The 72,089-nt window shown below is 43.8% G+C and overlaps 1 protein-coding gene across 1 annotated transcript; it reads left to right on the top strand.

Annotated features, from left to right (window-relative positions):
- Window positions 1–13,801: 13,801 nt before the first annotated feature.
- Window positions 13,802–49,847, top strand: LOC311149098 (CUGBP Elav-like family member 5; the record flags this gene model as incomplete). Its single annotated transcript, XM_084186208.1, has 2 exons — window positions 13,802–14,159; window positions 49,723–49,847. The coding sequence occupies 2 exons, from the start codon at window positions 13,802–13,804 to the stop codon at window positions 49,845–49,847; spliced, it is 483 nt and encodes a 160-aa protein (XP_084042334.1).
- Window positions 49,848–72,089: the final 22,242 nt, after the last annotated feature.

Here is a 72,089-nt window from a genome sequence, read left to right as displayed (position 1 = left end):
TGAAAATTGAATTATTCAACTGCATATAATGATATTATTTTAAATACTGCAATGAATGGATAGTGCCAGTCAACATCCCGGCCTACATTTGGTTTGCTAATGATGCACAGCCCTCATTCCATTTCCCAAAGAAAGGGATTGAGAGGCAGTTGTATGCACTTTTGCATACAACTTCATTACAAGTTTGATGGCCTACATCTACTTTGCTGATCCAGATAAGATGGCTGATTTAGTTTACTCCTGACTGTTCATCTTAAACGTATGCAAATTGATTAATTTTAAGTTAGATTTTTAACAGAAACTCATAATTCCCAAGTCCCAGGAGTCAGGTAGCAGCAGTGACAAGGAGGAGGACAAAAAGGTATGCCATCTCATCTCTATTCCCTGTATCTCTGAATGCTAAATAATGACACCACATATACAGTGGGGAAAAAAGTATTTAGTCAGCCACCAATTGTGCAAGTTCTCCCACTTAAAAAGATGAGAGAGGCCTGTAATTTTCATCATAGGTACACGTCAACTATGACAGACAAAGTGAGGAAAAAAAATCCAGAAAATTACATTGTAGGATTTTTTATGAATTTATTTGCAAATTATGGTGGAAAATAAGTATTTGGTCAATAACAAACGTTTCTGAATACTTTGTTATATACCCTTTGTTGGCAATGACACAGGTCAAACGTGTTCCGTAAGTCTTCACAAGGTTTTCACACACTGCTGCTGGTATTTTGGCCCATTCCTCCATGCAGATCTCCTCTAGAGCAGTGATGTTTTGGGGCTGTCGCTGGGCAACACAGACTTTCAACTCCCTCCAAAGATTTTCTATGGGGTTGAGATCTGGAGACTCCATGACCTTGAAATGCTTCTTACGAAGCCACTCCTTCGTTGCCCGGGCGGTGTGCTTGGGATCATTGTCATGCTGAAAGACCCAGCCACGTTTCATCTTCAATGCCCTTGCTGATGGAAGGAGGTTTTCACTCAAAATCTCACGATACATGGCCCCATTCATTCTTTCCTTTACACGGATCAGTCGTCCTGGTCCCTTTGCAGAAAAACAGCCCCAAAGTATGATGTTTTCACTCCCATGCTTCACAGTAGGTATGGTGTTCTTTGGATGCAACTCAGCATTCTTTGTCCTCCAAACACGACGAGTTGAGTTTTTACCAAAAAGTTCTATTTTGGTTTCATCTGACCATATGACATTCTCCCAATCCTCTTCTGGATGCACTCTAGCAAACTTCAGACGGGCCTGGACATGTACTGGCTTAAGCAGGGGGACACGTCTAGCACTGCAGGATTTGAGTCCCTGACGGCGTAGTGTGTTACTGATGTTAGGCTTTGTTACTTTGGTCCCAGCTCTCTGCAGGTCATTCACTAGGTCCCCCCGTGTGGTTCTGGGATTTTTGCTCACCGTTCTTGTGATCATTTTGACCCCACGGGGTGAGATCTTGCGTGGAGCCCCAGATCGAGGGAGATTATCAGTGGTCTTGAATGTCTTCCATTTCCTAATAATTGCTCCCACAGTTGATTTCTTCAAACCAAGCTGCTTACCTATTGCAGAGTCAGTCTTCCCAGCCTGGTGCAGGTCTACAATTTTGTTTCTGGTGTCCTTTGACAGCTCTTTGGTCTTGGCCATAGTGGAGTTTGGAGTGTGACTGTTTGAGGTTGTGGACAGGTGTCTTTTATACTGATAACAAGTTCAAACAGGTGCCATTAATACAGGTAACGAGTGGAGGACAGAGGAGCCTCTTAAAGAAGAAGTTACAGGTCTGTGAGAGCCAGAAATCTTGCTTGTTTGTAGGTGACCAAATACTTATTTTCCACCATAATTTGCAAATAAATTCATTAAAAATCCTACAATGTGATTTTCTGGATTTTCTTTTCTCAATTTGTCTGTCATAGTTGACGTGTACCTATGATGAAAATTACAGGCCTCTCTCATCTTTTTAAGTGGGAGAACTTGCACAATTGGTGGCTGACTAAATACTTTTTTGCCCCTCTGTATTTGCCATGTAAAGTGTCTCATTAAATTCCACTTACACAAACCATTCATTTAAGATGATTTGGACTTAGAATACATGAACTGTGCATTAACACTGATCATGATATTTCACTATTTTTAGCATCCTCTTTAAAGGGGCAATCTGCAGTTGCTTCATCCATTTTTAGACTTCTGAATTAATGAAATGTACCCATTGATTCTTGAAGAATATAACTTATAAATGCCTCATGGACATAGTTGTTTGTAAACAAAGTAAATGTAAACAAACACTATATAGCCTAAAAACATGGGCGGCGCGCACAATTGGCCCAGCGTCGTCCAGGGTAGGGGAGGGAATGGCCGGCAGGGGATGTAGCTCAGTTGGTAGAGCATGGCGTTTGCAACGCCAGGGTTGTGGGTTCGATAAAAAAATAATGTATGCACTAACTGTAAGTCGCTCTGGATAAGAGCGTCTGCTAAATGACTAAAATGTAAATGTAATGGTTAAAACTATAATTTTGATATCCTGGAAGGTCAGTTCTTGCACCAGTAACTCTATGAATTTGAGAGTGGTTACATTTCTCCAGCCCTATCCCTCAGCTTTTTACAGAAACAGGTGGGGAGAATGCTTTGTTACTTCATCAGCCATTATGTAATGTGAATTACAATAAAGATGCTCTTGAAAATAAATGTCTCTCCTGTAAGCCTGTCCCCGAGGTAAAGAGTAAGAGGCTCCCAGCGTCAGATGGCCCAGCCCAGAAGAAGCACAAGACAGGGGAGAACAGCTCCAACCTCTTAAATGTAACTATACTGAACAAAAATATAAACACAACATGTAAAGTGTTGGGTTCATGAGCTGAAATAAAAGATCCCAGAAATGTTCCATATGCACAAAAAGCTTATTTCTCTCAAATGTTGTGCACACATTTGTTTACATCCCTGTTAGTGAGCATTTCTCCTTTGCCAAGATAATGCATCCCCCTGACAGGTGTGGCATATCAAGAAGCTGATTAAACAGCATGATCATTACACAGGTGCACCTTGTGCTGGGGACAATAAAAGGCCATTCTAAAATGTGCAGTTTTGTCACACAACACAAAGCCACAGTGCGTAATTGGCAAACACCAACCACTGTGAAGGAGGTGCAGCAGTTTTTGGGGTTTGCAAATTACTACAGGAGGTTTATCCGGGGTTTTGGACAGGTGGCAGCTCCCATCACGTCTCTGTTGAAGGGGGGTCCGGTGCGTCTGCAGTGGTCGGCCGAGGAGGACAGGGCGTTTAGGAGGCTAAAGGACCTGTTTACCTCAGCCCCGGTGCTGGCGCATCCGGATCCCTCTTTGCCGTTCCAAGTAAAGGTGGACGCGTCGGAGGCCGGTTTAGGAGCCGTGCTTTCACAACGGTCTGGCGCGCCACCTAAACTCCGCCCCTGTGCTTTTTATTCTAAGAAGCTCAGTCCGGCGGAGCGGAACTATGACGTAGGGGACAGGGAGCTGTTAGCCGTGGTACAGGCTCTAAAGGTGTGGAGGCACTGGCTTGAGGGGGCTCAACACCCTTTCCTCATTTTGACGGACCACCGTAACCTGGAGTACATCCGGGCGGCGAGGAGGCTGAACCCTCGCCAGGCAAGATGGAGTATGTTCTTGACCAGGTTTACTTTTAAGATCACGTACATCCCTGGGTCACAGAATGGCAAGGCAGATGCGCTGTCTCGGCGGTATGACGCGGAGGAGAGGTCCGTGGAGCCCACTCCCATACTGCCTGAGTCGTGTCTGGTGGCACCGGTAGTGTGGGAGGTCGATGCTGAACTCGAGCGGGCGTTACGCACCGACCCTAGTCCACCACAGTGCCCGGAGGGTCGGAAGTACGTTCCGCTCGAGGTTCGGGATCGATTGATCAATTGGGCTCACACGTCACCCTCCTCTGGACATCCGGGTATCGGCCGGACAGTGCACTGTCTTAGTGCCAAGTACTGGTGGCCCACGTTGGCAAGGGATGTGAGGGTTTATGTTTCCTCCTGCTCGGTGTGCGCCCAGTGTAAGGCGCCTAGACATCTACCTAGGGGTAAGTTGCTACCCCTGCCCGTTCCACAACGGCCATGGTCCCACCTCTCAGTGGACTTTATAACAGACCTTCCCCTCTCCCAAGGGAATACTACCATCCTGGTCGTTGTGGACCGGTTCTCTAAGGCCTGTCGTTTGCTCCCCATGCCGGGTCTTCCTACGGCCCTGCAAACTGCCGAGGCACTGTTTACCCATGTGTTCCGGCACTACGGGGTACCCGAGGACATTGTGGCTGATCGGGGTCCCCAATTCACCTCCAGAGTCTGGAGAGCGTTTATGGAGCGGTTGGGGGTCTCGGTGAGCCTCACCTCGGGTTACCACCCGGAGAGCAATGGGCAGGTGGAACGCGTAAACCAGGATGTGGGTAGGTTTCTCAGAACATACTGCCAGGACCGGCCGGAGGAGTGGTCAAGGTACGTTCCCTGGGCCGAGATGGCCCAGAATTCCCTACGCCATTCCTCCACTAACCTAACTCCATTTCAATGTGTGTTAGGTTACCAGCCGGTTCTGGCACCCTGGCAGCAGAGCCAGATCGAGGCTCCTGCGGTGGATGAGTGGGCACGGCGCTCGGAGGAGACTTGGAACGCTGCACACGTCCACCTGCAGCGGGCCCTCCGACGTCAGAAGGCGAGCGCTGATCTCCACCGCAGTGAGGCACCGGTGTACGCACCTGGTGATCGAGTCTGGCTCTCTACCAGAAACCTGCCCCTCCGCCTGCTCTGTCGGAAACTGGGTCGGCGGTTTGTAGGGCCATTTAAAGTCCTGAGAAGGTTGAACGAGGTATGTTATAGATTACAGCTACCTGTGGAGTATAAGTGTATTAACCCCTCGTTCCATGTGTCCCTTCTCAGGCCGGTGGTAGCGGGCCCACTCCAAGAAGATGAGATCTTGGAGACTCCTCCGCCCCCGTTGGACATCGAGGGGGCACCGGCGTACTCCGTGAGATCCATCTTGGATTCGAGACGTCGGATGGGGGGTCTCCAGTATCTAGTGGAGTGGGAGGGGTACGGTCCGGAGGAGCGGTGCTGGGTGCCGAGGAGAGACGTGTTGGACCCGTCGCTCCTGACGGAGTTCCATCGGAGGCATCCGACGCGCCCTGCTCCGCGTCCTCCTGGTCGTCCCCGAGGCCGGAGTCGGCGCACGTCTGGAGTCGCGCGTCAAGGGGGGGGTACTGTCACGGTTTCGGCCGAGGCTGCCTCTCTCCCTTGTTCGGGCAGGCTTCGGCGTTCGTCGTCTCCGGAATTCTAGCTGCCACCGCTATATGTTTCATGTTCGTTTGCTTTTGTCTGTTTGTTTCCACACCTGTTCCTGTTTTGACGTAATTAGTGTCCTATAAGTTTCTCGTTGTGTTTGTCTAGTGTTGTGTGTGATTGTTTCCGTCAGTGTTGTGTTTTGCTCGGTTGAGCGTATTTCTCCACTGTGCTGGAGCTTATTTGCACCTGTGTGTGCACCGTTACATTTTGTCGCACCTGTTAGTGCGCATTTACCTTTCGCCTTCGTGCGTGTTTTTGCTGTCGGGCTTAGTTGTCCTGTTGCCTGTGTTGGGCCAGTAATACAGCCTTTGGAACATTCAGTCTGCGTCCTGCGTTTGATTCCTACACTACACCTACAACACGCCCTGACACACAGATGTCTCAAGTTTTAAGGGAGCATGCAAATGGCATGCTGACTGCAGGAATGTCCACCAGAGCTGTTGCCAGATAATTGAATATTCATTTCTCTACTATAAGCCGCCTCCAACGTCATTTTAGAGAATTTAGCAGTACGTCCAGCTGGACTAAAATGGCAGACCACATGTAACCATGCCAGCCCAGGACCTCCACATCTGGCTTCTTTACCTGCGGGATCGTCTGAGACCAGCTACCCGGAGAGCTGATGAAACTGAGGAGTATTTCTGTCTGTAATAGTGGGTGGGCATATGCTCTCCCAGGACCACCCATGGCTGTGCCCCTGCCCAGTCATGTGAAATCCATAGATTTAGGGCCTAATTTATTTATTTCAATTGACTGATTTCATTATACTGTATGAACTGTAATTCAGTAAAATCTTGAAATTGTTGCATGTTGCATTTATATTTTTGTTCAGTATAAATGTAATCTAAAATGTAATCTATGTAATCCCCAAAAGTAATTATTTATCATGAGAGAACCATAAACAATAACTAGTAATGCTGCATACTCCAATAAAGGTTCAAATGTAACCTTTCTGGTAAAAATGAGTTATTAATTGCTGAGGTGTAGCCACTTTTGAGGATACAAGTTCAAGTACACAGTACAAATATGATAAAAATATGAAATATTTTATGACGTATTTCATATTCACCAAAACTGTATGAATAAGGCTTGAAATGACTTATATGCTTTCTAAATATAGTATAATCAAATTATAAAACCACTAGCTATGAGTTCACCTTCCTTATAACTATAAAATACATTAACTATAAGATTTCACCTTCCTTATAACTGTAAAATACATATTTGTATGTTTAGTGTTAGAGAAAATGTGCATATTTCTGAAGGTCTCTTGATCAAAACATCTCCCCCCACCGCTGTCAACGTCACACATGCCTCTAGCTTGGCTTCCTGAACTCGTTAGGAACTCACCTTTTATCTCATATTAATCTTGTCCATTTGACAAACAAAGTGTTTTTTGTTTAAAATCGATTAATTATTTTAGATTAATGGCTATAAATTGATCTCTGAATGTGCTATAGTGATGAAACCACTATCTCCTGCTGCACTACAATGTAAGGATTGCAGGCGTGTGCTTTGTCAGTGGCTGTGATGTAGGGTTCAGCCAGGAGTTGATGGAAAGTCAGAAGAGCGAATGAAATGGTCCCAGCTTCAAGTGGTTTCAGATTTCACATTCTAAGTCACACAGGCGGTCAGAATGTACTAGCGTGTCCGTCGAACCAGGGCTATCGCTATCGCTCAATGCAAGCCATTTCGATCTATGGTTTCCACAGATTGATTTATAAGCTAAAATGACGGTCAGAACCAGTACCAGAACCACGCAGGTCCCCTAAACAGGGGACTTTACATCTAGGAGGTTTTAAGCTAGCGGTCCATAAAGGGCTTTGGTGTAATATGCCATCCCATCACACTCATTTTCTTGAACAAAACCTTCCAGTTGAGTGAGCGTGCTTTGCAATGCAGGACCAGAGTGCAGTGGTGAATTAGCCGCTGAGGGACATCTCAAACACTGTATGCTTATTAGTCAGCTGTACAGTTTGCCATGCCAGCCAGAGCATATAAGAATAATTCAGTGTGTGTGTGTGTGTGTGTGTGTGAGTGAATTAATGAATGAGTGGTGCAGAATGCTAAGTAGCTCCCTCAGATGACTGTCGTGGCTCCTCCTGGGCCTCAGTCACTACAGGCCAGGCTGTGGAGATCAAGCGTGGCTGCCTCCCTGTGTAGACTCAGTGGTTAACAAGAAGCTGCATTAATGCTACTGTGAATTGTATGTAACATTTTAGTTCACACTAATAGTACGGCCCCTATTGATTTGTTGTCTCAGGCCTCCAGCCTGGCGAAACACTAATTGCAATTGTCAATAAAAACGCATGAACTGGAAGTTCTCACTCTTGCCTCCCCTGCCTCAACGACCTCCACCCTCTCAAAATAGCCACTCAACATCCCTTAAGTTCAAGGCTAGTGCAGTAGCAGTGTGACAACATAGGCTTCTTATCCAAAAAGCTATCTACAGTATATGATGGTTGGCCCTTTTTGTTTCTCTGCTGCACATATAAGCAGGCCAAGGTACTGAGCTGTCTGCCAAAACTATTCTGCTTTGACTGTCCTGTCCTTGCTAACTCCCACTGAGGTGGCCGGATAGATGCCTTTGGAATTAAATAAATGTCCACTCATGGCATTGAATAAAACCAAAATAACAGTGTTGGGTACAAATACAGAAATCAATTAAAAACCTTCAATCTTGTTTCAGGGTGCTGTGTGGCATGTTATTCAAACATAGGTTTAAAATAAGAAAAGTCGATGTGCACCCCGACACCACGGCCGGCCCGCTCATTAGGCAGGATTAGGCGACCGCCTATGATGGCAGATTGATGAGGGCGGCATTTTCTTAGCTAAACTGACCAAGACTTACCTCCAACAAAAACACATAAAACCTCACATAATTCTGCCCCAAAACAATGACAATTTCTCTCAACCAGAGAGGGCCTTTTAGGTGAGCACTGATGCCGCCCTTTGATAAGCAGTGCCCACTTTGTCAAAGGCAGGGGCACAAAATATTTTGCTTGTCCAATCCCAGCCCACTTTTCCAGGGAGTGTCACGACTTCGGCCGAGGCTGCCTCCCCTCCTTGTTCGGGCAGGCTTCGGCGTTCGTCGTCACCGGCTTACTAACCACTGCCGCCCCAATCATTATCATAATTGTCTTGTCTTGTCAATCACACACACCTGGTTCCTATCCCCTAATTAGTCTGTGTATAAGTGATCCCTCTGCGCCCTTGTCCTTGTGGGTGATTGTTATTTGTGAGAGTAGTGTAGCTCGGTGGAGCTACTTGTAACATATTGTTGCCAGGGTAGATTTTCCCCTGTGCCTATGTATTATTGGATATCTGTTACAGTGTATTTGCCAGGGATGATAGTTTCCCCTGTGCCTGTTTCGTTGATCGCTATTTGAGCGTATTTGTGTGTCTACGAAGGAATAAACTCTGTATTCGGTGATTACCCTCCTGCGGCTGACTCCTTTCCATCACATTCATCACAGGGAGAGACGCATCTCTGCAGCACTCCACCAACGTTCCGTCAAAAAAATGATCTAACATGTAGCAGATATAGGATATGGTAGAATAAGTATGTGGCATTTTCTGTAGCCTAAAGGCTGGAGATAAAATGTATGACAATGTAATGAGACAGACACTTTTTACATCATGCAGGTTTCTCCGATCAAATAGTCTAACCTAAATGGCGAACCATTAAATAAAAAATGAGCTGTCATGTTAACAAACAACATATCCTAAAAACAGGACAGGTCAAAGTAAAATGGACAATATGGAATGGGCAATCACAACTGTTGTCCAGGAGTTTCACCCCATTGTCATGATCAGTGAATACTTATGCATTTCCCGCTGTGTAAACACATTGCAAATAGGCTCGCAATAACTCCTGATAAAGTTGGGTAGCTGATATTCAGAGCTTAAATAGCCAAATTGATTAGTCACAGGAATCAGGACTAATAAAGCCAATGCAATAGCCTGTTTTACAAACGGTAGGCCTACCACATAGATGGGCATTCATAAAATGCAATTTCAGGCAACACTGTAGGCTACATCTCAATAAGCATGGACCATTGTCTTTTTTTGGTGCATTTCTGGACCGGCCTTGATTTCCACATCCACGGACATTGGTTTTTGGTCCGATCCAGACCAAATCTGAACCAATCATAGAAGTCTATGTTTGGTTCAGATTTTTTCCGGTCTGGACCAGCCTTGATTTGGCCTAAACATAGAAGTCTATAAATTACTTATTTTCAACTTTCAGAACAAAAATGAGCCTGATTTCAACATCTGGAAAATGCATATTTTCAACGTCTGTAAAATACGTATTTTCAACATCAGGAAAATAAGTATTTTCAACTTTCCTTCAGAACAAAAAAATCACCTGATTTCAACGGAAAATACGTATTTTTCAAAGTCCGGAAAAGATGCCTTTTCAACGGCCTGGAAAACACCTTTTCACCTTTCATTCAGAACTGAAATTGAACCTAACTTCAAGGTCTGTAAAATACACATTTTAGACGTATTTTCAACGCCATTTTGCTTACTGGGACTATTCTAGTTTTGCGGGGGTGGCATTTTTTGGTCTCGCCTGTGGCGGCAGAACGGCAAGGACCGGCCCTATACACACCCCTTCGCTGGTCTGTGTCTCCCCCAGGTGTGGCGTTAAACCCGGAACAGTGGAACCAGCTGAAGGAGATCCTCCCAGACCTTGACACTATGATCCCGAAGATCTAGAACAACCACGGTGCCCAGCGAGCAGCCAAGACAGCCCAGATCAATTCCCCTCTACACCAACGAGCCCGTTGTCACTGACAGACAGTACATCACTTTATTTAATCCACTGTTAAACGGCTTTAACTAGTATCCATCCTGCAGATATGTTCAATTAAAGCTCTTTGTTTTACATACCTCACTTTACAAAATAGCTGTCTGTTCTGTGTTTTAATTCTGTAGTGTTTTATTTATTAATTGGCTTTATAAGCCATGGCTTTAGTTGCAGAGAACAGATGTATTTTCTGTGTACATTTTCTTGACAGCATTTGTAAATATAGAGTTAATGAAGCCTATATGAAGTTAGTCGGGGTCGTTTTTTGTTAAATTGTAATATGATAGCCTACACTATCCTTTCATCTTTGGAAATGCATATGTTTCTTGAAGTAATACACAGACTGAAAAACTTTTCTCCATTATTACTTTACTCATTTTATCCCATAATCTGTTGAGTAATCAGCTGCATGGATTATGATCTGATCATGGGTTTTAATGGGAAAGAGCTGCTTTGGTGGTTCAGAAATATATCCCACCAATTACCAGACTGTAGACAACAGTGGGAGCTGGTGGGAGGATCTATAGGAGGACGGGCTCATTGTAATGGCTGGAATGGAATTAATGGAACGGTATCAAACATATGAAAACGATGTTTGACTGTCTTCCATTTATTCCATTCCAGCCATTACAATGAGCCTGTCCTCCTATAGCTCCTTCCGCCAGCCTCCACTGGTAGACAGTGTAATGTTCATTGTTACATGCTGTTTGACACTGTAGTTAACTGATGCCTCCTCTTATATTCCAGAAGAGGGAGCAAGACGTCAATGGATTGATCACTGCAACTAACAATGCAAGACCATCAAGACAATTAGCAGGTAATGGGGCAAAATAAATTGTACAATACAGTGCTCCACTGGTGTCAGAGTGGGATGAAACTACAGAGAGGCCATCAAAGGCATGCCTGGCTGTGAGGGACTTGAGATAGAGAAGCGCAGTGGCCTGTTTTCTGGAAGAATGGGGTAGTTTAGCGAAAGAAGGAGGTAGATTCAAGTCCCTAAAGGACTATGGCCCAAATTCTCTACATTAAATAGGGAATATGGTGGGGCCTCCTGTATTGATGGCTGTATGATTCCCGTTTGTATTATTACTCGACATTCCACCATGACATTGATTTAAATGTACTGCCTCCCCCCCAAAAAATAGTTTTAAAAGTAGAATTTATCCGTGGCCGGTGGCCCGAAGCTTCTCCAAGTAGGTGTTGGGCAATGCAAAGAATTTGCACTCCGATGTTGCAGTATCATACCGACGTCTGTGGGTGTCGCTCAAGAGCGGTGAATATGTCTCAAGAGCGGTGAATATGGGTCTCGCTTTCGCTTAGTCGTTCTCCCACCTTCTCTCTTGTACTATGTGTGTGCGAATGTGTGTCGGATTACTGTTCTCCTGGCAGCAGGATATTATGCCGGCAGCTCGATCTTGGATATCTTTTTTCAAAATAAGAGTCGCCTTACAAAGACACGCTAATCTTTGCGAATATCGATTTTTTCTCATCAATCTGCACACAATACCCCACAATGACAAAGAAAAAATAATAATAATACGGAAGTATCACATTTACATAAGTATTCAGACCCTGTACTCAGTTCTTTGTTGAAGCACCTTTGGCAGCGATTACAGGCTTGAGTCTTCTTGTATATGACACTACAAGCCTGGCACACCTGTATTTGGGGAGTTTCTCCCATTCTTCTCTGCAGATCCTCTCAAGCTCTGTCAGGTTGGATGGGAAGTGTTGCTGCATAGCTATTTTCAGGTCTCTCCAGAGATGTTCGATCGGGTTCAAGTCCGGGCTCTGGCTGGGCCACTGAAGGACATTCAGAGACTCGTCCTGAAGCCACAAGCCACTCCTGCGTTGTCTTGGCTGTGTGCTTAGGGTCGTTGACCTGTTGGAAAGTCAACCTTCGCCCCAGTCTGAGGTCCTAAGCGCTCTGGGGCAGGTTTTCATCATGGATCTCTCTGTACTTTGCTCCGTTCATCTTTGCCTCCATCCTGACTAGTCTCCCAGTCCCTGCAGCTGAACAACATCCCCAAAGCATTATGCTGACACCACCATGCTACACCATAAGGGATGGTGCCAGGTTTCCTCCAGAAGTGACGCTTGGCATTCAGGCCAAAGTGTTCAATCTTGCTCATGGTCTGAGAGTCTTTAGGTGCCTTTTGGCAAACTCAAAGCGGGCTGTCATGTGCCTTTTACTGAGGAGTGGCTTCCATCTGGCCACTCTACCATAAAGGCCTGATTGGTGGAGCGCTACAGAGATGGTTGTCCTTCTGGAAGGTTCTCCCATCTCCACAGAGGAACTCTAGAGCTCTGTCAGGGTGACCATTGGGTTCTTGGTCACCTCCCTGACCAAGGCCCTTCTCCCCCGATTGCTCAGTTTGTCCGGGAGGCCAGCTGTAGGAAGAGTCTTGGTGGTTCCAAACTTCTTCCATTTAAGAATGATGGAGGCCACTGTGCAGAAATGTTTTGGTACCCTTCCCCAGATCTGTTCCTCTACAAAATCATGTCTCGGAGCTCTATGGACAATTCCTTCGACCTCATGGCTTGGTTTTTGCTCTGACATGCACTGTCAACTGTGGGACCTTATATAGACAGGTGTGTGCCTTTCCAAATCATGTCCAATCAATTGAATTGACCACAGGTGGACTCCAATCAAGTTGTAGAAACATCTCAAGGATGATCAATGGAAACAGGATGCACCTGAGCTCAATTTTGAGTCTCATAGCAAAGGGTCTGAATACTAATGTAAAAAAGGTATTTCTGTTTTTTTTATTTTTTTTAAATAAAATGTCTAAAAACCTGTTTTCACTTTGTCATTATGGGGTATTGTGTGTAGATTGCTAAGAATATATGTATATTTTTTTGAATAAGGCTGTAACACAACAAAATGTGGAAAACGTCAAGGGGTCTGAATACTTTCCGAAGGCAATGTATGTATATATATATATATATATATATATATATATATATATATATATATATATATATATATAACGACTATGTGCCAAAGTAAAAGTGGGGTTGGGAGTACTCAGTAGGGTCTGTAGAATCTATATATGGTATTTTTTCATGGGACACTGAATAATATGGGGTGTTGCTGGCCTTTTACTCTGCCCATTACATTGGCCACTTGCAAAAGACGCAGGGTGCATTAACACAATTTGTTGCTTCAGTTGTAACTTCAAAATTATAATGGAATGGTTGTAGTAAAAGGCCAGCAACACTCCGTATTATTCAGTGCCCCATGAAATTACACCATATATAGATTATTCAGACCCTACTGAGTACTCCCAACCCCACTTTTGCATCTGCACAAATAATATTTTTTTCACTATAAGCCCAATATTGTCAACATACCAGTCTGAACATTGTATTTTTCAATAGTGGTCTTAAAATAATGTTTTAAAAAACATATACAAAATGTTTCCCATAAATTCCTTCTTGCGTTTGGTTATAAGAACAATAAAAATTGACATTGATTAAAATGTTATATATTTTGAATGAGTTTTGCAATGTTTTGAAATGCGGGCGTTTATTTTGAAGGTTTCCTCATTATCATAGGAAAGTGATGTCATCGTTAGTGCTGCTATCTGAAGAGTATTGTGTGTCGGATAGAAAGTGAGCCTGTTTTCAGCTGAGTGCTTGCTCTCTCTCAGTGCGTGTGTGTTGACATTATTATCTAGTGTGCTCCCAGCTCAGAATGGCCAGATTCACTCAGACTGAAACAAGAAGGCAGCAGCAATCACAGCAGCCCCATCCCGCTCACACAAGCCTAGTTTTCACTGGACCTGGGGTACCACCGACCGAACAACAACTACTACTTATCCCTCACCAGCACCAGTACTCTCAGATCACATTTGCTAAACCCATGAACGGGTCAGAATCCATTTCCATTCATCCGGAGAGCGGCAATATGAAAGACCAAGATGCCATAAAGCTGTTTGTCGGGCAGATACCGCGGAACTTAGAGGAAAAGGACCTGAATCCTCTGTTTGAACAGTTCGGAAAAATCCACGAACTGACTGTTCTAAAGGACCGATACACCGGCATGCACAAAGGTAACGTGATAACCTAGGCTATTGTAATCATCGTTACGAATGCTCGTGGTCTCATGTTCCCACATTTTATAACGTGGCAATGGGCATGCACATAGGGGGATTTCATAGTTGTAGTGGTCATAGGGAGATTTCATAGTTGTAGGGAGATTTCATAGTTGTAGTGGTCTCGCGCTGATTTATAGCTTACATTATTGGTTTCACGCATACACATCCAAACGATTTGAGTGTTTACAAATTTCAAACGTGTTAATATTTAATAGAAAGTATCCAATGTAATTGTATTTTCATAACGCTCTCTCAGAACTGGGGCAGAGGCGCTTAAAAGGGATACATTCTTAAAGCGCCTCCCCTTGACTGTCCCATCTTTTAGGTAGGGGCAGCATCCTTTATTTATCCATATGCTTTCTGTAACATCACACCATGTGCTGCTCAAGTATCCAGAGGCGGATGAACTTGTGGATACCATTTTTATGTATTTGCATCCAGTATGAAGGAAGTTAGAGGTTGTTTTGCTAGGGTTAGCACAATGACTGTAAGTCTACAGGAACAGCTAGCATTCATTGCGCTAACGCAAGTTAGCAATTGCGCTAATGCTAGTTAGCAACTTCCTTCAAACTGCATTGCCAAAATCCCAAACTATCCCTTTAAAGATGCACTATGCAGAAACCTCTCCACCATTTCATGGTTGCAAAAATTCTAATTGTTTGCCCTATTTCAGTTTATGTGACAAAACAAGCAAGTATAGTGTAGACAATCATTGTACCATCTAAACCGCTGTGAAATGTATTTTCCATAACCAAAAATATTGTATTTTCAGCTGTTGAAGCTGGTGTATAAACCCGAAAGTAAAAGACACAAAAACAAAACTTTAAGAAGGGGAAGCATAGAAATAGTGCTTATAGAACAGATCTACCGCTTCTTAGACTTGCTTTCAATGACAGTGACAGATCTATAACACACATTTCTATGTGAATTTGGTCTTGTCGCCCCAAAAGTTACATATTGCAGCTTTAAGATTCGATGTTTGTTTTCTAATGCAGTCGGGGAAGTCATGGAAGCCATTTAACTTCAGATTGGAGATTATTTAACTTCAGCTTGGAGGTATATTAGGTTATGATATTGAACGACGTTGCCCTATTCATCATCGTCAGTGTAAGGGAATCGTCCATCATCATCATCTTCATCATCCTCATCATCATCTTCATGGAAACTGTAGCCACCAATAACTAAGGCTTCTTGATATTACTGTATTACAGAGGATCATTAAGCCTACATAGCCTACTTCCTTGTATTTAGTGTAAAACCAAAATGCACACTTCCCCAATGCCATCCAGACACCAAGATCTAAAAACACTCATTACAATGACACAATTGTGATTAATGATCAAATATAATAAGTTATAATTCCATCCAAGTAAATTCAAATATGCACCATGTTAGTTGAAAGATGATATTTCCATCAATGGGAATTGGGCCCCCGTCGCTGTCCATGGTCCTGACAGCCCAAATGCATTGAGCAGGAAAGGATATGGCAGAATCGGTTGACTTGTGACCAAATTAAAGGTCTGAGATAAAGGCTTTCCCTGTTTAGCAGGTGAATGTCTATGTGACGTTAAGAAATATACACATCACAGGTCATCTTTTAAATGGCACTTTTGACAGACGCTCTTATCCAAAGCAATTAGGGTTAAGTGCCTTGCTCAAGGGCACATTTTTTACCTAGTCAGCTCAGGGATTCAAACCAACAACCTTTAGGAGTATTTCTCAACCTCACACACTAGACAGTAGTTGTGTGTAAATAATAAAACGTTATTGCACTGCATTGTATAATGATTGCAGTACTTGGTTCTCAACAAACTTTTGTGTTATAATTGAAGTCAGGCCTTGAATGGTGGCATGTTTATGGAATATATGAGCAGAATTTCTTGAATTGTCTTGAATTGTACATTGACAAAACTCGTAACGACAACAGCTAGTCACAAGTCAACCGATTCTGCCATATCCTTTCCTGCTCAATGCATTTGGGCTGTCAGGACCATGGACAGCGACGGGGGCCCAATTCCCATTGATGGAAATATCATCTTTCAACTAACATGGTGCATATTTGAATTTACTTGGATGGAATTATAACTTATTATATTTTATAATTAATCACAATTGTGTCATTGTAATGAGTGTTTTTAGATCTTGGTGTCTGGATGGCATTGGGGAAGTGTGCATTTTGGGGCGGCAGGTAGCTTAGTGGTTAAGAGCGTTGTGCCAGTAACCGAAAGGTCTCTGGTTCTAATCCCCGAGCTGACTAGGTGAAAAATCTGTCGATGTGCCCTTGAGCAAGGCACTTAACCCTAATTGTTCCTGTAAGTCGCTCTGGATAAGAGCGTCTGCTAAATGACAAAAAATGTAAATGTAGTTTACAATGTACAGGTTCTAGCTCTTTAATTTGAATATGATTAGCTTAATCAATTTGTCACATTTTATCATAACATTTTACAAAGTTACTGTAAATTAAAACAAGTTCCTGAAAGTGTTCTATGTAAGAGCTTTCAATAACAAGTATTTTTTGCATTTATTCCTAGTACTGTGGGTTTTTGCCTTCGGGGCTGAAGTACATACCCCTGTTAACTTTATGCCTTTGTTATTTTATCGTAAGGAAGTCGCATAGGCATTTTGCCTCAAACTAATTAGTGAATGAATATTACTAAAGGTAAAACATTGCCATTTCTGTGGATTTTTTGGAAGTTAGATATGAAAATATTGTACAACCAAGGATTACTCTTGTTAGTCAACACTTACTTTTTCAAATATGACAAGCATCGTCTCTGCTATTATGTGATAATAAAATCTAATTTAATTACCTATCTCATCAACTAATTTAATAGATTAGGTGACTTGTTCTCCAAACATTAATACAAATGATTAGTACTCAGATTCAAGTAAATAATTTTAGAGGTCAGACCCAAAATATTAATGTCAGAGTCAATTTATATTCTTATTCATTAATGTCAAATAGCCAGGGTTTAGTTGAATGAGTTTATTTGGAATGTAATAAATCCTGGCCACACAATTTCCAGTAAGAAATCATCCTAGTACTAGTCCTCTGCACTTCACTGGTTATTCTATTGTCTAAGCTTTATAAACCAAAAAGGATTATGAATGTCATCTAATAGTATAATTATTCCTCAAAATTACACACGTGCACACACACACGTGCACACACACACACACACACACACACACACACACACACACACACACACACACACACACACACACACACACACACACACACACACACTTTCCAGAGAAGCAAAATTGTGTTCATTGAACCAAAAAAGGTCCTTACATATACTGAGTAGTTGTTGTGTGTCATATTGTGTCATTTTGATTTACATTATATTTGTAGTCTGTTGTTTTCCTCCCTCCCTTCCCTTCGACCGATTCTTTCTGGTAATCCATCAGGGAAAACAAGGAATTTGTTTGTGGAGCGTGATAATAATGCGTGGCTATAATAACTTGACTCGAGAGGATTAGCAAATGTGCATTGTCTGAAGCTTCAGCCTCTCGGGTGATCAACTGCTAGTCTCCCTAAACAGTGGCTGCCTTTGCCAATTAAACATGCAGTCTAGTCTCGCTCTTCAAATGATTTATTCTGCCTGCACTGTCGATGGCCTGCCATTTATTGTCGTCCAATTGGTATTAATAGGTAGACTATTTCCTGATGTTGGATTTATCACTCACAGTGAAAACTTCTCCCGTTGGTTTTAATTAGGCTCCACTCACACAACAGGCTTTCAGTTTAATATTAGTTTTTCTCTGTGTGTGTGAAGGCTACCTGGAGGTTGCAATTTTATTTTTCTTGATTTAGGTGTGCTGGCAGTTTAATGATTTGCGGACTCGCACAAGAAAAGCATCCAAAGCCTTTTTGAATGTATTTTTCTGTGTTTTTCTGTGGCTAGTTAGAAGGTTATTGTTGCATAGGGGTGTCAATCTTTGCAAATTTGATTTTGAATACAGATACAGGTTTAGCTGTGAGGACGGAAACACACACATTTGATGAGAGGAGGAGGATGGGTGGCAGGAGTGATTCAGCATACTGGACAGGCAATACAAACACGTCTGCTCCCATCTGCCTGCTGAGTATCAATATTAAGCTAGTGTCGGGAGGATCATTGTGTTAATGCATTTATAAATGGACCAAAGATATTGCCGTAGACTCTAGCTAGTCAGAAGCACATTAAATCATAGGAATAATCTAATAAAATATTTATTAAAGTTACATTCTTTCTTCCTCACTCTGATGGATGGGCTCCACAGTGGGGGTAGTAGCCCAGCAATAAAGGAGAGATGGAGGGAGGCAGATCCAAGCTACACAGTTCTGTAAGAGCATATAGGCCCACCCAAATCAAATGCAATTAAAAAGAGACAAGACCAGTATCCCCACAGAGATTATGTAACTGTACCAGAGTGTTGACAAAACTAATCTAGTAATCTTTCCAAACCTCGCTAATGTGATTTAAAGGGATGCCCCTCTCCTCCATATTGAAGATACTCATATGGAAAGAGCTAAGGATCACAGTGCTGCGCCAAGGTATGACAGGAACCCCTCTGGGAAAACAGATGGGAGCAAATTTACTTACAGGTAACTGCCAAAATGAAGGAAACACTTGAGTAAATGAGGAATACAAAGTAAATTGAAAGCAGGTGCTTCCACACCGGTGTAGTTCCTTAATTAAGCAATGAACATCCCATCATGCTTAGTGTCATGTATAAAAATGCTGGGCAGGCCCAGTTGCCCATTGTTTTTGGCTACCATGGCTATGCCACAGCACGGAAACTGCTTTATTGAAATTCAGTAAAGACCTTCTGTTGGCTGCCGGTGAATGCTCTATTCTAGTTCTTTGGGATCTCAGTGCCGGGTTTAATGCTATTGATCATAACATCCTTGCTGACCGTCTGGAGAAGTGGGTGGGAATCTCCGGCGTTTCCCTCGACTGGTTCAGGTCATATCTGTCACGCCCTGGCTCTGGGGACTCTTAAATGTTGAGCCAGGGTGTGGATTTTCTATGTTTAGTTTTCTATGTTTTTTGTTCTAGATCGTTTAGTTCTATGTTGGCCAGGGTGGTTCCCAATCAGAGGCAGCTGTAGCTCGTTGTCTCTGATTGGGGACCATACTTAGGCAGCCTGTTGGCACCAGTTAGTTGGTGGGATCTTGTTCCGTAAAGGTTTGTGTTGTTGTAACCTCAGGACTTCACGTATCGTTTGTTTATTGTTTTGTCGTTGTGTTTATTCTATATAAATAAACATGTACGCTTATCACGCTGCGCCTTGGTTCCACGAGTCATCAGTCAACGTTCGTGACAATATCTATGTGGCAGATGTTTCTCATTGAGCATGGGTGGTTCAGTATCGTCCCCAGCACCTATTCACTATGGTGTCCCTCAGGGACTGGGCCCCATCTTTTTCCCACCTGTACATGCTTCCCCTTGGTGACATCATCCACAATCATAACATTCAGTTTCACTGCTAGACGTATGACACACAGCTTTATTTACAAATCACACCCACTGACCAAGCTAGCGTAGCTACCCATCACATGTGTATTGCTGACATCAAATGTTGGATTTTCTCCTGATTAATGAACAGTAACATTAGAACATTCAAAAAAGTATACTTTAAAGAAAATGTTTTTATATATTTATTTATTTTTTATGTTTATCTCACATAACATAATTTAAAAGTATGCATTAAAAGGACATTTTGGGATTTTTGCAATGAGGCCCTTTATCTACTTCCCCAGAGTCAGATGAACTCGTGGATACCATTTTTATGTCTCTGCGTGCAGTTTTAAAAGAAGTTGCTATTTAGGACGCGTAATTGCTATCTAGCTGGCAGATACCCATAGACTTCCAGTCCTTACGCTAACGCAAGTTAGCATTGGCTCGCGAAACAACCTTTAACTTCCTTCATACTGGACACAGAGACATAAAAATAGTATCAACGAGTTAATCTGACTCTGGGGAAATAGATTAAGGGCCAAAATGCCGAATTATCCCTTTAAGATGTCTGTAATAGAATAAACGTGGCAAAAACAAATGTAGACATTAATAAATGCATTTTTATTAATGCATTTCTATAGCTTCCAAAATAATTTTAGCAACGATGGTGGAGTGCCAAGATGGAGGTGCGGTGGCTTCAAAACAGCGGCCCCTGTAATTCATCTAGTGTATATTTAAATAATTGGTTTAGCTCCATCCTATATCTATCTTTTATCTCCCTACGAGCCAGGACACAGCCTGAGATCCTCTGGCAGGGCACTGTTGACCATTCCAAAGTCTAGGTTGAAAACGAAAGGAGACCAGGCATTTGCCATTAGGGCCCCTAGACTTTGGAAAGGTCTGCCAGAGGAGATCAGGTTTGCAGATTCAGTGCCTCTTTTTAAATCCCTGCTGAAGACACACTTTTATAAAGATGCTTTTAATGTATGATTTCAATGTATGATTCTCCTTCCTCCTGTCTTTGTTTCTTTGTTAGTGCTTTTATTAAATGTTGTAATATTTTAGGATCTGAATCCCTTTGTAACAAAAATCAAATCAAATTTTATTTGTCACATGCACTGAATACAACACCTTACGGTGAAATGCTTACTTACAAGCCCTTAACCAACAATGCAGTTTTAAGAAAAATAAGTGTTAAGTAAAAAATAGATAACTAATAAATAAAAATAAAATACAAATAATTACATTTTAGTCATTTAGCAGACACTCTTATCCAGAGCGACTTACAGTTAGTGAATACATTTTTTTTTTATACTGGCCCCCCGTGGGAATCGAACCCACAACCCTGGCGTTGCAAACGCCATGCTCTATCAACTGAGCTACATCCCTGCCGGCCATTCCCTCCCCTACCCTGGGCCAATTGTGCGCCGCCCATGAGTCTCCCGGTCGCAGCCGGCTGCGACAGAGCCTGGATACGAACCAGGATCTCTAGTGGCACAGTTAGCACTGCGATGCAGTGCCTTAGACCACTGCGCCACTCAGGAGTCATCAGAGCAGCAGTAAAATAACAGTAGCGAGGCTATATACAGGGGGTACCGGTACAGAGTCAATGTGCGGGGGCACAGGTTAGTCGAGGTAATTGAGGTAATATGTACATGTAGGTAGAGTTAAAGTGACTATGCATAGATAAGAAACAGAGAGTAGCAGCAGCGTAAAAGAGACAATGTAAATAGTCTGGGTAGCCATTTGATTAGCTGTTCAGGAGTCTTATGGCTTGGGGGTAGAAGCTGTTAAGAAGCCTTTTGGACCTAGACTTGGCGCTCCGGTACTGCTTGCCGTGCAGTAGCAGAGACAACAGTCTATGACTAGGATGGCTGGAGTCTTTGACAACTTATAGGGCCTTCCTCTGACACCGCCTGGTAAAGAGGTCCTGGATGGCAGGAAGCTTGGCCCCAGTGATGTACTGGGCCGTACGCACTACACTCTGTAGTGCCTTGCGGTCGGAGGCCGAGCAGTTGCCATACCAGGCAGTAATGCAACTAGTCAGGATGCTCTCAATGGTGCAGCTGTAGAACTTTTTGAGGATCTGAGGACCCATGCCAAATCTTTTCAGTCTCCCGAGGGGGAATAGGCTTTGTCATGCCCTCTTCACAACTGTCTGGGTGTGTTGAAAAGCGCTATACAAATAGTTATTATTATTATTATTATTATTATTATTATTATTATTATTATTATTAAAAAGCCCCATAGGATGACAATTCCCCCATCCACAGGGAACGAGTTGTCACTGAATGGTTTGATGAGCCTGAAAACAATGTAAACCATATGCCATGGTCATCTGTCACCAGATCTCAACCGAATTGAAAACTTATGGGAGATTCTGGAGCGGCGTCTGAGACACTGTTTTCCACCATCATCAACAAAACACCAAATGATGGAATTTCTCGTGGAAGAATGGTGTCACATCCCTCCAATAGAGTTCCAGATACTTGTAGAATCTATACCAAGGCGCATTGAAGCTGTTCTGGCGGCTCGTGGTGGCCCGGTGCCCTATAAAGACACTTTATGTTGGTGTTTCCTTTATTTTGGCAGTTACCTGTACATACCATAAACAGAGCCATGGCTTGCAAAAGTATTCACCCCCCTTGGCATTTTTCCTATTTTGTTGCCTTACAACCTGGAATTAAAATGGATTTTGTGGGGGTTTGTATCATTTGATTTACACAACATGCCTACCACTTTGAAGATGCAAAAACATTTTCTTGGTGAAACAAACAACAAATATGACAAAAAAACGGAAAACTTGAGCGTACATATCTATTCACCACCCCCAAAGTCAATAATTTGTAGAGCCATCATTTGCAGCAATTACAGCTGAAAGTCTCTTGGGGTATGTCTCTATAAACCTGGCACATCTAGCCACTGGGATTTTTGCCCATTCTTCAAGGCAAAACTGCTCCAGCTCCTTCAAGTTGGATGGGTTCCGCTGGTGCAATCTTTAATTCATACCACAGATTCTCATTTGGATTGAGGTCTTGGCTTTGATTAGGCCATTCCAAGACATTTAAATGTTTCCCCTTAAACCACTCAAGTATTGCTTTAGCAGTATGCTTAGGGTCATTGTCCTGCTGGAAGGTGAACCTCCGTCCCAGTCTCAAATCTCTGGAAGACTGAAACAGGTTTCCCTGTATTTAGCGCCATCCATAATTCCTTCAAGTCAGACCAGTTTCCCAGTCCCTGCCGATGAAAAACATGGTGGATTGTGTTCTAGGGGTGATGAGAGGCGTTTTCCTTGATTTAATTGACTCAAAACGCTCCTGGACTGCAAACTCACAACAGATATACAAAAAGGGACAACAATGACTGTATTTCATAAGGAGATTAAATAAATATCAGGTCAATTTAAGAATAACCATATTCTACACATCCTTTGTTCAGAGTGTTCTCACTTTCTGTTTCTAAGCCTGGTACAATCAGATATCCATCACAAATAAAAGCCAACTACACAAAATATTAAAGCTGTCAATCACAATCAATGGAGTTAATCTCAAGGACATGTAAGCCCTGTTCTTGGAGAGAGTGGTGAAGGCAGGAGCGAGAATTGCCACCGACCTGACACACCCACTCAACCAGGAGTACCAACTCCTACCATCAGGCCGCTGATACAGAGTCCATCTTTCTCTTTACAAAACAACCAGAGCCCAGAAATCATTCATTCCCACCAGTATAAGTCAATTGAATAAATAACTGCTCAACCCGTCCCCCCCTCCCAGAAATGTGTTGTCTGCTGTAGTTATTGCTTGTGATTTATGTATGTACAGTATTTATGTACCTATTGGTGATGCTGTGCTTTTGTTTGTTGAGATGCAAGACAAATTTCCCGACAGGGACACACAATATTAATTATTATTAATGAATTATTAAATCATGGTTAGAGTGGGCTTTAAGCCAAATTAAGAAAAAAAGAGAAACCCCAAAAACCTGTTTAGGTTTGATCTCACTTTTCACCTACATTTGGATTAAAGCCCAATTAGAATTTTCGATACCTCCCAATGTTTACATGAGTCTGGGCACTGATTGAAGGCCCCTAGACCAGACTAATATAATGAACGAGCTCCGTTCTCAACCTTCCGATGTCTGTAAATATTGTAATAAGCAACAGGGTTTCCTCATAAAAGATGCAGCAGTTCAACCAAAGACAGTATAGTATGAAGACTGAAACTGCTTCTCCAATAGAAATCCCAGATGACACTTGTAGGAGATGTCATGGCGACGTTGGCTAGCGAAGCGCATGCGTAGAAACACATCATAGGGTCTAACGGTCGTCGCGAGCCGAACTGCGCATGTGCAGGCCGTCAAATCAAAGGTACTCCTTCGATATAAAGTTGTTTTTTACGAAAATGTGTCAGTTTGTCACTTTCACGAGGTTGGAGTAATAACGTGTTCAACTACTGAAGACATCAGCTCGAATCTAGGTTTTGCCTTTAGATTTAGAGAAAATGAACAACTAAAGAATAATTGTTCACTTCTCATTGACTTCTCAAACCCCAAACCCTGGCCTGGTCTGCTTGGTCTGTTTCACAAGTGTTCCTGGAAGTCTCACGATGTTGCACCGCTGGGTTTAGAAACTCTATGGTTCAACTGGCTCAGACAGGGCAAGAGCGGTGGGCCTTGACTTCAGGATGAGCTGTAGTCCTGTATGCCTTTGGCTCTGCTGTAGTAGACCAGTGTCCGTTGGCAACACACTTACCTGGCTCTCACTCCACTTCTCCTCATCCACTGAGAGGGCCTTTTCAATTGATTGATTTCCTGCACCTAGCAACATTCATTACCATGTTGCACTGTGGAACGTTCCGGGCATCTTTGAAGGCTGTTATTCAGTGACCTTTTAGCAACATGCTTGCACTGGGTGAAAAGGGTCAATAACAGGGGATATCTTTATCTATATATTTCAGGATATCTGACATTTTATTAGATATAAGGAGTAGACATGCTCCAGATGCGCATTTCCTTAATTTCATATATGGAGCTAGGATCTTCTCCGTAATGGGACCGTTTCTACATGCATCCAATCCGGACCTCAGAAATCTCTATTTTTTAGGAGGTGTATCAGCTTTAATATTGCAGATAGATTGTAACTTCCATCAATGTAATTGTCTGCATCACTTCCAATCACCCATATGTTTTTTTTTCTTTTTTCCCCCCGCATATATATATATACAGTGGGGAGAACAAGTATTTGATACACTGCCAATTTTGCAGGTTTTCCTACTTACAAAGCATGTAGAGGTCTGTAATTTTTATCATAGGTACACTTCAACTGCGAGAGACGCAATCTAAAACAAAAATCCAGAAAATCACATTGTATGATTTTTAAGTAATTAATTTCAATTTTATTGCATGACATAAGTATTTGATCACCTACCAACCAGTAAGAATTCCGGCTCTCACAGACCTGTTAGTTTTTCTTTAAGAAGCCCTCCTGTTCTCCACTCATTACCTGTATTAACTGCACCTGTTTGAACTCGTTACCTGTATAAAAGACACCTGTCCACACACTCAATCAAACAGACTCTAACCTCTCCACAATGGCCAAGACCAGAGAGCTGTGTAACGACATCAGGGATAAAATTGTAGACCTGCACAAGGCTGGGATGGGCTACAGGACAATAGGCAAGCAGCTTGGTGAGAAGGCAACAACTGTTGGCCCAAATATTAGAAAATGAAAGAAGTTCAAGATGACGGTCAATCACCCTTGGTCTGGGGCTCCATGCAAGATCTCACCTCGTGGGGCATCAATGATCATGAGGAAGGTGAGGGATCAGCCCAGAACTACACGGCAGGACCTGGTCAATGACCTGAAGAGAGCTGGGACCACAGTCTCAAAGAAAACCATTAGTAACACACTACGCCGTCATGGATTAAAATCCCCTGCTCAAGCCAGCGCATGTCCAGGCCCGTCTGAAGTTTGCCAATGACCATCTGGATGATCCAGAGGAGGAATGGGAGAAGGTCATGTGGTCTGATGAGACAAAAATAGAGCTTTTTGGTCTAAACTCCACTCGCCGTGTTTGGAGGAAGAAGAAGGATGAGTACAACCCCAAGAACACCATCCCAACCATGAAGCATGGAGGTGGAAACATCATTCTTTGGGGATGCTTTTCTGCAAAGGGGACAGGATGACTGCACTGTATTGAGGGGAGGATGGATGGGGCCATGTATCGCGAGATCTTGGCCAACAACCTTCTTCCCTCAGTAAGAGCATTGAAGATGGGTCGTGGCTGGGTCTTCCAGCATGACAACGACCGAAACACACAGCCAGGGCAACTAAGGAGTGGCTCCGTAAGAAGCATCTCAAGGTCCTGGAGTGGCCTAGCCAGTCTCCAGACCTGAACCCAATAGAACATCTTTGAAGGGAGCTGAAAGTCTGTATTGCCCAGCGACAGCCCCGAAACCTGAAGGATCTGGAGAAGGTCTGTATGGAGGAGTGGGCCAAAATCCCTGCTGCAGTGTGTGCAAACCTGGTCAAGACCTACAGGAAACGTATGATCTCTGTAATTGCAAACAAAGGTTTCTGTACCAAATATTAAGTTCTGCTTTTCTGATGTATCAAATACTTATGTCATGCAATAAAATGCAAATGAATTACTTAAAAATCATACAATGTGATTTTCTGGATTTTCATAGGTACACTTCTGTCTCTCACAGTTGAAGTGTACCTATGATAACAATTACAGACCTCTACATGCTTTGTAAGTAGGAAAACCTGCAAAATCGGCAGTGTATCAAATACTTGTTCTCCCCACTGTATATATATATATATATATATATATATATATATATATATATATATATATATATACACATACATACATATATACATACATACATATCCTTTAAAAATATATATATTTCCCTTTAATAATTTCCAACCCCACCATCCCCTCCCTAATTGGAGTAAACAAGTGAACAACAATGCTTAGGCCTCTACTTCATGCTTATACAGTGAGGGAAAAAAGTATTTGATCCCCTGCTGATTTTGTACGTTTGCACACTGACAAAGAAATGATCAGTCTATAATTTTAATGGTAGGTTTATTTGAACAGTGAGACAGAATAACAACAGAAAAATCCAGAAAAACGCATGTCAACAATGTTATAAATTGATTTGCATTTTAATGAGGGAAATAAGTATTTGACCCCCTCTCAATCAGAGGCAACAAAGGAGTGGCTCAAGAAGAAGCACATTAAGGTCCTGGAGTGGCCTAGCCAGTCTCCAGACCTTAATCCCATAGAAAATCTGTGGAGGGAGCTGAAGGTTTGAGTTGCCAAACGTCAGCCTCGAAACCTTAATGACTTGGAGAAGATCTGCAAAGAGGAGTGGGACAAAATCCCTCCTGAGATGTGTGCAAACCTGGTGGCCAACTACAAGAAACGTGTGACCTATGTGATTGCCAACAAGGGTTTTGCCACCAAGTACTAAGTCATGTTTTGCAGAGGGATCAAATACTTATTTCCCTCATTAAAATGCAAATCAATTTATAACATTTTTGACATGCGTTTTTCTGGATTTTGTTGTTGTTATTCTGTCTCTCACTGTTCAAATAAACCTACCCTTAAAATTATAGACTGATCATGTTTTTGTCAGTGGGCAAACATACAAAATCAGCAGGGGATCAAATACTTTTTTCCCTCACTTAAACCCCAGTCGTACTTTATCAAATGCCTTTTCGAAGTCTGCTATGAATAGTAGGCCTGGCTTCCCAGATTTTTCACAGTGTACTAATGTTTCCAGTACTTGCCTTATATTATATCCAATGTATCGCCCATGTAAAAAACCTGTCTGATTAGAATGAATAATGTCCGACAATACCTTTTTAATTCTATGCGCTATACATTTTGCTAGAATCTTTGCATCACAACACTGAAGTGTAAGGGGCGCCAATTCTTTTAATGGACTGGATCTTTATATTTTCCACTTGTATCCTGTTTCAGTAATAATGAAATCTGGCCTTCTTCTTGAGTGTCTGATAATCTATTATTTACATAGTAGTGGTTAAAACATGCTAATAACAGTCCTCTGAGTATATCAAAAAAGGTTTGGTATACCTCGACTGGTATGCCGTCCAACCCTGGAGTTTTCCCGGACTTAAAGTCTTTAATTGCATCCAGAAGTTCCTCCTCTGTAATTTCACCCTCATCTTTCTGTATGGCTGTTAATTTTACATTATTAATAGAAAAGAAATCTCTACAACTTGCTTCAGTTAGAGGAGATGGAGGCGACTGAAACGAAAACATATGCTTAAAGTACTTTGTTTCCTCCTTCAAAATATAATTTGGTGAATCATGGGTGACTCCGTCATTTTAACCAGTTTCAATAAATTATTTTTGGTAGCATTCCTATGTTGAAGATTAAAAATGAAGTTGGTGCATTTTCCCCCATATTCCATCCAGTTTGCTTTATTTTTATAATATATTACACTTGATCTTTCTTGAATACGTTTCTCCATTTATTTTTGTTTTTCCTCTAATTTATTCTGAGCCTCTATGTTACAGTTTTTTATTGCTATCTATCTGTTCTGTTAGACCTTCTATTTCCTTTGTTAGTGTGGACTATTTTGACCTAAATTGCTTATATTTTTGAGATGAGTACTGAATTGCATGGCCTCTAAAGGCACACTTAAAGGTGTCCCATACAATAAGGGGATTTGCTGTACCTATGTTATGTCGGAAAAAATCAGTTATAAATTCCTCTGTCCTAGTTAAAAACAAGTTATCATCCAATAGGCTTTGATAAAATGTCCAATATCCCGCCCACGTGGAAATTCAGTAAGAGTAATGTATATGCCAATTATATGATGGTCCGACCGCATTCTGTCCCCTATCAACACTTTTTAAACTTTTGGTGCCAACGAGAATGACATAAGAAAGTAGTCAAGACGACTAGCTTGATTGAGTCTCCACCATGTACATCTCACTAGATCAGGATATTTAAGCCTCCATATATCTACTAGTTCTAATGTATCCATGACATTCACAATTTCCTTAAGAGCATGAGGGTGATTGTTTGTAGTGTGATTTCCTTTACGGTCCATTGAGCTATTTAAAACGGTATTATAATCTCCCACCATAATAATAGAGTCTTGAATTGCTTGCAAGGTCGATAATTTATTATATATATTTTCAAAGAAGTGTGGATCATCATTATTTGGTCCGTAAAGGTTAATGAGCCATATTTGTTTATGGTCCAATAACATATTTAAAATAATCCATCTACAGTGGGGAAAAGTATTTAGTCAGCCACCAATTGTGCAAGTTCTCCCACTTAAAAAGATGAGAGAGGCCTGTAATTTTCATCATAGGTACACGTCAACTATGAAAGACAAAATGAGGAAAAAAAATCCAGAAAATCACATTGTAGGATTTTTAATGAATTTATTTGCAAATGATGGTGGAAAATAAGTATTTGGTCAATAACAAAAGTTTCTCAATACTTTGTTATATACCCTTTGTTGGCAATGACACAGGTCAAATGTTTTCTGTAAGTCTTCACAAGGTTTTCACACACTGTTGCTGGTATTTTGGCCCATTCCTCCATGCAGATCTCCTCTAGAGCAGTGATGTTTTGGGTCTGTCGCTGGGCAACACAGACTTTCAACTCCCTCCAAAGATTTTCTATGGGGTTGAGATCTGGAGACTGGCTAGGCCACTCCAGGACCTTGAAATGCTTCTTACGAAGCCACTCCTTCGATACCCGGGCGGTGTAGACCCAGCCACGTTTCATCTTCAATGCCCTTGCTAATGGGAGGAGGTTTTCACTCAAAATCTCACGATACATTGCCCCATTCATTCTTTCCTTTACACGGATCAGTCGTCCTGGTCCCTTTGCAGAAAAACAGCCCCAAAGCATGTTGTTTCCAACCCCCATGCTTCACAGTAGGTATGGTGTTCTTTGGATGCAACTCAGCATTCTTTGTCCTCCAAACACGACGAGTTGAGTTTTTACCAAAAAGTTCTATTTTGGTTTCATCTGACCATATGACATTCTCCCAATCCTCTTCTGGATCATCCAAATGCACTCTAGCAAACTTCAGACGGGCCTGGACATGTACTGGCTTAAGCAGGGGGACACGTCTCGCACTGCAGGATTTGAGTCCCTGGCGGCGTAGTGTGTTACTGATGGTAGGCTTTGTTACTTTGGTCCCAGCTCTCTGCAGGTCATTCACTAGGTCCCCCCGTGTGGTTCTGGGATTTTTGCTCACCGTTCTTGTGATCATTTTGACCCCACGGGGTGAAATCTTGCGTGGAGCCCCAGATCGAGGGAGATTATCAGTGGTCTTGTATGTCTTCCATTTCCTAATAATTGCTCCCACAGTTGATTTCTTCAAACCAAGCTGCTTACCTATTGCAGATTCAGTCTTCCCAGCCTGGTGCAGGTCTACAATTTTGTTTCTGGTGTCCTTTGACAGCTCTTTGGTCTTGGCCATAGTGGAGTTTGGAGTGTGACTGTTTGAGGTTGTGGACAGGTGTCTTTTATACTGATAACAAGTTCAAACAAGTGCCATTAATACAGGTAACGAGTGGAGGACAGAGGAGCCTCTTAAAGAAGAAGTTACAGGTCTGTGAGAGCCAGAAATCTTGCTTGTTTGTAGGTGACCAAATACTTATTTTCCACCATAATTTGCAAATAAATTCATTAAAAATCCTACAATGTGATTTTCTGGATTTCTTTTCTCAATTTGTCTGTCATAGTTGACGTGTACCTATGATGAAAATTACAGGCCTCTCTCATCTTTTTAAGTGGGTGAACTTGCACAATTGGTGGCTGACTAAATACTTTTTTTCCCCACTGTACCTTGCGTATCTGTTTGGACAACTTGCACATTCGGATTTAAATTACTGTTAATTAATATCATCAATCACCCCTTTTGAGTTTCTTAGCCCATGGGAGAAGTATATTTGGCCCCCCCCCCCCCCCATTCCTTTTTCCACGCAACTTCATCTAGAATTGTTGAATGGGTTTCCTGTAAACAATAGATATTATATTCCTTCTCTTTGAGCCATGTAAATATTGTTCTTCTGTTGTTATTATCTGCTAAGCCATTACAATTATAACTGGCTATACTTATTTCACCACATACCATAATGAGATACAAATTTCAAATCTCTTTGTCATTATATATGTTTGTAAATGTACCAATAGAAAATACCATAGTGATTGAGTGTCCATATAGCTATACAATGATATTTGCAATGTTACTAAATAACCCTCCAATTGTTCTCCACTAATTCCCCCGCTAAAACCCCTCCCCATCCCAAGTTGGGCCGTCATCCCAGTGATCAACATACCACCCCTGTCCCCCCGGATCCCTATGCCCCCGAGGGGCCAGGACCCATCCATCGAAAACATCACATAGTGCCATCCACAAAACAGAAGCAGGTCAACCGCCAAAAGCATTTCCAATGCTCTCACCTCAATATATTTATATAGCTATTTAAAAATATCTATTCAAATATCTTGAATATCTTATTTTCCATCATTTTCAATTAATGTGTGTAATAATGTCGGCATTCATGCGTAGGATTTTAACCTATAACCCGAATTGCCATTGTATTACATTACATTTTTAACAAGCAACTACCACTTCAGCAAACAACCACTGCGATCCAACCCCCCGAAGCAGCTGCTGGGACACAAACTCAAACCCCCCCCCCTACAACCAGCCACAAGTTCAGATGCTCAATGGTTGATACATCCCAGAGCCCAACTCAAGAAAGGACCTGATTTATGAATGCATATACAGTTACAGCCGTTTGAGAAAGCATGCAAGATTGAGCAAAAGTGAACAACAATGTGAGATTTGATTAATCTATTTAATCTATGTTAAGTCCTAGGTGATGGAGATCAGATCCACCCTCTGCACCTGAGACACATCACTCTGGTCCCCTGTTGTAACCATTTTTCCAAGCATCTCCGTGCAGTCATACCTTTGATTATTTTGTGCCACTTGGGCCACAATAGTAAGCCCCCTCTCTGATTGTCAGAGTGTGACCCCCTCCCCATGGGTTACTGCAGCCAGTGTTGCCAGCACTGCCACTACCTGGGTGGGGGTACCCCACCGGAATCCCCACCGGCTAGGTACAAGGTCATCAAGGTTCTCATTAGCAGCTTTGAGAATTTCCTTGTATATTATGCTCCCCCATCGGGGGCTCTGGGTTTGTAGGACCAACCCTGCCAGGCAGGCTCAGAATCTTGAAGGGGCGGTGCTGCTCAAGTAGGTCTCTGACCGCATTTATTTCTCTGTTTAGGTTGCAATTCACAGCAGGTCCATAAAACAGATGGGAACTTCTCTTTGGTGTATGGGTCGCTCAGGTGGGTGTCCAGGATATAGGGTTGGGGATCGTTCCATCATGATAGGACAATAAAAAATAGATTAGATGTATACTATATTTAAAAATGTATATCCCTCATCTACACAAAATTGAAAGCTCCCTCTCACAACCCCTGCTCATAGACACCCTTCGGCTCTGGGATATGCAACCATTTCCCCTCTCACTCACTTAACGCCAAACACAAAAACGCACTCCACATGGCTGATTGCGGAGGATAGGGGCCGAGCGCGCGCCTGCATCCCACACCTGCCGCAAGGGGGAAAGGACGCCAGGGAGAACACAGGACCAACCACAACAACCGTCCGCCAAAACAACAATTGCCTGCCAAAAATGCAATGTTCTAATTAGTTGTATTTGAAGATGTATTATTCTGCTTGTTATCTTTTCTTGTTATATCGTCTTATCCTTTTATAAAATACTATACATGTTCTTTAATATTACAATCCCTATCATGGCTAGTATTGGGTGTTCCATTATTCGACTCCTCTATTAGAACTTTCAGAATAGCCATGGAGTAATCTTTGTGTCTCGGAACATTTGGTTGTCAATATACAGTTTATTGACAACGAGTGTAACACGTTTCCCTTTTAATCTATTTTCCTTGAAGATTGAATACAGAACTTTGCGCCTTTCTGCGATCATTCATGCCTATTTTCGTGCCAGCAAGTCTTTTTCCTAGGCTTTTAACCATTGCTTTATCCTTAAAAAAAGTAAATTTGGCAACGATTGGACGCTCGTATTTCTGTCGTCTTTGTCCGAAACGGTGTACACGTTCGAGTTGGATTTTATCGACAGCCTCGAGTGGAATCTGCAGCGCTGTAAGAAGGAAGTCCTTCACAATATTCTCAGTTACTTCTCCCTCTTTTTCCTGAATACCCGTAAGTACTAGATTTTCTCTCATTGATCTAGTTTGGATGTCTATTAAGGCTTCTCTCAGAATGTTGTTCTCCTTTTTAAGTTCCCTAACGTCCGTTTCCAACTTAGTGACTGTCACTTTTAATTTTTTGGTTTCTTTCTCCATTATCGCTGCTTTTTCGTCACTCATTTCAAGACTAGCTTTCAACTCCTTTACATCCTTACTGACCAACTCTAGTATGCCCAGTTTGTAATTTATTGACTTCAACAGGTCGCTTTCCACACTTACCAGACACAGTGGTGAAAAGCATAAATCATCTGTATCAGTCGACGAGTCGCGTTTTCTCTTGGGGATTGGTTCTCCTCGTTTATCTTCCGACATGTTTGGGTGTTGCGTGTTGTTGTAATATTTGTCGATATATTTCTCTAGCCTTATGATTTGTTTTGTGTTATTATCCAGATATAATTTTATTAACTTCGAATATATGAAATGCTAATATTTAGTCTAACTTACTGATTTGGAATATTATGTTTTATCTTGAGGTGATTTTTACCGCTGTGTATTCAATACGCCATCTTGTCTACGTGCGCGCCTTCCTCAATGTGGTGTTAGTGTTGGTCTGTGATCCACTCCAAACTGTCAATGCATAAATCTAAATTGTGTCGATATTACAATAAAAAATTGTCATTTCACATAACCATACCACAAGGTAGCTAGCTACTCTACCTGCTTCATTCATGATGAGACAACTAACTGGAACAAGCTAGCTAGCTAGCCAAGTTGCTAGTTAGCTAGCTAGCTAGGTTAATTAGCTATCTATCTTATATTAAACAGTAATACAAAATACGCCTAAACGTTTTAAAACATTAGCTGTCACCTTGAGGCTTGATAGGGGGTAAAATGTTTTTCCCTGAAGGGAAGGAAATGTCATTATTTGTTAGCTAGTTAGGCTACCAGTTAGCTTTTACCCCCCTATCAAGCCTAGCTAACTAGCTAGCCCTACTGGCTGCTGGTCAAATTAGCTAATTTTCATGATTCTAGTTACTAAGATAAATAAAACATCTCAAATTAGCTACTCACTTTAGCGTTAACTTCTTTGAGAAAATAGTATTTAGTTTAGATTTTTTTTACCCCCTTTGTCGTGATATCCAATTGTGATCTTGTCTCATCGCTGCAACTCCCCAACGGGCTCGGGAAAGGTGAAGGTCAAGTCATGCATCCTCCGAAACATGACCCACCAAGCCACGCTTCTTAACACCCGCCCTCACCAATATGTGGGAGGAAACAACTGACGACCAAAGTCAGCCTGCAGGTGCCCGGCCCACCACAAGGAGTGGCTAGAGCGTGAAGAGCCAAGTAAAGCCCCCCCGGCAAAACCGTCCCCTAACCCGGATGACACTGGGCCAATTGTGCGCCACCCTATGGGACTCCTGGTCATGGTCAGTTGTGACAGCCTGGGATCAAACCCCAGGTTGTAGTGACGCCTCAACACTGCGATGCAGTGTCTTAGATCGCTGCGCCACTCGGGAGGCCCTTTGAGGTCTTTTCTGAAGAGCTTCTCACTTTGTTTCTCCAGTTGTCAGTTTGACCACGCACCGTTTACAAACTAATTTGTGGCACCCAAATAAAAAAATGACAGTTGGAACTCCACAGCAGAAAATACATGATTCTTGTTGCTAGGCTACCAGTTACAGTGCTTTTAGTTTGCGGTTCGCGCGTGCCTTTATGCAGGTGGAATACAAAAAGTTTAGCTAGTGTCTGAAAGAATGATATGGATTTAATATTTGTCAAATTATTGAGCATGTCCTCAAAACTCAAATAAAAAATCAGAAATTGTCCTTATTTAGCATATCAAAAAGCATAACAAGATCCTGATATGGACCTCAGTCAAAAGCATATGCATTGTATGTGCTGAGAAAATATACTATATAGGCCTACTGTCAGTATTTGTCATTATATAGAGAAAATAAGATGTCCACATACAGTGCATTTGGAAAATATTCAGACCCCTTGACTTTCAGCCTTATTCTAAAATGGATTTTAAAAAATCCTCATCAATCTACACACAATACCCCATTATGACAAAGCAAAAGCAGGTTTGTAGAAAATTCTGCAAAAGAATATACATTAATAAATTGAGATATTTCATTTACATAAGTATTCAGACCCTTCACTTAGTACTTTGTTGAAGCACCTTTGGTAAGTGATTAAAGCCTCAAGTCTTCTTGGGTATGACGCTACAAGCTTGGCACACCTGTATTTGGGTAGTTTCTCCCATTCTTCTTTGCAGATCATCTCAAGCTCTGTCAGGTTGAATGGGGAGCGTCTCTGCACAGCTATTTTCATGTCTCTCCAGAAATTTTCGATCAGGTTCAAGTCTGGGCTCTGACTCGGCCACTCTTCCAACATGACTTGTCCCGAAGCCACTCCTGCGTTGTCTTGGCTGTGTGCTTAGGGTCAATGTCATATTGGAAGATGAACCTTCGCCCCAGTCTGAGGTCCTGAGCGCTCTGGAGCAGGTTTTCATCAAGGATCTCTCTGTACTTTGCTCCTTTCATCTTTCCCTCGATCCTGACTAGTCTCCCAGTCCCTGCCGCTGAAAAACATCCCCACAGCATGATGCTGCCACCACCATGCTTCACCGTAGGGATGGTGCCAGGTTTCCTCCAGATGTGACGCTTGGCATTCAGGCCAAAGAGTTCAATCTTGGTTTCATCAGACCAGAGCATCTTGTTTCTCATGGTCTGAGAGTCCTTTAGGTGACTTTTGGCAAACTCCAAGCGGGCTGTCATGTGCCTTTTACTGGGAAGTGGCTTCCGTCATAAAGGCCTGATTGGTGGAGTGCTGCAGAGATGGTTGTCCTTCTGGAAAGTTCTTCCATTTTCACAGAGGGACTCTGGAGCTCTGTCAGAGTGACCATCAGGTTCTTGGTCAGCTCCCTCACCAAGGCCCTGCTCCCCCGATTGCTCAGTTTGGCTGGGCGGCCAGCTCTAGGAATATTCTTGGTGGTTCCAAACTTCTTCCATTTAAGAATGATGGAGGCCACTGTGTTCTTGGGGACCTTCAATGCTGCAGACATTTTTTGGTACCCTTCCCCAGATCTGTGCCTCGACACAATCCTGTCTCTGAGCTCTACGGACAATTCCTTCGACCTCATGGCTTGGTTTTTGCTCTGACATGCACTGTCAACTGTGGGACCTTCTATATATACAGGTGTGTGCCTTTCCAAATCATGTCCAATCAATTGAATTTACCCCAGGTGGACTCCAATCAAGTTGTAGAAACATCTCAAGGATGATCAATGGAAACAGGATGCACCTGAGCTCAATTTTGAGTCTCATAGCAAAGGGTCTGAATACTTATGTAAATAAGGTATTTCTGTTTTTGCAAAACTTTCTAAAAACCTGTTTTTGCTTTGTCATTATGAGGTATTGTGTGTAGATTGATGAGGAAAAAAATTATTTAATAAATTTTAGAATAAGGCTGTAACGTAACAAAATGTGGAAAAAGGGAAGGGGTCTGAATACTTTCCAAATACACTGTAGGCCTTTCTCAATATATCTAATAAGTCAGTATACGGAGGGAATCCAAAAATGATTTGTGCATGAAAGAAAAATCTGGAGTTCATATTTGTCAAAATATTGAGCATGTGCTGAAAACTCAGAAATGCATCAGAAATCGTCCTTGTTTTCAGCATCTCAAAAAGCATATCAAGATCGGGATATGGAACTCAGCCAAGAGAGGCATATCTGGAGTTAATATAGCTTAATATCTTGAATGTGCTGAGAAAACACAGATATGCGATGTATACAGTCAGTATTTGTTAACATGAAGAGAGAAAATAGGATGTCACATATCTCAGGATATTGAATGAGTCCATATCCGATCATAGGAAATGTTCATGTGTGATATTCGGAGTAATCCCAATGTCTAAAAGACACATCTGGATTCAGGATATGGTGCAAATCCACAATCCTCAAAATATGCATTGGAAATGCTAGAACATCTCTAGAATATCAAAAACGAGTAATGTAAAAAAATGGATATGGACCCTTTTCGCCCAGTGTTGCTGCTTTCAGAGGGTGCCTAGGACTGGCTTTTGAGACGTTGTCTGATAGCCAGCCCTTCTAGCCCCAGCTACATGCATATGAAATGAATTGGGTTCCATTAACCTCGGTTGTGGGTGATTTCACAGTGGTGGTTTTGCAGCCGTTGTCTGGACTGGAGGTCACCATCAAGGATGTCTGCGGTATTAAGGCTTGGGTTGGGTGACCATTTGTGTAAGGGTTTATTTTACACCCCCTATTCACAGTTTATTTGGTTTCGGGATGTGATGTCAAATCAAGGGTTTGGTCACGGTGCCACAGAGGGATGAAGAAAGCTCTTGAGTATGCGTCGTAATTTATACATTTGAGTTTGGGTCAATGTTGTAACATCACAGAATGTTTTTGACTTCACTGATTTTGTGGTAGTCTTCAGAAAGTATTTACACCCCTTGACTTTTCCACATTTAGTTGTTTACAGCCTGAATTAAAAATTGATTAAATTGAGATTGTTTGTCACTGGCCTACACAATAACCCATAATGTCAAAGTGGAATTATGTTTTTCTAAATTCTTACAAATTAATTACAAGTGAAAAGCTGAAATGTCTTGAGTCAATAACTATTCAACCCCTTTTGTTATGGCAAGCCTAAATAAGTTCAATAATAAAAATGTGCTTAACAAGTCACATAATAAGTTGCATGGACTCTGTGTGCAATAATAGTGTTTAACATGATTTTTTAAATGACTACTTCATCTCTGTACCGCACACATACAATTATAATAATAATAATAATAATATGCCATTTAGCAGACGCTTTTATCCAAAGCGACTTACAGTCATGCGTGCATACATTTTTTTTTTTTTTGTGTATGGGTGGTCCCGGGGATCGAACCCACTACCTTGGCGTTATCTGTAAGGTCCCTCAGTCGAGCAGTGAATTTCAAACACAGATTCAACCACAAAGACCAGGGATTAAACACTATTATTGCACACAGAGTGAGCCCATGCAACTTATTATGTGAATTGTTAAGCATATTTTTACTCCTGAACTTATTTAGGCTTGCCATATCAGAGAGGTTGAATACTTATTGACTCAAGACATTTCAGTTTTACATTATTTATATATTTGGAAACATTGTGAAAAACATAATTCCACTTTGACATTATGGGGTATTGTGTGAAGACCAGTGACAATAATGTTCAATTTAATCCATTTTAAATTCAGGCTGTAACACAACTAAATGTGGAAAAAGTGGTGTGAATACTTACTGAAGGCACTGTATCTTACTATTATAACACACTGTGCAACTTGAATAGTTTGTCAGTAAATAAGAAATGAAGAATGCATTTTCTTATTTATTTAACCTTTATTTAACCAGGAAATCCTTTGATTTAAACATCTCTATTTGAAGAGAGACCTTGCTTGAGTCGCTTTGAATTCATTAATGCTTTATTGTTTGTTTTGTTTTGCTAAGCATGACAGCAAAGTAAGATGGAAATACATTTCCAAAGTTGAAATGATTTAGGTCACTAAAATACATGCAGTAAGAACTAGTGAGGTTGTTCAAAATGTGTTAGTCTGCTGACTTCTCTCTTCAAAAGGCATAGACGTTAGGGTGGTAAAGGTACAGCACCTTTTCACCCATGCCCAAGGGTCACCGTTATTCCACTGGGCTAAGTAGGAGGATAGAGGCCTACTGAGTGTAAAAGAAAATAGGAACACCTTCCTTATATTGAGTTGCACCCTGTTATGCCCTTACAACAGCCTCAGTTCGTTAGGGCATTGACTTTACAAGGTGTCAAAAGCATTCAACAGGGATACTGGCCCATGATGACTCCAATGCTTCCCACAGTTGTGTGAAGTTGGCTGGATGTCCTTTGGGTGGTGGACCATTCTTAACACACACAGGAAACTGTTGTGTGTGGAAAAACCCAGCAGCGTTGCAGTTCTTGACACACTCAAACCGGTGCACCTGGAACCTAATACCATACCCCATTCAAAGGCACTTAAATATTTTGTCTTGCCCATTCACCCTATGAATGGCACACATACACAATCCATGTCTCAATAAGGGATCATAGCTTTCACCTGGATTCACCTGGTCAGTCTATATCATGTTCCTAATGTTTTGTACACTCAGTGTATTTTGTATGGTGCGTCTTAAAGGAGTACCATCTTCTGCAGAGCAGAGTATTACAGTAGAAAGAGGGGAAAGGAGGAGAGGAGAGATAAAGACAGCGAGAGTGATGATGTTTCAGTGAGGAATGCTCTCTGCTCTTTAATGCTGTGTTTGAGCGTGGCCAGGCACGACTCATTTTAGAAGCTGGGAAAATGAAATAACAACGTTGAGGAGATTTTAATGTAGTATTTTGTGACCCCTCTCCATTTTGGAACGCTTCAGGAGAAGTCATGTGATAAAGCCTCTTTGGTACAAGCCGGGGAAAAGAATGATGCCTTTTATTTGTCTTTTTCCCAGTGTTGTGCCCTTGGAAGAGAACCTGCTGACCCCCTGTTTTAGTAAAAACAAAGAGAGATTAGTCAAGCCATCCCATCTCTTAGAATGCCAAATGTCAGTAGTGATGGGACCTTGATGCAGGCCCAGAGATGTGTGTCAGTCAGGCAGACGTGACAGAGAGGGATGGGAAGGAGCACAGCCACACGTATTGTATGCAGACAGACAGAGAAGGGGACAGAGAAAGAGTGGATTGAGAAAGAGGAAGTGATTGTCAGAGCAGCAGAAACAAATTGTTGCTTTGATCCTAAGGTGTTGTGTTGAGAGTGACAGCTGGTGCCAAGGAGTAGTCTTCAGACAGGTTTAAAGCTATCTACTGTGGAGGGCCGGGGGATCTAAACGAAGGTGCAGAGAGCAAGTTTAGCAGATGTATAGCATAATCATCCCCAAGCTGTTGATTCAACACAAACACAACAGCAATACCAGTAATGCTACTACTTATATATATATATATATATATTTATTTATTTATTTAACCTTTATTTAACTAAGCAAGTATATAGTATTACTACTCCTACTACTAGGCTATTGTAACTATTTATGCTATTACTACTCCTAATACAATTACTACTACCATTGCCAAACTAGTAATTCTGCAACTACTTTGTACTACTAATTCTACCACCACTCCTGCTACCACCACCACCACTATTACTACTACTACTACTACTACTACTACTACTACTACTACTACTACTACTACTACTACTACTACTACTACTACTACCACTTATGTAAATGTAATGTACTACTGTAATACTACTATTACAAACATATTGTTTAGTAACCTAGTATTGTTACTATAGGTACAATAACCACTGCTGCCAACATAAAGAATACCTACTATCTACTATTGCTTTTAAATACTCCCACCACCACCATTATTTTATGATAATGATGGTAATAATGCTACTGATAAATATACTGTCCTGAATAACTAATGAAAAATCAACATTAAAACAATGAAGACACCCATGATGATGGAAGTTGTCTATGAATATATTGGGTCTTTGAGGGACATGTGGACATGCACGCTGCTCAGCATGGTTATAAATAGAAATCTGTGGTATTTCCGAAAATAGGTTAAGCTGCCATCGCTGCGCTGCTGGCATGACATCACTGATTGCCTGCCAGCCTCCCCCTAAAGACTGCTCCCATACTGGGGAGATGGAGGGATGTAAGGGTGGGGGTAAAGCAGCTGTAGCTCACTGTGGGTGCCTCTCTCCTCCTCACCCCCAGCTTTGTTCTTATTTCCTCATAACTCTATCCAATGGAGGGTTTGAAGTAGGGTATCAGAATTGCAGAAGGTGCAGATGTATATGACATACAGTATAGATTGTTTTAAAGGCCTTAGATTAATAAGGACCCATCACTTTGAGTTTTGTCAAGAAATTCTGGTGATGTAATTGACAATCTGTGTGTATATGAGAAATGTGCTTTGTGACTCAAAGCACAAAATCACTAGTCCAAAAACAGGAGCGTGCTGCAAGGTTTATTCATTAGAGCCTGTTAAGTATGGAATCTGGACATGTGCAATTAGTGTTTTCTCCAAATGCCGCCTGAATGGGCACTGTGAAATAAAGTGCAGTGTTTGCATGGATGGAGATGGGAGGCTGGCTTTTTTCATCTCATCCCTCTCTTCATCAGTACATCCTGCGCCAGCCTTAGAGCTTTGAATCTTCATCTTTAAAGACACCTTTCAATTTGTAAAATCAAAGGACCTCAAAAGCAGATCTGTCTCTCAGACCTAATCAGTTTGGAACTGCCGATCTTTGACTAATGTGAATTTACTGTGATCAACTGATCTGACTCTAGGTTCAAACTCTGCTGCTTTTTTAAACAGGTCCAGTAATTGTATGGATATCATATCAAAAATGCCAATGTGGCTAACTAACACAGAACCCCATTTTTGTTTCTATCCTATAGTATTTTCCAGGCGTAGTACACTCTTGGAGAAAAAGGTGCTATCTAGAACCTAAAAGGGTTCTTCGGCTGTCCCCATAGGTGAACCCTTTAAAGAACCCTTTTTGGTTCCAAGTAGAACCCTTTTGGTTCCGGGTAGAACTCTTTTGGGTTCCATGTAGAACCCTTACCACAGAGGTTACTACATGGAACCTAAAATATTACTACCTGGAACCAAATAGGGTTATCCTATGGGGACAGCCGAAGAATCCTTTTGGAACCCCTTTTTCAAAGAGTGTATAGCCTATGCAGTATATATGGTCAGGGTATGTTAGTGTTTTTCTAGGGGGCTGTTATAGAACATGAAGAGGAAGAGATGCTGACCTTGACCGGGGCTAACCGAAAACTTCTAATTGATTTCCCTGTAAACCCCTGAGCTGTGGGCTAAGGAGGGACTTGGCAGGTAAACTCCCATTGCCCTCTGTTCCACTGTCAGTCCACCCATGCCTGCCGCCGCCGCACCACTGTGAACATACACAGTATTTACTGCACCCTGAAACCCCATCTATTAATGGTGTCAATTTAGCTTCTTCATCAGGGATGCAGGCCACTGGATGTATTTATAGTGCTGGCTTGGCACTGGCAGAGACTATTCAGTTAGTCCACACATACAGAACAGCTACATCCACTGTAGGTGCCAACTTCCCACCACAGTACTGACCCTAGAAGACTGTACAGTAGTTGTATTATAGTTAGTGGCGTGCCCAAGAGAACCTTCAACCTTATAACCAACTACAGAATAGACTACTGTGGTTGAGTATGTGAATTTGTCAAGGCTGTTTCTCGTCCCCTTATTTGTATTGATCCCTCAGACACAGTCTTTCAGAATGAATCATTAGGTTTTACAGCGTTCCTCACCCGGCTGAGAGGACGAGACTAGGGCGGTGACCGTATGAGTCATGACTGCAGTCAAATTCCACGTGACCGTTGAGTCACGGTAATCTCCTCTTATGCACTCTGGACATGCGTTGGTAGTATCCAACACCAGGTCACTAATGGCCTGGTACTCAGCGCTCTGTTGTCCCTCTAACCACTCTGACATCAATGCAAATGCAATTGAAAATCACATCAAACACTTATCTTCAAACCGGTATCATGCTTTTAAACTCAACTAAAAAAAGTTCAACAGCAGGTTGAAACTGAGTGGAACACATGGTCATTGTGGATGTTGTTTCAAAGCCTAACACAATGAAATGGACAGTGCTTTCTAAGGTGCTGATTCATTCAAACACCCATACTACTAGAGCTTATAAATAAGCATATGCCTATATATGAGCCCAAGCCCGAAAAAACCCCTGAATTAAAATAATGATTGTGCCGTTTTACAATACATAGCCTAATAGCCTACTGCGTATTACCCACGGCAAAAAAACTAAATATTTAAGATGTCTTTGGTACATAATTGGTGTATTGGTTCATTGATTGTGCAGGGCGGCTTACAGAGTTAGCCTACAGTTATAGTGAATTTGATTTTGAATAGCCTAGTAATAGGGCATTTTTTATATTTTCATAATGAATAGGCTGACACATTACCTTTAGCTACAGAATATCTCACCACTGTGCCTTTCCATCTCCTCCTCTCTCTCCTTCATTCCTTTCTCAAGCGCGCCGAGAGAGGGGCTGTCAACTGTTTAGTGAAATATGTTTCCTTGTGAAAACATGTTACTATCAATGTTCCCGAACAGATTTCACTTGCTTTCCCAAATGAAGCACAGGGTAGCTGCAGGAACAGGTTTGGAGAGCCCATGGCATACAGAGTTTGGGCATATTATAACCTTTCGCACAGCAAGAGGCTGCATTCTCCTCAAACTGTGTTTGATGTGTGGATTGAAATATGTGTTCTTATAAGCCCAGACATTTCTATATGCAGTCCCGTGTGAAAGCAGAGTTTTGATGGTTGCCACTAAAAAGAGGAGGATCCCAGCTGCTACTATATTTATAAAACCAGTGTAGCCTACCCTGCATGATTGAAAAAAGAACCACCGGGAAAGCGGCCTCCATTCACTATTCCAGTGCATACGGATGATATGTATTTTTTGCCCTGCCCCTGTTCCTGCCCATTTGATAATGGACCATTCTAAATCTAAACTAATTTTAGATATTAGTAAAGACAAGATTAAATTGAGAATAGTCTGACGTGACATATATGATCACTTGATGTGAGAACAGCGTGTGGAGCCTGAGGCAAGGAACAGAACGCAAGCTTTTTTACGACTTTCTCAAATCATCAATAGCCTATAGTCGCATCATGCAGCTCATACGTGTTTTGATTTCTAAGACATGCTAAGGTTTGTATCATTCACAACTAAAGTTGCCAAATAACTCTAAATCTAGCTATAGGACCTGTGCCAAATGATCACTTTTATGCTCTACAAAGCCACTTCATATGTGCACTCGCTCCGGAATGGGAAAAATATCATTTCTATTTAATTCAGCTAAGTTCAAATATATTCTTCTTACTTTAAAATCATATAATATAAAATAATGTCACGGGACTTATAAGCATATTTTGTCTGCTAAATGAACAAGCTTATGGCCTATGGCATGGAGCATAGCCAGATAACATACAGTAGGCCAACTCATATTCTGTTCTTCTGAAATACATTTTCTTCATATCATAATGTTTCTTTAAACATGCCTAAAATAAATAATGTATTTATTGTGATGGTGTATATTAAATGTATTTATTAGACTGTATTAGACTGTAGATGTTCCAAAGGCGCGTATCAGCGGCTTGTATGTGTGGAGGCCTGGAGATGCTAAACGTGTTTATGTTAATTAACGATCAATTACCATGATTCCAGCAGTCATTTGCATGACAATAACCGGCTGACAAAATGTCATGACCGCCACAGCCCTAGCCGAGACCCTCACTGTACACACACTGTACAAACACAAAACCTTTACTGTACACACACACACTGGCGCACGCACACACACGCAGACAATTGCACACAAACACACAACTGTGTTGGTCCACACAGACCTGTAGTGTGTTCTTCAGGATATATTTCCTATGGATCTGTGACTGTATTTAAGTCATGCTCAATGGCCGTAGTCTATGATAAGTGAGTACAGCAATAAATCAATGGCCTGGGTCTCCTTCGCCAGGGGTCACAGTGGAGACCAGTGTCCAGACTCCAGGACATTTTAGCCCCATGAATAGCAGGAAGCATCTCAATAGTCTTGAGTATACTTCATTTGTACTGGCATGAGAATGCAGGTGAAAGCAATATGTTGCCTGCCAAGTTGCCTGCCTTCACTTCTCCAGGTCTTTCATATTAGAGCAGATGGAAGATAAAGAGACAAGGAGAGGAAGCGTCTTGAGACTATTGAAATGCACCTGAAGGCCTCCCATTTATAGTGCAGGAGGGTGCACTGTCAGAGGATGGAGGCTGAGCTGCATGCGGCTCCCTTTAAGGTGCCTGACTTAATTAAGGTTTACAGGTTACGCTAGAGTTCTGCTTCTATTACAGCACTCATTACAAGGTAATTAGGCTTGGGCAGGGAAAATATTGTTGTCGGAACAATGAGTGAGAGCACTTTGGAAAGTACCCCCACCTCTTCCCTTTGTTCTCCCTGAGCAGTGGCTGGGTGGTTGGCTGTTGATAGGTTCCAAATTCTAGCAGCCTATTAAGCCAGTGTCGTGTCTTGGGAATGGGGCAGATTGCTACGAACCTCTCAGAGGAATGCGTCTGTCTCCCCATATGCACGTCTGTCTATTGTTTGTCTGTTAAACCTTTAAATATAGAAGTCGTTCGCCTTATCTTTGGGTTCAGCATTTCCACACCTTGAGCAAATTCACGATTCCCAACATTTTTGCGCTGATCTGGGATCAGAGGTCTGGGAAGTGAGGGAGTAAGTAACAGCTGTAAGGACTGCTCTGAGACTAGCCCTGAGTACCCCTCATAGTCAATCTGCGCCACAGAGCCCCGCCACAAATGGCACTGATTCAGGTAATAATCACATTGTATCAGTGCTGATGATGTGCATTTCGGGCTCCAGCCCCTCTAGAAAGCCTATAATTTCCCCTAAGCCCTTGCATCAGTAAATTAAGTAAGCAAGTAATCTACCTTCGGCGTTGACATTTTCCACAGAGTGCAAATGAAGTGTGAGGGAGCGGGCAGGCAGGCAGCAAGTAGAGACCTGTGCCAAGGCTGGCTCTGTTTCTGCTACCTTCACACTTTTGGTGAAGTAAATCCCACAGAGAGGGGAAGTTCACACTTTTTCATTACACTGGGGCAGGCTCCTCTGGGGCACAGAGTACATTGGGCTGTGTGTGTGTGCGTTAGGTTGCGTGTGTGCGTGCGTTGGTGTGTGTGTCTCTCTCTCTGTGTGTGTGTGTGTGTGTGTGTGTGTGTGTTTGTGTGTGTGTGTGTGTGTGTGACAGTAGGGATGGGTAGTAGTAGGCTCTTAGAATAAGTGCTGATTCTGGTACGGAGGGAGCGAGAGGAGGGGGAACGGTCATGAGTTTATCAGTAGGACCTCTACACTTAGCAGGCATTACCTACACTTCACAGATTAAGGCCAAAGGTTTCTGGACCAGATACACGTTCCCTCCTGCACTAGTAATGGAGGGCCTCGTCGGCAGGAAAGAACCTTGCAAATGGCTGCTGTCGAAGCAAGGGGAGGAGGGTAGAGGAGAGGAGGAGAGAGGAGAGGAGGTGAGAGTAGGGAAGAGGAGAGTAGGGGGGAGGGGAGGCGATAAGAGGAGAGGAGAGTAGAGTAAGGGAGAGGAGGAGAGAGTAGGGGAGAGTAGAGTAGGGGGAGGGGAGGAGAGAAGAGGAGAGGAGAGTAGGGGAGAGGAGGAGAGAGTAGAGTAGGGGGGAGGGGAGGAGAGAAGAGGAGAGGAGAGAGGAGGGGAGAGCAGAGTCTCTTTCATTACAAACCTTCTCAACACAGTGGAGCCAGGGAGAGAAAGAGAGTCACCCCAATGCCCCCATATGTCCCTCTAGACTGATCAGCACTGCAGGCTCTCTGTAGACACCTCAGCCTCTCTGTAGCTACCTCAGTCTCTCTGTAGCTACCTCAGTCTCTCTGTAGCTACCTCAGTCTCTCTGTAGCTACCTCGGTCTCTCTGTAGCTACCTCAGTTTCTCTGTAGCTATCTCAGTCTCTCTGTAGCTACCTCAGTTTCTCTGTAGCTATCTCAGTCTCTATGTAGCTACCTCAGCCTCTCTGTAGCTACCTCAGCCTCTCTGTAGCTATCTCAGCCTCTCTGTAGCTACCTCAGTCTCTCTGTAGCTACCTCAGTCTCTCTGTAGCTACCTCAGTCTCTCTGTAGCTACCTCAGCCTCTCTGTAGCTATCTCAGTCTCTATGTAGCTACCTCAGCCTCTCTGTGGCTATCTCAGTCTCTCTGTAGCTACCTCAGTCTCTCTGTAGCTATCTCAGTCTCTATGTAGCTACCTCAGCCTCTCTGTAGCTACCTCAGTCTCTCTGTAGCTACCTCAGCCTCTCTGTAGCTATCTCAGCCTCTCTGTAGCTACCTCAGTCTCTCTGTAGCTACCTCAGTCTCTCTGTAGCTACCTCAGTCTCTCTGTAGCTACCTCAGCCTCTCTGTAGCTATCTCAGTCTCTATGTAGCTACCTCAGCCTCTCTGTAGCTACCTCAGTCTCTCTGTAGCTACCTCAGTCTCTCTGTAGCTACCTCAGCCTCTCTGTAGCTACCTCAGCTGATGTAGTGGAGCCACTCATCAGACAGGATTATATAGCAAATAGAGAAGGTGGAGGAGGAGGAGGAGAAGGAGATTCTTCACCAGAAATCAACGTGAGATAAGGGTTGTTTTAGATTGGTATCAAATGATGCAGTGGTAAGATCATATCCTCTAGACTGTGTCTTCCCTTCGCTGCATCAGCACCACCAGCCTCTCTCTCTGGGTTACATCGCAGTTAGTCGTGTTTCAAACAATTTCATCATGCTCCGACTTCGGCACTTGATATGCAACGCAACGCTGGCAATTTGTACATGTTTGGATTCCAATTATGAAGTTGTTAGAGCTTTCGCCCGTGGCCAGCGGATTCTTATTAAGTCTTACATTAAAGAACATAGAAGCACTTTTAAATGGAGCTCATGTTCCCCTTTGTTTGTTGGCATTGTGGTTGTTATTAATTTATTCTCAATGCTGTATGTGTTACACATTAACGAATAAATCCAACTTGGGCTGTGTTTGTGATTGTAATATGCAAACGAGGCCCTGCTCAGTGAGAGATGGGGGTGGCGCTTGTCCAAAAAACGAACAACACAATTCCACAGAATAACAACAACAAAACGGTCCCATTTACCACCATGGTCTCCCAGACAGAAAAACTACTGAGTAAAGCCTCAGGGCTGATGTGACGTGGGCTCAGTTGGTAGAGCATGGCGCTTGCAACGCCAGAATTGTGGGTTCGATTCCCACGGGGGGCCAGTATGAAAAAATTAATAAATGTATGCACTCACTTAAGTCGCTCTGGATAAGAGCGTCTGCTAAATGACTAAAATAGAAAATGGAAAAGAGCATCATGATAGAGTGATTTGCTTGGTGGCCATTAAGTTAGGGCCGGCAGGGCCCAGGGGTGGGGTGAAGAGAGCTGCACCATGACACCAGGCAGTGCTACAGTCAGCCAGTGAAGACTGAGGTGGTGACCCGAGACAGACTCCATCGCTGTCCATCCATGATATACATACAGACTCAGAGAGCAGGGACTTGAGAGCAGAGACTAGCGGTAGGCCTGATGTACTGGGAGACTGTAGTGCTATATAGGGCCACAGGGCATAGGGACGTAACACAGCCTGGCCGATCAATGGATCAATGCCTGACAAAGTCCCCCTTCTTTTGTGTTGCACTCTAGCAAAGGTTACCGTAATGCACTGACCTGGCTATATGAAAAGGCAGTAAAAGAAAATAATAGCTGGGAAGAAATGCTGGGGTCATTGAAATTCGATGTAGTGTTACTCAGGATGCATAAGCATGTTGTAATACAGCCAGGCTGATGTGATATGCAACATGGGGAATTAATATAAATATTGTCTCTGTAAAGACAGCGAATTAATCTCCGCTCACTGAATATATTTTCTGCTGAAATATGATCCGAAATGTGATGGCTTCTAATAAACCGTCTCCAAAATGGTAGAAATATGATAATGTGTGGTAACCCACATGAACTTCATTAATATAACACTACCAAAACTATTTATTCAGACAGTCCGGGCGAAATGATTGCAATAGTACTTCTCTGGGTCGCTCTCTTTCTCTCTAATGTCCTCTCTCTCTCTCTCTCTCTCTCTCTCTCTCTCTCTCTCTCTCTCTCTCTCTCTCTCTCTCTCTCTCTCTCTCTCTCTCTCTCTCTCTCTCTCTCTCTCTCTCTCTCTCTCTCTCTCTCTCTCTGTCTCTGTCTCTGTCTCTGTCTCTGTCTCTGTCTCTGTCTCTGTCTCTCGCTCTCTCTCTCGCTCTCTCTCCTCATCTCCCTCGTTTCTCTGGGCTGTCTGAGTGCCTGCAGGAGGAGCTCTTTATTTGGCAGACGGTGCTTGAGTGATATTTCTCTCTGTGTGTGAGTGTGTTGTTTGTGTGTGGTACTCACCTGGAGTTCTTGTAACTGGGCATTCGTTCTGTGCTACCGGAGTCCTGAGGCATGAAGCCCTCCCTCCCTCTCGCTGTCTCTGCTGCTTTCAAAAGGGCTTAGTATTGTGCATCGCAACAGCGTGGTAGTCGCTTTGGACAAGGAGAGGCTGAGCTATGGCACTGGGTCTGGGAGAGAGAAATAGAGGGAGGGAGCGAGAGGGAGACAGAGGGGCACAGAAAGAGAGAGAGGAGAGAGAGAGAGAGAAAGCGAGAGACGAAAGACAGAGATAGAGAGGAGATAAAGAGAGTGCAAGAGAGAGAGAAAGTAAAGCTCAGAGAGAGAGGAAGCATCCAGCCCTGAGCCCAGCTGAAGAAAGAAACCAAATAGAGTGTATGTCTGCATTGAGACTGTCTGCAGGGAGATAGTGTTCCCCAGTAGCAGCTCTGGCTGCCTCATTGTGAGGGACACTTCCCTTTCGCAGGGTGTTGCTTTTCATGACTGACAAGGGTCTGAGACTAAGTGACGTTGATAGGGACCCAGTGGGGTGGGTGGAGGGGATTCGATTGTGAACAGTGTTGTTGCCAAGTGTTGTTGTGCTTTGTAACTGGGCTAGGGATGTTCTGTGACTGAGCTAGTGTTGCTACTCCATATTTAGTGACCTTTCTTTTCCCCAGTGCTCAGTCCCCAGTGTTCAGTCCCCATTGTTCAGTCCTCAGTTTTAATATCTGTCCCCAACCTCCCCCTCTCTGTTTTTCAGGCTGTGCGTTCCTCACCTACTGCGCCCGCGAGTCGGCCATCAAAGCCCAGAACGCCCTCCATGAACAGAAAACACTGCCAGGGGTAAGTCTCTCTCTGTTTCCGCTCCACCACTGTGCCAGCTGAACAACACAACCCACATCACCACTCACCACCTACCTACCACCTACCAGCCTGCTCCAACCCGCTCCAGCCCCAGATATAATAAAAAAACTTTGAAAAAGAATTAAATCAATAACCAGGCTTTTAAAGGGCTGGTTTGAACTGTTTCATGTGTCTGTTATAGCCAACATTGATCAAATGCACTCTGCTCACGCTTTCTGAGGCAGTGACATCAAATGTCAATTCAGTCGTTCTTTGCATTTCTGTAAAGGCATAGTGAGTCACTGTTGTTTACTTAGAAACATGAGGGGTGGCAGGTAGCTTAGTGGTTAAGAGCGTTGTGCCAGTAACCGAAAGGTCGCTGGTTCTAATCCCCAAGCCGACTAGGTGAAAAATCTGTCGATGTGCCCTTGAGCAAGGCACTTAATCCTAATTGCTCCTGTAAGTCACTCTGGATAAGAGCGTCTGCTAAATGCCTAAAATGTAAATGAGGGACAAAAGAGCCCATTTGAAATAGGGAAAGTGCACTGTGTGAGAGGGAGAGAATTTCTGCATTTATAAACAATATTTTTGCATATCTGTGCACAGTATCTGTGTGTGTGTATGCATCTCTGCGTTTGTACACATTGTATGTGAGTGGGAGTAGGCATCCTACTATTCCCCCCACTACGGCAGATGGCAAGTGACAAGGACATTGTCGGCTGCAGTAGTAGAGCAGAGTAGAGCAGAGTAGAGCAGAGTAGAGCCGGGTCTCCTACTGAGACAGCATGGCTCAACATGACCAGATCAGACCTCCACAGGAGAACATCACAGATAGAAAGACCAACCGCCATCTAAGACAAGAAAAGAAGGAGCCCAGCCAAAAGGAATGTTTCACATTAAATATCCAAATACTAACACCTCAAACTTTGAACATTCCTGGCGAAAAAAAGTATTTTGTCCTTCAAATTTGCCAAGCTCCAGGCTGGAGGGGCTATTTATACTTTTTTTAAAGAGCATTTGAATATTTAAAAAATTAAGTTGTTCTTTGAGAGAACGCCAAGAGATGCGTTCATGGTAGGCTATAACTGTGTTTAGCAGTGTGCTAAAGAGAGGGGGATTCTCTCCCAGCTCATTTCACCCCACTAGTACTCTCCTATGTCTCGTGGAGTCGCTAATTGCGCCTCCTTGCCAGCCTGGGAGGGCATCCTTCAGGCTTGACCCACCACTGGGATTAAAAGGCAAGATGTGGATGAATGTATACATGAGGGGTACCGTGAGGCTGGGAGCGAAAACAGTCTATAAACCATCTGGTCTCTGGAAGATTTAACATCCACAAGGATGGAACATATTAAAGACCACCAAGCCATGTCAGGGAGAATGAACTCCTCTCTCTGCATGCATGTTTGTTATATTATGCATTGGTTTGTTTTGCCGGTAGATATGTTCCATTTAGAGTACACAGTCTGGATAAAATGGTAATCATGCACTTATATTAAGGCATCCAACAAATCAATGTCATCCGACAAACTACGTTACCCATACAATCCCATCATTCAATCCCCAGAAAGAGAATACATCCTCACGCCGTATCAGCCAGCATCTTTCCCAATGATATCCTCCACTGTACTCTAGGATTTTGAAATTGTACTTTTCCATAAATCAAACCCCTCGACTGCCTGCCGTTGAGTTGTAAATCCACTTTTAGTCATGGCGAATACAAAGAGGTGAGCGTGGGGGTGCCTTGCCTCTCACCTGAGTGCTGTGAAACAGTTACCCCTTCTCCTGTGTTTCCTGGCTCCTGCTGGGGCTCCCGCTGAGATCCCCCTGCTTCCTCCCTTCCGGAGATATAATATGTTAGACAAATAGAGCAGGCAGACGTTGAAATGTGTCAGACCCCACCAAGAATGAGAATCAGATGGGTGGTCGGGGGTGTAGTAGCTAGCTACACAGTGTTAGTGTAGAGCAACCACTACCTCTATCCACAAAGCAAACACAGAAACACCACAGACACAACCACTGCTCCAGCCACTGTACTGTAGCATTATTGGTAACACACTGCTACCATCATACCATCAGAGACATTCTCCATATCTGTAGTCAGAGGAGAGAGGAACTGATAGTAGCGTGTCTACAAGACCATGGTGCTTGCCTACGGAGCTGTGAGGGGAACGGCACCTCCGTACCTTCAGGCTCTGATCAGTCCCTACACCCAAACGAGGGCATTGCGTTCATCCACCTCTGGCCTGCTGGCCCCCCTACCTCTGCGGAAGCACAGTTCCCGCTCAGCCCAGTCAAAACTGTTCGCTGCTCTGGCACCCCAATGGTGGAACAAGCTTCCTCACGACGCCAGGACAGCGGGTTCACTCACCACCTTCCGGAGACACTTGAAACCCCACCTCTTTAAGGAATACCTGGGATAGGATAAAGTAATCCTTCTACCCCCCCCTTACCCCACCCCCCCAAAAAAAACAAAAAAAACATATTGTAAAGTGGTTATCCCACTGGCTATAAGGTGAATGCACCAATTTGTAAGTCGCTCTGGATAAGAGCATCGGCTAAATGACGTAAATGTAAATGTAAATGTGTCTATTTTCATGTTATGGAAATGGTGAGACAGGGCCATGGAGAGAAAAAGAGTGAGAGAGAGATAGAGGGGAATGATAAAGGGATAGATGGAGACAGAGAGAACATGTGTGTAGTAGATATTCTGTAGTGTAGCAGGATGGCTGTGCTCAGTGCATTGTGGGTTGTGTGTTCTGTGGGCTGGAAAGGCTTCTCTCCGCTCAGCGGCCTCTCACCAGCCAGCCAGCCAAACAGCCAGCCAGTCAAACAGCCATCCAGCCTGCCATCCAGCCTTCTTTTAGAAATGACCTGTTACTCTGCGCTGATGGTAAGTAGATATGCCAGTTGTTTATTTGCAAAATACTGCTTGATATGCAGTTTGCCAGGGGCTATGGTGTAATGACTGTAAACTAGGATTCCCCAGGAGAGGAGTTATGATTTATTAAAGGTTGCGTTTTGTCATTAACTCCTTCAATGCCGGCTGTCCCCCACTTAAAGGTGTGTCATGTGATTACCATCTGATCAATGTTAAACCAAATCAATATAGACAGTGCATAAGCAGATAGTCAACATGAATGTGTAGTACATATTCCAGGTGTATACAAGAACCCTTACAGGCGACTGTGTTTCAGCTCTGCCATTTCCCTCTTCCCTGCCTGCACACACTCCCTCATAATGCTATCTGGCCTTTCATGGGCTCATCAGGAATTGCTCACCACAATGTTCTGAGTTCCCAGGAAGACATTTGTGGCAGAAATGAGTAGCATGCCCTTATGGCTGTGTACTAGGCTGGAAAGTAGATATATGCGGTGCAGTGAGAGAGGGGAAGAGAGAGAAAGATAGAAAGAAAGAAAGAAAGAGAGGGAAAGAGAGACAAATAGAGAGAGAGGGAACGAGAGAGAAACATAGTGAGAGAGGGAAAGAGAGAGACAGAGGGAAATAGAGAGAAAGATAGAGGGAAAGAGAGAGAGAGAGAGAGAAAGAGAGCGAGGGAAAGCGCCCCGGGGAGGGGAGAGTGTGTGTGGTGTAGGTTTGGCTAGAGAGTGGGAGAGGCTCTGACAGCTGTCCAGGTGCGTACAGTATGCTGCCATCATCTCAGGGCCCTCTGTGGCTACAGAGAGAAGCGTGTAGGGGTGTTGTGAAAAACATGTGGACATGGCAGCTTGTCGTGATCACACCGCCCACATCACTGATCTGTGTGTGTGTTATTTGTGTACTGTATACAGTACTGTTTATGTTGGTGTGTGTTTTACATTTGTAAATTGAACCTTTATTTAACTAGGCAAGTCAGTTAAGAACAAATTCTTATTTACAATGACGGCCTACACCGGCCAAGCCCGGACGACGCTGGGCCAATTGTAAATCTGTGTGTGTGTGTGTGTGTCTGTGTTGTGGGACAGATAATCACAATGTCAGATAGTATCCCACTGGGCACACACTGGTTGAATCAACATTGTTTCCACGCCATTTCAACAAAATTACGTTGAACCAACGTGGAATAGACTTTGAATTGACATCTGTGTCCAGTGGGTTGACATTAATGTCACTAAATAAAAGCATGGGCGTCCCTAGACTGTTTTCAAACAGTTTTTCAGATTGCTTGATGATTTCCTCACACTGCCTAGTTTGTTCTTAGAACATTTAACAGTGGCAATGTGACAGATGCGACCTATCGGGGAAGATGTTTCAGAGACAGTTGGTGTCAGAGCTAGCCCCAGCCCCCTACACCAGTCCACCAGAGATTTAATTCACACACTCCACACACCACACAGCTCAGCATCATAGCAAATTCCACATCCTTCACACAATCACCCCTCCCAAATCCAACAACAACAACAAATAATCGTAGCCGTATACACATTTACATTTTAGATTTTAGTCATTTAGCAGACGCTCTTATCCAGAGCGACTTACAGTTAGTGAGTGCATACATTTTTCATACTGGCCCCCCATGGGAAACGAACCCACACCCTGGCATTGCAAGCGCCATGCTTTACCAACTGAGCTACAGGAGGTCCTTACCCCCCTCCTTTGAACATGCAACCATGATGAAAAACCATGATTGTCTATGATAGGTGGCAGCATGCATTTCCTTGTGGTATTAGTGCAGCTAGACCTGGGGTCTGTAAGAGGATGGCAGTGATTCAGGATCTAGGTTTATGGAAATAGCATCTGCATTAAACTGCAAATGAGAACAGGGAGAAGATTATGCTGTGCCACATACAGTGGGGAAAAAAAGTATTTAGTCAGCCACCAATTGTGCAAGTTCTCCCACTTAAAAAGATGAGAGAGGCCTGTAATTTTCATCATAGGTACACGTCAACTATGACAGACAAAATGAGAAAAAAAATCCAGAAAATCACATTGTAGGATTTTTAATGAATTTATTTGCTAATTATGGTGGAAAATAAGTATTTGGTCAATAACAAAAGTTTCTCAATACTTTGTTATATACCCTTTGTTGGCAATGACACAGGTCAAACGTTTTCTGTAAGTCTTCACAAGGTTTTCACACACTGTTGCTGGTATTTTGGCCCATTCCTCCATGCAGATCTCCTCTAGAGCAGTGATGTTTTGGGTCTGTCGCTGGGCAACACGGACTTTCAACTCCCTCCAAAGATTTTCTATGGGGTTGAGATCTGGAGACTGGCTAGGCCACTCCAGGACCTTGAAATGCTTCTTACGAAGCCACTCCTTTGTTGCCCGGGCGGTGTGTTTGGGATCATTGTCATGCTGAAAGACCCAGCCACGTTTCATCTTCAATGCCCTTGCTGATGGAAGGAGGTTTTCACTCAAAATCTCACGATACATGGCCCCATTCATTCTTTCATTCTTTCCTTTACACGGATCAGTCGTCCTGGTCCCTTTGCAGAAAAACAGCCCCAAAGCATGAAGTTTCCACCCCCATGCTTCACAGTAGGTATGGTGTTCTTTGGATGCAACTCAGCATTCTTTGTCCTCCAAACACGACGAGTTGAGTTTTTACCAAAAAGTTATATTTTGGTTTCATCTGACCATATGACATTCTCCCAATCCTCTTCTGGATCATCCAAATGCACTCTAGCAAACTTCAGACGGGCCTGGACATGTACTGGCTTAAGCAGGGGGACACGTCTGGCACTGGTCACTGTAGGTGACCAAATACTTATTTTCCACCATAATTTGCAAATAAATTCATTAAAAATCCTACAATGTGATTTTCTGGATTTTGTTTTCTCAATTTGTCTGTCATAGTTGACGTGTACTTATGATGAAAATTACAGGCCTCTCTCATCTTTTTAAGTGGGAGAACTTGCACAATTGGTGGCTGACTAAATACTTTTTTTCCCCACTGTATACCTGCAGACACAGACACACAAGTGAGCAGTTCAGTCATCTGCATCCAATACAGCTAGCCTTAAACATATTCTTATAGCCTACATATTCTTACCTCTTTGTTGATTGATATCCATTGAATTGTGTCAATTTTCTGTTTTAGAAAGATTTGCACAAATATAAAAAGTTTGATGGTATCATCATAAAACAATATCAATTTAGATCATACATGGGACAATCCTTACCTTAAATTGAGGAAATCTAACATTTTTCAGTTAATTACCTGCACCTGCTGTCCTTTCAAATCCAAATGTTTCAGTTGGGCAGGTTCCTGCAACAACCCCCACCAACTAAGGAGGTTCCTCGATGAACCCCACCTCCTATGGGGTTCTTGGAAGAACCTTTTGGGGGCCATTTTCAGTGCCAAGAACCCAAAGGTTCTTCAAAGAACTTTGAGGATCTTAAAAGAACCCTTGTTGAACCCCTCATTTTTAGAGTGTAATGTGATTAGGATAATGCCTCTGCCTGCTAGACAGTGAAAGGAAGTTGAAAGAAAACCAATAGAACAGTCTTTATAAAAAAGTATTTTATGGTGGGATTTTGGCTATAGGCTACTTTGAAGCAAGGTAAGACATGCTTCATAATATTAAGTAAAACGTCCAGGTTTCAAACAATTAAGGAACAGGAAAAATATAGGGATGCTAATGATAGGCCTAACTGTCTTCTGGTAGATGGAAAGGCTTTCCCAAAAACCTTCTCTATTAAATGTTAACTAGCTACAAAGTAGCCCATGCCTACCTCTCAGAATGATATCATGATGATTATTTGCGTCAATCCAGTGGTCATTTCTTTTGCAAACTCCATCTCATGTGCTACAGCAGCAACGTCAACACTAAGTATATCCCTCCCCCCTCTCCCTCTCTCTCTCCCCCTCCCTCTCTCTCCCCCTCCCTCTCTCTCTCTCTCTCTCTCTCTCTCTCTCTCTCTCTCTCTCTCTCTCTCTCGCTCTCTCTCTCTCTCGCTCTCTCTCTCTCTCCCCCCCTGTCACTTTTTCTCTCCCCCCCTCTCTCTCTCTCCACCTCCCTGTCACTCTCTCTCTCTCTCTCTCTCTCACCCCTCCCTCCCTCTCTTTCTCTCTGTCTCCCCCTCTCTCTCTTTCCCCTCCCTCTCTCTCTCCCCCTCTCTCCCCCTTCCTCTCTTGCTCTCGCTCTCTCTCCCTCTCTCTCTCCCCCTCCTTCTCTCTCTCTCCCTCAATCTCTCTCTCGCTCACACTCTCTCTCTCTCTCTCTTTCGCTCTCTCTCTCAGTCCCTCACACCGCACACACACATTCACAGGTACACATACAGTCGCACACACTGTCTCTCTCTCTCTCTCTCTCTCTCTCTCTCTCTCTCTCTCTCTCTCTCATGCACACAGAGGTGGCATGCACGCATCTTTCACGCATGCACACACACATACAAATACCCAGGGCTCAGCTCAGCTGTACTGGGATGTGTGAGGTGCTGGGAGGTAGCTGCATGGCCATGGCTGTGTGTGCTGGGGAGAGTAGCCGACCTTGTGCGGTGGAAATTAGGCTGGCATGCCACGGTGCTGCACGGCTCCCCTCGCCTCTCCTTGCCGCGCCGGCCACTGGGCTTCACACACCCGCAATCTCCCATCCACTTGCTCATCAACCGCGGTCCTGCCTGCTTTCCCACCTGCCTGCTGCAAAGGCTGAATAATTCAAGGCTGTGTTTGTGTGGGGGGCAGGAGGGACCCGGTCAGCGAGAAACCAATCGGTGCTGGCAGGATGGGAGGCCTTGTAGACTAGGGAGCGGGCCTTGTTAGAATTGAGCCCCTAGGTAATAGGAGTGTGTGTGTGTGTGTGTGTTTGTACGTACGTGTGTGGCAGGAGGGGAATGGGGAAAAGGAGCTTGAGAGGGGGAATAGAAAAGAAAACTCCAGGAGATTGTGTTTTTGTTTCCTCTGTAAGTAAAGCAATTTCTGGACTGTGACACTCTGAACAAACTAGGATGTTTGAATCCGAAATGGCCGGTTATGTAGTGAAATACCACCTACAGTGCCTTCAGAAAGTATTCATTCCCCTTGTCTTATTCCAAATTTGTTTGCTACAGCTTGAGTTCAAAATAGATTGAATATATTTTTTCTCTCACCCATCTACACATGAAAACATGTTTTAAATTGTTTTGTGCACATTTATTGAAAATGAAATACAGAAATATCTAATTTACAGAAGTATTCACGGCCCTGATTCAATACTTTGTAGAAGCACCTTTGGAAGCGATTACATGGGGTATGCTTGTAATTGACGATGACTAGGGAGTTTTTGGGGGGATAAAATACATGGAATAGAGCTAAGCACAGGTTAAATCCTGGAGGAAAACCTGGTTCAGTCTGCTTTCCAACAGAGACTGGGAGACTAATGCACCTTTCAGTAGGACAACAATCTAAAACACAAGGCCATCTATACACTTGCTTACCAAGATTACATTAAATGTTACTGAGTGGCCTAGTTACAGTTTTGGCTTAAATCAGCTTGAAAATCTATGGCAAGACTTGAAAATGGTTGTCTAGCAATAATCGACAACTAATTTGACAGCTTGAAGAATTTTGAAAATAATAAGGTGAAAATATTGTACAATCCAGATGTGCAAAGATTTTAGAGACTTATTCAGGAAGACTCACAGCTGTAATTGCTGCCAGAGGTGATTCTAAAATGTATTGACTCGGAGGAATGAGGACTTATTGTCACGATCGTCGTATCGAGTAGACCAAGGCGCAGCGTGTTGAGCGAACATACTTTATTTAATTAAAGTGCACACACGAATAACAAAACAACAAACGATACCGTGACGTCCTAAGTCTAAACACAACCAACTGGAACAAGATCCCACAAACACTAAGGGAAAACCGACAGTTTAAATATGGCTCCCAATCAGAGACAACCAGCCACAGCTGACACTCGTTGCCTCTGATTGGGAGTCACTCAGGCCAACAAAGAAATAAACAAACTAGAACTCCCAACAAAGAAATACAACACATAGAATGAACACACCCTGGCTCAACATATAGAGTCCCAGAGCCAGGGTGTGACAGTACCCCCCCCTAAAGGCGCGGACTGCGACCGCGCCTCCACTAGAACAAAACAGGGGAGGGCTGGGTGGGCATTCCTCCTCGGCGGCGGTTCTGGCTCCGGGCTTGCCCACCACCCTCCAATAATCCCCCCATAGCGCCCCTGGTCCGGTCTGGCCCTGCTGGCTGGAGCTGAACTGGACGTAGCAGGAGCGGTTAGCTTCAGCTCCGTAGTGGAGCAGCTGACTGGTACCTGATTAGGCACCGGTGACCCAGGCACGGGTTGTGCCGGACTGACGACGCGCACCCCTGGCTTGGTGCGTGAGGCAGGAACGGACCGGACCGGGCTGACAATGTGCACCCCTGGCTTGGTGCGTGGAGCAGCAACGGGCCGGACCGGGCTGACGATACGCACCCCTGGCTTGTTGCGTGGAGCAGGAACGACCCGGACCGGGCTGACGATACGCACCCCTGGCTTGGTGCGTAGAGCAGGAACGGGCCTTACCAGGCTGACGATGCGCACCCCTGGCTTGGTGCGTAGAGCCGGAACGGGCCTCACCGGACTGACGACTCGCACCCCTGGCTTGGTGCGTGGAGCAGCAACGGGCTTTACCAGGCTGACGACTCGCACCCCTGGCTTGGTGCGAGTAGCAGGAACGGGCTGGACCAGGCTGACGACTCGCACCCCTGGCTTGGTGCGAGTGGCAGGAACAGGCCGGGCCGGGCTGGCGACGCGCACCGTAGGCTTGGTGCGAGTGGCAGGAACAGGCCGGGCCGGGCTGGCGCCGCACACCGTAGGCTTGGTGCGAGTGGCAGGAACAGGCCGGGCCGGGCTGGCGACGCACACCGTAGGCTTGGTGCGAGGGGCAGGAACAGGCCGGGCCGGGCTGGCGACGCGCACCGTAGGCTTGGTGCGAGTGGCAGAAACAGGCCGGGCCGGGCTGGCGACGCGCACCGTAGGCTTGGTGCGAGTGGCAGGAACAGGCCGGGCCGGGCTGGCGACGCGCACCGTAGGCATGGTGCGAGGGGCAGGAACAGGCCGGGCTGGCGACGCACACCGTAGGCTTGGTGCGAGTGGCAGGAACAGGCCGGGCCGGGCTGGCGACGCGCACCGTAGGCTTGGTGCGAGTGGCAGGAACAGGCCGGGCCGGGCTGGCGATGCGCACCGTAGGCTTGGTGCGAGGAGCAGGAACAGGCCGGGCCGGGCTGGAGACGCACACCGTAGGCTTGGTGCGAGGGGCAGGAACAGGCCGGACCGGGCTGGCGACGCGCACCGTACACTTAGTGCGGGAAGCAGGAACGGGCCGGACCGGACTGGTGACGCACACCACTTGATTGGTGTGAGGAGCGGGACTGGGTTTCGTCATAACCCTCCGCTCCCTCAGCTGCCTACCGAGTTCCTCTCGCCGTGCCTCAATTCTCACCCTCTCCCTTATCGCCTCCAATAGCTCCATCCTCTGCAACACTAACTCCTGCTCCCTCTGCGCCAATAGCCCCCTTAACCTGGTGGCCTCCTCACCTAATCGCCCTGTGGCAGCCTCCTGCTGCCCAGTCGCCCATGCCGTGTGCCCCCCCCTAAAAAAATGTTGGGGTTGCCTCTCGACCGTCCGACGACGACACTGATCACGCCGTTGCTCCTCTCTCCGTCGCGCCTCTACCGTCTCACTCCATGGCCGGCGATCCATCCCGGCCAGGATTTCCTCCCAGGTCCAGGACCCCTGCCCGTCTAAGATCTGCTCCCACGTCCAGGCTGCCTGCTCCTGGACACGCTGCTTGGTCCTGGTATGGTGGGATCTTCTGTCACGATCGTCGTTTCGAGTAGACCAAGGCGCAGCGTGTTGAGCGAACATACTTTATTTAATTAAAGTGTACACACGAATAACAAAACAACAAACGATACCGTGACGTCCTAAGTCTAAACACAACCAACTGGAACAAGATCCCACAAACACTAAGGGAAAACCGACAGTAAATATGGCTCCCAATCAAAGACAACCAGCCACAGCTGACACCCGTTGCCTCTGATTGGGAGTCACTCAGGCCAACATAGAAATAAACAAACTAGAACTCCCAACAAAGAAATACAACACATAGAATGAACACACCCTGGCTCAACATATAGAGTCCCAGAGCCAGGGTGTGACACTTATGTAAATTAGATATTTCTGTATTTCATTTTCAATAAATTAGCAAACATTTCTAAAAACATGTTTTCACTTTGTCATTATGGGGTATTGTGTGTTGATGGGTGGAAAAAAAATCTATTTGATCCATTTTGAATTCAGGATGTAACACATCAAAATGTGGAATAATTAAAGTGTTATGAATACTTTCTGAAGGCAATATATGCTTGAAAATATGGAGAGTGGTACTCAGTAATGTGTTGTGTTGGATTTGCCCCAAACATAACACTTTGTATTCAGGACAAAAAGTGAATTGCTTTGCCACATTTTTTGCAGTATTACTTTAGTGCCTTTACAGGCTTCCTTCTTTTCCCTCTGTCAATTAGGTTAGTATTGTGGAGTAACTGCAATGTTGTTGATCCATCCTCACTTTTGTCCTATCACAGCCATAAAACTCTGTAACTGTTTTAAAGTAACCGTTGGCGTCATGGTGAAATCCCTGAGCGGTTTCATTCCTCTCTGGCAACTGAGTTAGGAAGGACGCCTGTATCTTTGTAGTGACTGGGTATATTGATACACCATCCAAGGTGTAATTAATAACTTCACCATGCTCAAAGGGATAGTCATTCAAAAATCATGTTAAACACTATTATTGCACACAGAGTGAGTCCATGCAACTTATTATGTGACTTGTAAAGCACATTACTCCTGACCTTATTTAGGCTTACCATAACAAAGGGGTTGAATACTTATTGACTCAACATTTTAGTCATTTAGCAGACGCTCTTATCCAGAGCGACTTACAGTTAGTGCATACATAATTTTTTATATACTGGCCCCCCGTGGGAATTGAACCCACAACCCTGGCGTTGCAAACGCCATGCTCTACCAACTGAGCTACATCAATGCCGGCCATTCCCTCCCCTACCCTGGACGACACTGGGCCAATTGTGTGCCGCCCCATGGGTCTCCTGGTCGTGGCCGGCTGCGACAGAGCCTGGATTCGAACCAGGATCTCTAGTGGCACTGCCTTAGACCACTGTGCCACTCGGGAGACCCCAAGACATTTAAGCTTTTCATTTTTTATTAATTTGTAAAAATGTCAAAAAACATAATTCCACTTTGACATTCTGGAGTGTTGTGTGTAGGCCAGTCACACAAAATCTAAATGTAATGAATTTTAAATTCAGCCTGTAACACAACAAAATGTGGGAAAAGTCAAGGGTGTGAATACTTTCTGAAGGCACTGTATCGGTTTCTTTAGCATTAAATTAATGATGCTAGTATTAGCAACAGATGCCTGTCTGCGATGCGTTAATTTAAACATTTTCCCAAGGTCTCACTTTTCGCAACAGACATGAAATATGCATGTTTAATGCTACTGGTGTGGTTCAAATTTGATAATGTCTAAGAAAGAGGCATCCAGGATGCCGCTTTAAAATCTTTGCTTTAATCCTGGGTCTGAATGAGTCTGTCTGATATTTCTTGACTTCCTGAGCTCTCAGTTGTAGCCGTGTGTAGTCTGACAGCTTGGGGAGTCCAGAGGGCAGGACTATTCTTTTTTTTTAATAAGCTCTGTTGATTAATTGAGATGACAATGAAGTAGGTTTTTGGATTGTGGAGCTCTAATGGATTTATATATGTTCTACCGTGCCACAACTGGAACACTGAAAACTGCAGTGGCAGTGAGAGAGAGAGAGAGAGAGAGAGAGGAGAGAGAGAGAGAGAGAGAGAGAGAGAGAGAGAGAGAGAGAGAGAGAGAGAGAGAGAGAGAGAGAGAGAGAGAGAGAGAGAGAGAGAGAGAGAGAGAGAGAGAGAGAGAGAGAGAGAGAGAGAGAGAGAGAGAGAGAGCTGCTGTACCAGAGTGCTCCTCAGTGAACTAAATCCCCACACCCCGGGGAGCAGCAGCCAGAAATAGACTAAAACACATAGGGCTGGCTAACTGTTGGGACTTATGTCCCCCTCTCCTGATCTCTTGCTCTTTTCTTACCTTATTTTTTTGTGGTATATTAGCCACATATTTAGACAGCCCTCCTCCCAGAGGACGTTGCTTCTGATCAGGTTATTTAGCAGAAAGCTGGTTTTACACTCTGCATCTACTTTTAGAGAAGGAACTATGAAGAACAAAATACAGGCTGCTGTGCGGAAATATGATGGCTTGTTTTATGTTCCACAGGCTGAGGAAGAAAGAGACAGTTGGGGAAGTTTGTATTCCAGAATCCAGCAAACTCTGCAGCGGTGGTTAGCTAAGGTCTTCGGATGATATGGTCACATCTTGCAGAGAGACAGATGCATAGTTGTTATGGTGATGTATGACCTGGAGGAAACTCAGTAAGATGACATCTCTAACACTTCTGTAACACCAGGAGCTTTGGAACAAGCTGCAGAGAGACAGAGAGACGAAGGCAGACTCCATTAACTGCTCTAGGGTTATTCCCCACTGTAACACACTGTAACACAGTGTAACACACTGTAACACAGTGTCCGCCCTGAGGATAGAACAATGACACTGCCAACCCCCCTCTCCCCCCTGTGACTGAGACGTGTGGCTCATCCTGAGAAAATAGCCTGGGAAACAGAATAATCTACCAAACCGGTCCTTTAAGCCACTTCTCCATGTGAAGTGTGCTATTTCAGGTTAATAAAAAATAGGAATTATTAATGTTTCTTATTATTTTTAGCCTCTTTAACCTATTTCTGGTTGTGGCTGGAGACCAGCCCTGTGTCTGTGGGATTGAGTCATGTGACGTTGTGATCTGGGTTAGCTAGCTAGCGGTGTGACGCTAGTGTAATGGTGATGTCTGCCAAGATAGCCCCGCCTACTTGGGTCTAGCCTGGCTCAGTTCAGTTCTGCTTGGCTCGGTTTGGCTTGGTTCGGCCTGGGTGTGTGGAGCATCGTCTGTCTGTCTTGTCTCCCTGGCGGTCCAAACCAGATGAGTCCAGTTCTGTTCCAGGCCAGGAGGAGGACTGGGGCAGAGTGGAGAGCAAGGCTCAGATAATGTGACTGCCAATCCATCTTGGTGTCCCTGAACACGCCTGTGCAGGTGTGTGCCACAGCGTGCACACACACACACACACACACACACACACACACACACACACACACACACACACACACACACACACACACACACACACAGAGAGAGGAAGAGACAAAATGTTGCCCTGAATAGAGATGTGTGTGTGTGGAAGAAGAAATTAGCGCTCCCCACCCTAAAAAACATGATATTGAAATAGACAGGGTGACAGTTTAGGAGGCACTTGAAGCAACTGGAAAACATGTAAATTCACTTAATAATGAATGGCACACTTAAGAAACGTCTCCCTGTACTGCTAATCGGAGTTGATACCGCACTGCCCATGCCTGATGTATCTGGGAGCGATAGACAGGGGGTGTGGGAGGGGGGGGGGCCAGAGAGAGAGAGAGAGAGAGAGAGAGAGAGAGAGAGAGAGAGAGAGAGAGAGAGAGAGAGAGAGAGAGAGAGAGAGAGAGAGAGAGAGAGAGAGAGAGAGAGAGAGAGAGAGAGAGAGAGAGAGAGAGCTCAGTCCCCTGGATCCAGCGGGCTCATTTGTAAGGCAGATCTGTCCCCGGATGGAGCACAGAAGGTAGAGGGAGGCTGGACCGAGCCATTTGTCAGCAGAAATCCGGGCTGATGCAATATGCCGTCTGCCGGGGCAAGGAGAGGAGGGTGATAGACGGGAGGCGAGCAGGAACTGCTCATGACACCCCCCTCACCCCTTGCTGTCCCAACACCCCCCACCCATGCCTGATTAGGCCGGTGGCTCTCTGGCAGAGCCAAGCGGAGTGGGACAGTGTGGGGACAGTGTGTGTGAGGTTGGGGGGTAGTGACCAGGAATATGAGTGTGTGGGGAGCGCTGCCCATGCCCTCTCATGTGGAAGTGTGTATAAGCATTGCAGAACAGAGTAGATCAGAGGAGAGCTGCCAGTACAGTATGGGCCCCTCCTGTCTAGAGCGCCATCATGGTCAATAAGACCCTCAACTGCTCCAGTGCTCAGGCCACATCCTACTGATTAGAATGGCGCCGGAGAAGATGGCTGCCGTTTTACAGCCCTCTAACCAATTGTACTATTATGTGTGTTTTTCCGCGTTATTTGTCATTTATTTTGTACATAATGTTTCTGCCATCGTCTCTTATAACCAAAAAGAGCTTCTGGATATCAGGACAGCGATTACTCACCTCGTATTGGACTAAGATTTTTTCTTCAACGAGGCGGCCGCGAAGGATATCCTACAGACACCCGACAAGGCCCAAATCCCCGTCATTCGCATGAGGAAGAGACGGAGATATCGTGGACGTAGGTCGGGGTGCCTTGTAAGGATCCGACGGCGAGCGAGTAAACTGCCTCTCCCATCAATCCTATTAGCCAATCTTCAATCATTTGAGAATACATTGGATGACCTAAGATTACGGTTATCCTACCAACGGGACATTAAAAACTGTAATATCAGGGGGATTGGAGGGACGCCATGTGCGACTGACGTGTTTTCCGTTTGCTCCCGTGGTATTTTTAAAGTTTATGTGAATTTTGCAGCAAAACCGTATTTATTTTCATATATTATTTTGGTGATCCCTTCCCGTAAAAACCAAGACTACTTTACTTCCAAATATCAGCATGTCGACGAAACATAAGGCCAAAAGCATGACTTTGAGAAAACCCGGCCTACAAGACACACTCTCATCACCGCCCTCCCCTGAGCCTGACGACCCGGGGACTGATACTCTACCCGGGGGGGCGGCTTGGCCTGGCGGCGCAGAAGTGAACATTCTCGAGGCCATCAAACTACTACGCTCTGAGATAGTTGAAATGAAAACGGAGGTGGTTGCTACGATTGAGGCCCGAATAAAGGAGGTTTCTGATACTTTAAAAGCAGATCTAACCATCCTGCGGAACGAGACAGTGCCGGCAATCGCATCACTCAAAACAACAATGGAGTCGCACACTACAACGATTGCAGCACTGGAGACCTTCGCTACAAATGTCTCCGACTTAACTACATCCCTGGAGGCTGACGTGAAACGCCTAGCTGCGGACTTGAAAAAGGTGAAGGAGAGCTGTGTAAGTTTGGAGGGATTCTCTCGCCGCAATAACCTGAGACTTGTATCAGTCCCAGAGTCAGCGGAAATGCCTCGCGCCACGGATTTCGTTTCTGGGCTGCTGAAGGATGTTCTAGCCTTGGATGAAAAGCCCCTGATTGATCGTGCCCACCGGTCGCTGCGCCCAAAGCCCAGGGATGGGGAGAGGCCCCGTGACATTATTCTTCGAGTGCACTTTTTCCATGAGAAGATGGAGATTCTCCGACGAGCCCGCAATACCACTCTGAGCTTTCAAGGACAGAACTTCTCCATCTACCAGGACTACTCCCCCACTGTTTCCAGGCAGCGCGCAGCTTTCGGACAGGCCAAACGACTACTTCGGGACCATCCAGGTGTGAAGTACGGACTGCGATTCCCGGCCCGTTTATGGCTATCTCATGATGGTAAAGACTACACATTTGAATCTCCGGATGAGGCTCTCTCTCACATTCAACGTCACATCAAGAAGTCTTGAACTTGCTCATAGCTCAGCAACTGTTGCTAGCGAACGGTGGATAGTAAGTAACCCACCTGTGGCACAACTATGTTTAGCTACAACATGCTAATTTTGTATAGTTTGGGGGTTGGCGTACCCATTCAGGCTTATTTGATGTGATCTAATGTTTTGATCATCTAGTGTGCTTGCCTTACAAGCATTCAGTCATTTTAATCTCACTGTATTGCGGTTTTACTATACTCCTGTGTTTTCTAGGCTGTCTTGCTCACCTATTCAGTTTGTTTACATAGTGTCTCAGTGACTCAAAATATTATTGGTTATTTGCTTACTGCATCCGTTTGCATTGACCCAGTAAACAGTAAATGCTTCCCGAGGCGACACGTTTTTTTGGGGTCTTCACTTAAATTTTAAGGCTCAGAGCGTCATTTATGCCCAGCAAGCGTTAAACGTTGCGCACACGTAGTTTTTTGGTCTTGGTTGTAAGCTGTCTCAGCATTCAACTAGACAACTATTATAATAATAATAATTATTATCATTTTTGATTGTCTTACTACGATTTCCTTACTTCAAATTAGGTTTTCGGCTAAGAGCCATTACACATTCTATTTAGTTTCTTTATTTTCTCTCTCAAATGCCTGTTATAAGACTGGGAATATAATTATATACATCTACAAGTGGTGCTTTTGCAATTTCGTCTGCACAAGGGATTCACCTTAATTTCTTTTATTTAAAAAATGATTATCTCTTTTTGCTGTTTGATCCACTAACAAAACACAACTTTAAAGAGCGGGACTGTGGGTTTAGGTTTAAGACCGCACTCTCACAGACATACTGTGCGAAGAGAACATGCTCTATTTAGGCTTGTACCTCGTTTGGGGAGGTACTGTCTGGGATGGGGGGAGGGGGTGGGGGGAGGGGTTGAATTGTTCAGTTCTAATGTTGTCATTCTGTCTTTTTTGTCTTTTTTGTTTTTTTTTCGGTACTTTTTCTCAACATCTACCACCGTACATTATTACTCTGAGACAAGTTATTCTGGGGTTTCTGGGCGCTCATTGCTTTTCCATTCTATGCTCTAATGACGGGGTTGTATAACGGGAATGCCCAGAGGGGCCGAAACAATGCGATCAAATACATTTCGTGGAACACCAAAGGGGTTAATAACCCAGTGAAACGTAAGAGGGTGTTGACACACTTAAAGGGTTTGAATGCAAATGTTGCATTTCTACAAGAGACTCACTTGAGGACTGGTGAGCACTTTAGGATGCGTAGGGACTGGGTTGGTCAAGTGTTCCACTCTAACTTTCATAGTAAATCAAGAGGGGCTGCCATTTTGGTTGATAAAGTCACTCCCTTTGTAGCTTCTGAGGTTATCGCTGATCCTAAGGGACGATACGTCATAGTAACCGGTAAACTGTTTTCTACCCCTCTTGTTTTGGCTAGTGTTTATGCTCCCAATTGGGATGACACAAGTTTCATTTCTTCCTTTTTGTCTGCTATACCCAATTTAGATTCTCATTTATTGATTTTAGGGGGGGATTTCAACTGCAAAATGTCCCCAGTTCTTGACAAGTCCTCACGAACAACTACAGGCCCATCTAAATGTGCCCTACTTATTCAAGCCTTTCTTCAGAAATATGCCATGTTTGAGGCCTGGCGTTTCCTACATCCTACAGATAGACAGTATTCCTTTTATTCTCATGTTCATCAAACATACTCCCGGATTGATTACTTCTTTTTGGACAAAAAACTTTTGCCTAACCTTCGGCAGTGTACTTACAAGAGTATTGTTATTTCGGACCATTCACCATTAGTGCTTGAACTAGAGTTTCCCCAGCGACCTCCTATGTGTTATCAATGGCGTCTTAACCCCATTTTACTCTCAGATAAGGAGTTTGTCAATTTCATTTCTTCTGAAATCACCTTATTCCTAGAAACTAATTCAACACCAGGTATGTCCTGCTCTACCATATGGGAGTCTCTCAAAGCATACCTACGTGGCCAAATTATTTCTTATACAGCCAACCAAAACAGAGTTCGTTCTCAGCGACTTCGGGACCTGAGCGAATCCATAGCCACATTGGATGAGAAGTATGCCACGGTTCCTTCCTCTGATCTGCATAAAGAGCGCCAACTGCTCCAATCTGAATTTGATGAGCTTTCTACCAGGCAAGCTGAACAGCTACTCTTGCGAGCTCGGTACAGAGTGTATGAACAAGGCGACAAGGCCAGTAAACTCCTTGCACATCAGATCCGTAAATCTGAGGCCTCACGTTTAATCCCACAAATAAGGACCCCGTCTGGTGCCACCACAGTTATACATAAAGAGATCAATGATCAATTCAAACAATTTTATTCTGCGCTATACACCTCTGAATCCCCTCAAGACCCTTTGCTGATTGATTCCTTCTTTAATGGCCTGAATATGCCTTCAATTGATACAGACACCCATGACTATCTAGAAGAAGAATTTACACCTGAGGAGATTGCAACAGCAGTGTCCGCAATGAAAAGCGGTAAATCACCGGGTCCGGATGGTTTTCCAACCGAATTTTACAGGACGTTTTCTGGTCTGCTTTGCCCATTCTTGTCTCGACTATTTGCAGAGTGCCTTAATGCCTCAAAGCTACCGCCTAGTCTTTATCAAGCTTCAATTTCATTACTATTAAAGAAAAACAAAGACCCTCTGGAATGTGGATCCTTTCGCCCAATCTCGCTTTTAAACTGTGATTACAAAATCCTAGCCAAGCTTTTAGCCATCCGTATGGAAGGCTCGCTGCATCAAGTAATACACTCTGACCAGACTGGCTTTATGAGAAATAGGCATTTATTTTTCAATATCAGGCGCCTTATGAATATACTGTACTCCCCTGCGTCGGAGGACCCAGAGGTGGTGGTCTCACTTGATGCAGAAAAAGCGTTTGACCGCGTTGAGTGGGATTACCTAACAGCCACCCTTTATAGATTTGGCTTTGGCCCCAAATTCATTGCGTGGATAAAGATTCTTTATTTTTCCCCCATGGCTTCGGTACGGACTAACAACTTGTCCTCTGACTATTTTCCCTTGCACCGCGGATCCAGACAGGGCTGTCCACTCTCCCCCTTGTTGTTTGCTTTGGCAATCGAACCTCTCGCCATTGCATTACGCTCTAATGATGCCATTCAAGGAATAATCCGGACGGGCTCAGAGCAGAAAGTCTCGCTATATGCGGATGACCTCCTTTTGTTTATCTCTAACCCTGATACCTCATTGCCACGTGCCTTATCTGTTCTTAAAAGGTTTGGATCAATCTCAGGGTACAAGCTGAATCTAGGCAAGAGTGAGCTTCTTCCTGTAAACAAGGCTGCTTTAAAGTGCTCTTTTACAAGCTCTCAGTTTAGGATTGTCCGGGATCAATTCACCTACTTGGGAGTCAAAGTGACAAGGAAATATTCAAATCTGTTTCAGGAAAACTTGGTTGCTCTAGCAGACAGTTTGAAACAATCTTTTGCTTTTTGGAATGCGCTACCTCTTTCTCTTATCGGAAGGATTAATGTCATTAAAATGAGTGTGTTGCCCAAATTTCTATATTTATTTCAATGTCTACCCATTTTTATTCCAAAATCTTTTTTTATTTCACTGGATCAAACACTCATGCATTTTATTTGGGATGGCAAGGTACCACGGATTGGTAGAAAACATTTACAGAAGCCTAAGTCATTGGGGGGTTTAGCTCTACCAAATTTTCAGACATACTATTGGGCTGCAAATTTCAGAGCCCTTCTGTACTGGCTGCAGACTGATCCTACTGGCCCTAGACCAATCTGGGTCCAGATGGAGTCTGAATCGTGTAAACCTGCTGCACTTTCTTCTGTGTTGTGCTCGTCTCTCCCAGTGTCCCTAGGCAAAAGGTGTGTCAACCCAATTGTAAAGCAGTCTCTTAAAATTTGGAATCAGTTCCGCTCAGCCTTTGGCCTCCGAGGCTTTTCTCTATCAGGCCCAATCAATCAGAACATTTTATTTCCTCCATCTTTGAATGATGGGGCTTTTGACATCTGGCACTCACTAGGCCTCTCCTCACTAGCCCAATTATTCTTTGATGATACATTTGCCTCTTTTGCTCAGCTACAGGAAAGGTTCAACCTCCCCCAATCCCACTTTTTCCGCTATCTCCAGACTAGGAACTTTGTCAGAGCTAACACACCTGAATTTCCCCATAGGCCTGTGAATACAGCTATAGAGAGCATCCTGGAGCTGAACAAGCTTCCTAGGGGCGCAATTTCAGATGTATATGCAATCATTCATGACTTACAGAACCCTTCTTTGGTGCCTTTAAAGACTCGATGGGAAAAGGATTTGGGGGAGGAACTTGGGGAAGACACCTGGGAATCTGTGCTGCGCAGGGTGCATTCGTCCTCTTTTAGCACTAGACACAGCCTCATTCAATTCAAGGTGGTTCACCGTATCCACTGGTCTGGGGCCAGACTTGGAAGAATATTCTCTGATTTTGATCCTACCTGTGTCAGATGTAAAATTGAACCGGCCACACTGTTGCATATGTTCTGGGGCTGTCATAAACTGTCAGGTTTCTGGGAATTAATATTTAAATGTTTCTCTGATATATATAACACTGTTATAGATCCCTCTCCTCTTACAGCCCTTTTTGGGGTACTGCCCATAAGCACCCCCCTGTCAAGAATCCAGTCGGACACTGTTGCTTATACAACTCTTTTAGCTAGACGGCTAATACTACAGAACTGGAAGATGGCATCTCCCCCATCTTATAAATATTGGGTGAGAGATGTGTTGTGCTCTCTGAAACTAGAAAAAATTCAATTCAATTCACGTGGGAACCCCAAACTGTTTAATGAGGCTTGGGCTCCATTCCGGTCTTACTTTAAACAGTCCATCCTCTGATAGCATTCCTATTAAAACCAAAATAAGTCTGTATTTGACCCCCCTGTGACTTAGGGGTTGGATGAGCATTTCTCTGTGTTTTTTTTCTGGGGTGGGGGTGGGGGGCATTAAGGCTGATGTGCTTATTGATTGTGACCTGCGGATGCCCTGTTCATCTCGCCCGGGCAGAGACTAAGGTGTGAGCTTGTTTTTCCCAGATATTTTTATTTTTTTAATTCTGTTCACGCCTACATAAAATTATCAATATTCATTTTTTATTTTAAAGCATTGTAACTTTATATTTTTGGTCCAGTGGATCATTGGTCTGTGGCCTTGACTGTCTGTGAGTGGTTGCATTTCTCCACCCCATCCCTTAACTGTTTACAGGAACAATGGTGAGGTATTTGCTCTGTCCCTATATTATAGATTGCCCTTTAACCTTTTGTAGCCTTCTGCCTGGTGTGTTTAACTTGTCCAAAGTATGGTATCTTTAAAGTAATTTTTTTTATTTTTTATTCTTTTTATTTTTTTTTTAATATGTATTATTTGTATTTTTGTCTAGTTGAGTATATTATTTATATTGCTTTGTCTTGTCTGTGTGTGTGTAAAACTTAATAAACAGAGTTTTCAAAAAAAACTGTAATATCTTATGTTTCACCGAGTTGTGGCTGAACGACGACATGGACAACATACAGCTAGCGGGCTATACGCTACATCGGCAGGATAGAACGGCTGACTCCGGTAAGACAAGGGGTGGCGGTCTGTGTATATTTGTAAACAACAG

The sequence above is a fragment of the Coregonus lavaretus genome (assembly GCF_964263955.1).
Source record: "Coregonus lavaretus genome assembly, chromosome: 21".
Classification (NCBI taxonomy): Eukaryota; Metazoa; Chordata; class Actinopteri; order Salmoniformes; family Salmonidae; genus Coregonus; species Coregonus lavaretus.
The sequence above is the reverse complement of the archived record's forward strand: the minus strand, read 5'-3'. Positions and strand labels throughout refer to the sequence as shown.